At 40.3% G+C, this 72089-nt stretch overlaps 2 protein-coding genes across 2 annotated transcripts; both read left to right on the forward strand.

Annotated features, from left to right (window-relative positions):
• The first annotated feature begins 9854 nt into the window (after nucleotides 1–9854).
• On the forward strand, nucleotides 9855–10715 carry LOC110723341 (protein MAIN-LIKE 1-like). Its single transcript, XM_021902693.1, has one exon. It carries the CDS (start codon nucleotides 9855–9857, stop codon nucleotides 10713–10715), a length of 861 nt encoding a protein of 286 aa, XP_021758385.1.
• A 6200-nt stretch (nucleotides 10716–16915) lies between these two features.
• LOC110723252 (copper transport protein ATX1-like) lies at nucleotides 16916–20249 on the forward strand. Its single transcript, XM_021902593.1, has 3 exons — nucleotides 16916–17166; nucleotides 18384–18459; nucleotides 19817–20249. Exons 1-3 carry the CDS (start codon nucleotides 17158–17160, stop codon nucleotides 20011–20013), a joined length of 282 nt encoding a protein of 93 aa, XP_021758285.1. The 5' UTR covers nucleotides 16916–17157; the 3' UTR covers nucleotides 20014–20249.
• The last annotated feature ends 51840 nt before the right edge of the window (nucleotides 20250–72089 follow it).

The raw sequence follows: 72089 nt of genomic DNA on the forward strand, positions 1-72089 counted from the left end.
TTCTTCCTTTGTAGTTTAAATGCTTGTTGGTCGATTTTATGAGTAGTAATAGTTGAAATTGTTGACATTTTGTTAAGTAATTGTGATTGTTGATAGTTTAGTAGTATAAAAAAAAAAAAAAAAAAAAAAAAAAAAAAAAAAAAATTTGCGTGAATTGAGAGCATTGAAATTTTGGTTGGTGATAGGTTTGTGTGAGTATGGATGCTTTTGGTGTTGGATTGTTGATTTGTTGTTAGTAAATTGTGCACATTGACAATTTTGATGTTTGATTGTTTGAATTGATAAGATCATTGTTGGTAAACTTCAATTTTCGGGCTTGTTCTTGTTGTGTGTTGGTTAGGTGGAAGACTTAGAGCCTTGTGTGCTCAAATACTTGTTCATTAGGTGTTGTGCTTGCTTGAAGTGTTCTAAAACTTTTTTTTGATCATGGCAAGAAGAAACCAACCAAGAAACACCTCATCCGCTAGGCTTAGAAACCCTCCACCACCATCAACCGTCGAACCACCACAAGTGGACACCCTAGGTATTGTCTTTAATAATTCGGATTTCATGGACAGCTACCTAAGAATTAGTAGGAGAAGAATTCGGCCAACGAAATTTTACAACCATGAGGTAGCCGAAGCCTTAGGCGTAGAGAATGATGTGAGGCAACTTTTTTTTCAAACCGGTGTCCCAAATTGGTTAGAAATGCATGCTAACACCTATAAACGGCTTACCTTAGAATTCCTCTCCTCACTATATGTCCACCGAGATAACCGCAACAACCCCCGTTACCTGACCTTCCAATTGATGAACACCCATCACAAGATGACCATAGAACAAGTGAACCAAGCATTTGGGTGGCCAACGGATGGCAAATTCGGACCTAAGGATAAGCCTTCCCGAAAGCATAACTCGGGATCTTTTTGGAGAAAAATCACCGGCCTATTTACTAGAGATCCTAGGACCGACAAGGCCACGGCCATAGTACACCCCGCTTTTAGACTATCCCAGCGCCTAATAGCTAATACTATTTTTGCTAGGGGAGATAGTTCGGGTGTAGTTTCTAACCGTGAGTTGCTTTTTCTTTGGCACTTGAGTGAGGGTGACGAGAGGTTGAACTTAGGGGCTTGGCTTATAGACCACCTAGATGATGTATCCTCGGGGAGTGGAGTGATAACAATTGGGGGGATGATCACTATTATTGCTGCTTTTCTCGATCTTAATTTTGCAGATTTGGAAATCATTCCCGGGCCAACGACACTTGACATCCGCTCCCTCAAGGCTATGCATTGGTTGGAGGAAGATGAAGAGGGTAGGACCTACACGTGGATGGTAAGTAGGCGCCCCTATGCAACTTTGCCAAATCCGGAAGCCACGGTTATTTACAACCCCGAGAATTGGGTCTTTGAGCCGGATTTTGAGTGGATTCCGGGTGGAGAAGATGACCAACCCCAAGGCGGTGAGGAACAATTCCATCAACAACAACAACAACAGCAGCAACATCATCAACAATTTCAGCAACAGCAATTTCATCAACAACACGAGTTCCAACAAGGGGACCAAGAGGGTTACCAAGATCCAGGTGTGGGTGAAAATAACCCATACATCTCTTTTGAGCAGCAGGTAGCCAACATGAATGCGAATTTTGCCCGCATGACCACCGAATTCGAGACCTTAAGGAGATCAAACGAAGATATGAGGACTTCTTTTGACAACATGAGAACAAGTTTCGAAGGTCTCAGATCGGAGTTGGGCGATTTCCGCACTATGTACCGGCATTTCTACCCAGGGGGCTCAAGCTCCCAAGGGGGCCCGAACCAATGAGTTAGTTTCTTCCTCCCCTTCTCTTTGTGCTTGCATTGCTTTAACATTGGGGACAATGTTTATGATAGCTTGGGGGGGAGTGGAGTGTTCTCTCATGTGTCATTGGTTCGTGTTGTGTTTTCGTGTTTCCATGATTGAGTTTGCATGTTGGTTTTTCCCATTCTCTTCTTCCCTAACATCCAAATCCTTTAAATCCAAATTTGCTCCCTTTGAAATCCAATACCCTAAATCCAAATTTCCTATCTTGTGAATACCTCTCTTATCTTTTCATTTAGTTGTATAGTTTTTTTTTTAATGCTTAGTTTAGCTAGCCCAATGCTGTAATTTCTCATTTCTTACTCAAAAAAAAAAAAAAAAAAAAAAAAAAAAAAAAAAAATTCGAAAAACGAAAAAATATTGAAAAATGAAAAGATTGCCCAAGGATGAAACTCAAATGACGACGCTAATATGTTTTGCTTGCTTGACTCTTGAGTGATGAGTAAAAGTTCTTTTAGAAGGGTGCATGCATGAGTTGGGGTCATTTAGAGGTCTATTAATCCTGGTTGCATTAGTGTATATGAAATGAAAGTCGATGAATGCTCAATTGCACATCTAGCATAGGATATTGTTAAATTTGCCCAAAGTAGGATATGTTTGAGTCAAATTGCGGTCCCTTGTGCCCTTAATGTGCCTCACTTCCTCCCCGAAATGAAACTCTATTAGGGAATTGGTTATACTTGTATTATGTGTAATAAGTGGCATAATAAGCCACACGTTTCGAATAAAGAAAGAGCCGCTCACAGTTAAAAGAGGCGAGGGCAATAATGTAAAAAATAAAAAAATGAAAAAATAAAAAAAATAAAAAAAATAAATAGAAAAGAAGGGAGAACAAAAAAAAAAAAAAAAAAAAAACTCCCCCAAAAATTCTCAAAATTTTGATTTTCTTTTCTTTAGAGGTCAACTTGTGGATGCCTCCCACACATTGTCGAATTTGTTGCTTATTGTTTCTTGTGAAATTCCCGAGTTAGAGTGTAATTAAGGGGCCTTGGGTGTGCATTTTGGGAGGTGGACTAGCATTTTGAGATTTTATAACCGAAAGAGGGCTCATTACAACTTTGGAATATCTAGGTGTGCTCTAATGAACTAGTAAAAGGCCAAAGGAAGTATCCTAGTGCAACCTTCTTTAGTTTTCCTCTCTACCCCCAACTCATGTGTACATTTGTATGATCGGTAATTCTTGAAAGTCGTTCACTTGTCTTGCTTGTGTCTCATATCCCGATGAGTTGACTTGGGCGAAAAATTGAACTTGTGCGATTTTTGGCGATGTGCTGTGGACTGCGTGAGTTGTGGGGCAAACTCATTGGAAACCCTCACGAGATAAAAACTCGTCCCCTAAGGCGACTTAGAGGTTTAAATTGCTTCTCACTTGTGCTAAAAGTGATGATGGTTGTCACCATGCGGATTTGTTTATGTATGCTTCCCCCTTGTTGCCTCTCCTTGGATTGATGATTAGCAATTTGTTTTCCTCCTTTGGTTTGACATTTTTGTTTTGCTCGAGGACGAGCAAAAGCTTAGCTTGGGGGGATTTGATAACTTGCTATTTGATACGATTTTAGGGTGTTTTGAACCTAGTTTACTTGATATAAATTGCGTTTTGGTTCATTTTTACTCTATTATTATGCAATTCTTGTGTATCCTATGCTTCACGGGTTGTTGGTGTTTTTGTTGAGATTCTAGGTTCAAAAGAACGACCAAATGGAGCCCATGGATACAAAGCCGAGGTTAGAAGCAAGGAGATGGATGAAAGAAGCCAAGGAAAGGTGCATTATAGAAGAAAAGATGAAAAAAAGGGGTTTAGAAGACCCTGCACGGCTGTGCCAGACCTTGCACGTCCGTGCAGGAGATTCCAGAAAGCTTCAGCAAGCTGCCAAGGCCTGCACGGCCGTGCTTAATCTGGCACGTCCGTGCAGGAGGTGCACGACCGTGCCAGACTTTGCACGTCCGTGCAGAAGTGCTCCAGAAACTCAGAACATTCTGCCAAGGCCTGCATGGACGTGCCAAATTAAGCACGTCCGTGCAATTGTAGCTGCACGTCCGTGCCAGTATCTGCACGTCCGTGCGGAACTGCTCGATTCTTAGCAGTACGTTCTGCCTCCATTCTGCCCCCTCTGCACGTCCGTGCCAAACTTGGCACGGCCGTGCTTAGCCTTGCACGTCCGTGCCAAATCTGGCACGTCCGTGCAGACCTGCAGTCGAACTCCTTCCTTGTTTTCTCCGTCCTTTTTATTTGGGGGTCATATAAATACCCCTTTAGAGCTCATTTGTACGGGAGAGGCAGTTTTTCAGAGCTTTTCTCTTAGTTTGTAGTCTTAGAACATTAAATTCTCAAATCATTAGTTAGTTCTCAATTATTAGCTTGGAATTATTCAAATTCAATCATTGTAGAAGACAAAATCCACCATTGTTGCTCACCTTGAAGCTTCATAGTAACCATTTCTTACTCATCTTTTCTACTTCTCTTTACTTTGTTGTTAATTATTTGCTAGTTCTTGCATGTTTTGGATTGTTAATTAGCTTAATCCTTAGTTTGAATTTGTTCATGAATTGCTTGAATTCTTTAATTGCTTTAACCCCCATGGATTGTGAGTAGTCTAAATTCTAGGGTTTGGGCAAAACCCTCAATGTAGTCACTAATTACTTGTTGCATGTGCTAATTTGGTTGTTGTGGGATGTTAATTAGTTGAGCTTAAGTGGGTTTAATTGCTTAGTTCTTGTATATGGCCATTGCTAGAACTATTTATCCAAGCTTTCTCAACGAAGGATCGAGAGATGAACTTGAGTTAGCTCCCTTATGCTTGATTGACCCGAAATGCCATGAGAATAGGGATTACCGGTCAAGGGAATGTTTATGTCATCGTGATTATGCTTTAACACTTGTTTTATGCTATGTAACCACGAGAGTAGGTCGTATTCATGATTCAAGTAATCCCTCTAGCTTGAGAGAGTAGTTGGGTGCTTTAGATGACTTCCCCTAATTTATCCCATTAATTTACCTTGATTGTTGCATGCTAATTGTGATTTGTGATGAAGTTGAGTGGTATAACCCAAGCCCTAGATTCCTCTTAATATTGTTAACCTCCTCTTAGCTTAGTTGAATTGTGTTAGAAGAAGTTACTAAAAACCAACCCAATTTAGAATTCGTTTAGCTTATTTAAACGGTAGTACTCGGTGGTTGATTCAACGCCTCTCTTGGGTTCGACCCTTTCTTACCCTTACTATTGTTAGTGAGACCAAGATAAGAATTATTATCTTTGGTAGGCTCGACGACGGCCTATCAAGTTTTCGATTTTTAATTCTAAATCCAATTTTGAATTAATTTTAGGTCTAACCAAACTAATTCAAGCTAAGTGCAACAACCAAAATTATTTCCTAGAACCATTTTTTTTTTAATAATTTTAGGTTATTTTGATTTAATCAAAATTTTAGGGCATGCAACATAATTATTAACTCATCTAGTGATTAAATTAATTATGACTTTGACAAACTAATCAAATAAATTAATTAACCATGCACTAAAAAATAATTTATTCAAAGGACTCTACCAAGTTTGAATATTTCAACCATCCAATGAAGAACAATATTCAAACATAAACATGAACAACATGAATCTCAAATCGATTTCCAAAATCATTAGAATTTAAATTTTGTTTATTTAGAGTTTTAGTAAGTCAAGATCCAAATCATAATCCAATAAAGATTCAATCTTTAACTATTTCAAAAGTCATTAATCCCATTTAACATAAACCAAGTCATTAGAGCAATCCAATTGCATATTTAATTAGCAAAATCAAGTTTAAGTGAAAAATTAGGCACTCCAAATTAAGCATCCATAAATTAACCAAATTCATGCATTAAGGGGAGTATAATTGCAGTAGATTAAATCCAAAGCACTCACATAATCAATCATTATACGCCAAAATTAATTAAGGTCCAATGATTTAAAATTTTCTCATTCTAAACAAAAAAATCCCTCGAAAAACATGGTTTTGGGTGGAATTAAACACAAATTTTAACCACTTTGTGGTTAAAGTTAGATTTGATTTCCACCCAAAATTTACTACTTTTTCGTCGAAATCTGGGTTGGTACTTGCATTCTAGCATTAGTCCAATTTTTATCCAATAAAAACCAAAACCCCAATCTAATAAGGTTGCTAATTATCCAGATCTTAAATCCATTTTAAATCCCCTTAATTAATTTTAGTCATAAAAATTAAATACAAGAGGCTCTAATACTGCTGTTGGGTTTTATGGTGTTCCAAACACTGTGCGAAACCAAACCCCGCCCCAGACCACATGAATAAATTAATATGACTAACATGCATATAATAAATAAAGCAATAAACACATACACAGAGGGAAAGACTATCTTACCCTTGATGCGTGCTTCACCTCGTACACAAAAACAATCTTTGATGCCGAAAGCCAAAGAACCATAATCCAAATTCCTCCTACTTTGCACACCCTCATGCCCGAACTAGGTTAGGTTTCGTAGCTAGACGAAACCGTAAACCAAAATATTTTCATACTCCAAAGGTTTTCTCACGGTTTATATCAGAGATGCCTTTTTCGAGTTTAACTCAAGTGATTTTCCTAACGCCCAAGGTTGGTATTTATACGCATGACATCTCTTATCCCTCATAAATCTTTTAATGTAGGACTTGCGATAAAGTGAGAAAAGATAGCATTTAATTTAGTTCAAAATAAATTAACAAACAACACTTGGCACACACAGGGGAAAGGTTTGGTGAGGACCACAAGCCCCCTTGCTCCCCAAGTAAAATCTCTTTCTCAATACATGAGTGCCACGTGACCGGCCTTTGCCATAGGAAATAAGGGTGCCTTGTGGCCTGCCCTTATGCTCTCGGCTGGGCCAACAAGCATAGCAGTCACGCATGCTAGCTCGGCCAGCACGCACATCCCTACATGCCTCAGCCCGCATGCAAATCGACCAATGCGAGGGCTTGTGTTGCGATAGCACGCCCCGCCCTACTTCCCTTGGCCAGTACCATGCGAGGGCTTGGGCTGTGGTTTGGCCTTTTCCCCACTAGTGTTGTGCGGGAAGGCCTTGTGCTAGGCTTGAGAGCCTAACATACATGTCGTGTCGTTTGATTATTTTTCGTCTCGTCGATTCCTAGAATTGTCTCAATGTTTAACGCTCGACTTCCACGCTCAAAGCTCGAAATCCGACGTTTGAGTTCGTAATATCTTTATTGATGTATTTAATTCTCTTGATTAATTAGTCGCCTTAGTTCGGTTACGCGATTAGGTGTGACCCGTAGGGTTCAGTCAAGAGAAAGCTATAAGATTAATTATATTAGTCTTACTAATTGGAAACGACTTCCACATAGACATTATGATCTCCTGAATTCATTGAATAATTAGCTTCCCTGATCAATTCCGAACCCTCTATCGGAGTAATACAATTGTTCGAAGGACACCATTCCTTTCAATCCTGCTACAACTGCTTACTAATCACCATCTAAACTAATTCTGGAAAATACTTTGGACTCTTCCTACAAAGCCAAAGTGGAAACTATTCTTATGGAAGTTATTCCACAATAGGTTAGTAGTTAAGAGTGAACTTCAGCGCCGCAGTGTACCAATACAAGATATGTCCTATGATTTTGTAGTACGCAAACAGAAGATTTTTCCAATCTGTTTAGGGATTGCAATATGGCTAATATAACATGGAGCGGTGGAGGTTTGGGCATCCACTTAGAATTACATGGAGACCTTTCTCTCTCAGATTGGATCCAAGATTATATCCGACTTTTTATTATTTCGGAGGGGATTTTGAGTCCCAAGATTAGCACCTTTGTTGGTACTCTCTAGGGTCTTTGGTTATGTAGGAACTCTAGGGTGTTTAATCCGGGTTTCATGTGGCCAATTTAGGAGAAAATCCACTGCCTCGAATTTGTTCAAGATTCAGGGCGATGGTTTGTGGTTAAAAGAAAAAAGAAGAGCAAGTATAGGCTGGTGTCTCTATAATACAGATCCTCTAGATGAGAGGATTATTGGAGGGGTGTTGTTAAACGTCGTTCGTAAATTACAAGGTGACGCTCGCATTTTTTACTTGAATTTCTTAATTTGCCCCTCGTATATAAATACTCGGGAAACTCACTTCCGAAACTCACAAGTCATTTCAACCCACACACTCTCTCTCTAAAATTTTCTCACTCTAAAAAAAAGTTAGAAATTAAAAAAAAAAATCAGAAATTTTCTTTCAAAAAATACCCCAAACTTTGAAAATCAAACAAAGAACAACGAACACCACCAATCAAAGGTTGAATCCAGGTATGGCGGACCAGCGACGCATTAGGCTGATATATGGTGGTCGTGGGGGCGACGTTAGTGGCGGCGAGCAGGTTGGTTGTTGTTTAATTGTTTCTGATTTTGAAAAAAAAATATTTCATAAAACCTAGACTTCCGCATGAAAAATCCGGAAGTCTTGGGAAACTTCCGGAAATTTTAGGCGGAAGTACCACATCCACCTGAAATTTCCGGCCCAGACTTCAGGATTTTTCAGGCGGAAGTTTGGGTTTTCTGAATTTATTTTTTTTGTTTGTCGATTTTTTTTTTGTTTTCTTGTTTTTCGTGATTAATATTTTATTTTTATTATTTTTGAGTAATATAATATAATTTTATTTATTTTATTGTTATTGTTATGTATGTGTTTTTTTTTAATTTCGGATTTTTTTTCCGCGTGATTATTGATATGTATTTTTTTTTTTGAGTAATATAATTTTAATTATTTTTATTGTTATTATTATGTGTAATTGTTATGTATTATGGTTTTTATTAATTTTGGAATTTTTTCTCCTCTTGATTATTGATATGTTTTTTTTTTACTAATATAATTATATTGTTTTTGTTGTTATTGTTATGTAATTTTTTTCGTGATTAAAATTTTATAAAAAATTGATTGAAATTATTATTGTTGTTGTTATTACCATTGTTATTATTGTTGTTGTTGTTGTTGTTGTTGTTGTTGTTGTTGTTGTTGTGTTGTAATGTTGCCGATTTTGTTGTTTATTATTGTTTTGATTTGGTTTATGTTATTGTTGTCAAATTATTATTAGTTATTATTGATCCTTGGTAATGTTGTTATTATTGTTTATTAGATTTGGTTTATTATAATTTTGAAATGATATTTTTTAATTTGAATAATAGTGATTCAACTTTGATATCATAGTTATGTGTGTAAGTATTAAAGAAATCTGATTTTGTACTTATTTAATGCAGATTGAGGGTTCGGGTGCTCGACATGCAAGATCAAGACGTTTGAATGCATCAGTTAGGAGGGAGTTAGGTGGTGTAGGACCTTCGGAGGCACCGTTTCATCATGAGCAGCAGTACGGGTCTGCTGGTACTTGGTCGGGGGAGCATCAGTCAGATGGGAGCACCCCCATGTACTCCTTGGGTAGATTGCCTTCATCTGACGATCAGGACGACGAGCGAGCTAGTCATGCTGATCGAGATTCAGAGTACGACCCTCAGGATTATCGTACCGTGTATAGGGCTCAGCATGGGGGATTTGTTGGTAGTAGTGAGCCAGGTCAACCTTCTACCAGCTCATCAGAGACATGGGTAGTACAGGAGCCGATGCCAGGTGGGCTTGAGGATGGTACTGTTATTCTTAGTTTTAGGGGTCACGTGGCTGCATATATATGGGGTGGGCAGAAGCGAAATGTTCTGCGGTGTTTGAGCAGGACACAATTGTGTACTGAATTGGGTAACTGGCGAGGTCGTCTTTCGCAGGAGCACTTGGAACTGAATAATGGTAGTGGTCTATCTCACTTACCCGGGATCATGTTCAGGCGATTTGACTAGCCCTTGATTTCTGCTTTTGTTGAGAGATGGCAACCAGACACGAACACGTTTCACATGCCATTTGGGGAGATCACGATTATGCTGCATGATGTGTATCATATTCTAAGGCTTCGTGTCGATGGTTCCATGGTTTCCACTACTCCTAGCACGGACGTTTATAGGAAGCATGCTCGATTACCATGGATATGACTGCGGAAGAGCTGAATGAGAGGTGTGGTACTAAAACCGTATGGCAGGGTAGTGGGGTGCTCACTGAGAGGATAATGGAGTCTACCTTGGAGACGCAGAGGCCCTTCAGTGTCCATTACAGGGCGTACTTGTGGTTAGTACTTGGCGGATGTCTATTTTTGGACAACAGTGGTAACCGTACTCATCCTTCCTTCCTCAACGAGCTTTTTGTTGAGGATGTTCAGATTAGTGAGTACTCCTGGGGTTCTGCTGTTATAGCGTATATGTATCGGCAGTTGGGTACAGCATCACGAAGAGATGCTGATTCTATCGCTGGTTGTCTTACGCTTCTGCAGGCGTGGATCTACGAGTACTTTCCCTGTTTTCGGCCTCAACAGGGGACCTTGACCAGAGAGCTTATTATTCCTCATGCGTCTGTCTGGGATGTCGGATCGGGGTGCCCCAACAAGAGCATGGAGCGCCTCCTCTCATTTCGTGCTAGGTTGGATCATCTGACTGACAATGAGGTAAACTGGCTATCGTACGGAGTTGATCCAGCACAACGCGTGCCTGCTACTCTATTCATTGGCTTCATCCAGTACCGTAACATCATTGAGCCATATATGTGTGATCGAGTGGTTCGACAACTTGGATACATCCAGGGCATTCCACAAGCCATCATCAGGCCTGAGAAGGCAAAGAGACCGACGAACTTGAAGATGTATCGAGTAGACTTTTCGCCAGAGATGACATATGTGATGTGGACTCGGTTTGTCCCTGGTGCGTCTTTCAGTGTGGTGTTAAGTCCCCTCAGCAGGCTTGGTGGTGGTGCTCCTACGGTCGATCCTGGTTACATGCAGTGGTTGTACTAATTTTCTCATCCTCGTGTTTCTCCAGTTGCGTCATCACATGGGAGTCGCGCACTGCCAGAGAGAACTAACACGGATTACGTAAGTACTAATATGTTGTTTTTTTTATTGTAGTGGATGGGTCGGTCCATGGAGGTTATCAATAGGACACTGAACGAGTATCCGAGCTTATCGCGTGATACGAGAGCAATGGCTGAAGCGCTACAAGCTGATTAGAGGGCGATGATGCGGTTGTGAATTCCCTGTTTATTAGTTTTTGTTTTAGTTGTACGCATTTCGTTTATTTACTCTACATTCGGCATGTATTTTAAGAATTGGACTATTGTTTTTGTGTGGTTTTAGTTGAAACTTTGTTTGATTCAGAATTTTTATTTACACTTTACATATCTACAACTGTTCACAATAAATGAATGTACATAAATGCATTCTTATCTAATTAACGCATCCCACATGTTCCTTCTAGCTGCATAACGTTGATCCCAACCGTCAACACTTGGCTCGTGGTTCTCAGTCCACCAACCTGCAATTCAGGGAAGAGGTGAATCTGGTGCAAGGTCAATACAGATAAAATGTGAGCCCCCAACTATAGCGATCACAAACTCTCGTTCAGGTGCAGTGACCCCCCTTCGTGCCCGCAACGACAAAATCGTGAGGCATGGGTAGTAGCAGGTTGGTACGGTGCCAACACCAAGAATAATAACCATTGCGTTGAACCAATTAGCATAGGAAATAAATCTTGAATTGCAGCCATCCAATGACGGGAATCAACCGCCCCACCGTTCCATCTAATTCGCTCCACATTGATCCCAAGTCTTCCAAGCCCGTAAATCCTCTCATACAGGGTTGGATAACCAAGGACCTCGTTTGCTATTGTTTCTCAAGCGTCATACCATCGTCCTTGATCACCGAAGAAGAACTCGGCCACACAACAAAAGCCGCAGTTACCATCGCCGATGACATCCTTCCATCCTGTAATGTAAGGCAACATCGGTCCTGGAAGCATTTGTCGATAATGGCTTTGGCTAATGTCACATGGATCTTCTGCACAAATTTAGGATTCAGTTATTAGTACAGTAAATAATGAAATACGTGAAAATCACAATAGTCAATCTTACCTATTTGGCGTGCACCACGTGCAGTGTTCTAGCGGTTCACATGTTCAAAATAACAAGGATCACGTCTTGTATCATTGTTTCTTTGTCAACCACGAACCTGGTGGTTTACAACAAGATCTCCGAGGTCAGAATGATCCGGATACAGTTCTTCTTCAATGATGCGAGATACGTTTCGAAGAACAGCACGATCACTACCGATTACCTCATCCATCAGAGAACGAAAATGTGCGGCGTCCTCGGCCGAGTCATTACTGAACACCGGTCCACCATCACCATCACTGATAACCAAGGTCTTCCAGAACGGGTGAATTTTCCTAATATACAAGCCTGTCCCTGCAGCTAGAGAGTCATGTATCTGGCAAGCACAGGGCAAACCGTGGGTCACACGCATTGCACATCCACATCGCTAATACACCTGATAGCTCAGCTCCCTCATCCTTTTTGTCTCGTCATCGAGAACCTTCAAACAATGCTGAGACACCTTGCCGTTAATACGTGACAGTGGCAATTGTCGGTACTTCTGACCTATCTTTGACCTAGAAGCCTCCAAACCGTTACGAATTGCGATGATCTGATTACTAATATGGCAATGAACTCGGGCCCATATGGTATCTAAAGAACCTGCAAATTACAAAAAAATACCGTTATGATTTATAACAAATATAACTACAACAAAGTATATACATGAACTACAACATCCAAACAACAAACCTGTCGAGGACTCAAACCACATCTTCACGGCCGAATGTTGGCTCTCAACTTTGCAAGTGCTGGTGTTGCTTAGATGTAGAACTTGGTTTGTCCAAAATGTCACAAACTTCGTTTTATGACTAAGTCATGTTCTCTCAACATGTTGTATCACCGCTGGGAACTTGCCCACCGATCTTTCAGTGTATCTACGGCAGCATCATAATCATCCTCGGTTGCAGCATCCATGATACGTTTCCATTTTCCATTTTTGAAAGTCGCACCGATCTTCTTGTTTTTGAATATAGCAGAGACCCGAGCCTCCACATCTTTGTTAATGTGCCATTGACAAAGTAAGTGCGGGGTCCCTGGAAACACTTCCCTCAAGGCCGCACATAGCCCAAGCTCACGGTCTGTCAAGAAAACCGACGGTTCCTTATCATACCCAATCAAGTCTCTCAATCTTTGCAAAACCCATCGATAGCTTGTCGTGCACTCGTTGCGCATGAACACGTAAAAAACGAGGAAATTCTGATTTGTCGGTGTCACACCAATTATCTCAAAGAACAGCATCCCGTATCGGTTGGTCTTGTAAGTGGAATCCATACCGATCACATATGGGTACGTCCGAAAGATTTCTACCATGACTGGGTGCGCCATAAAGGCGTGCTGTAAAACACCTTCATCATCAGACATAACCCAGTAAAGATATTGACGCTGTCTCGCCAAATGTAGAAATTGCTGAACAACTCCTCTCCCATCAGACATCTCTGACCTCAAGTCATTCCGGCAGTTGTAGATGTGTCTGATGTTTAGATGATCATCAGGAAATTGCTCGACAATAGTCGCCATGATGTTACGCGGTGCAACCTTAAACTTCATCATGTCACGCACAACCTGCTTCGCATCTGGGCTCAACCCACTAATTTTACGATGCCCCTCTGGATACACAATCATTGGATGGTTGTGGGTCCCAGTTTCATCATTTTTCGCCCGGGTAATCCAACTGTCGGTGATGAACTCGTAGTATATCTTGATGTAGAAAGGACAACCATTGGCTTTGGTTTTTGTGTCCTTTCGAATTGCGTTCTCAAGATCTCTCGGCTTACTCCTGCGTCCCCGATCACATCTCAAATACCGATATGGTCGACCATCTCTTGTTTTGTTGAAAGATGATTTCACTAAAATAAATCCTAGATTTATGGCAACATCATCCGCCCATTTACACTAGAAGAAAAAAGGTAATGGGAAGCCACAAATTGGAAGCGGTTATTGAATTCCGCTTCCAAAAACCAATTTACATAAATTTTTTAAAAAAAAATACAAATTGGAAGCGGTTAAGGGTGAACCGCTCCCAAATTTTATAATTAGAAGCGGTTTGAACATGAACCGCTCCCCATTTGCCAAATAAAATCGGGCTACCAATAATAATTTCACGTCTTCTTCTTCTCTCTCCTCATTCCCCTAATTTCTCACGCCTTTCATCTCTCTCCATCCCCTGCTCTCTGCTCTCTCCTCTCTCTCCATCTCCTTCACCTCTCTCCATCTCCTTTGGCCACGACAACCACGACCGACAACCACTGCACCCCATCAACACAGCAACAGCGAGCAACATCACCGGGCACCAGCGAGCAACAACCACCGAGCAACAGCGAGCAACCCACCGAGTAAAAGCGAGCAACAACGCCACGCCAACAACAACAACAACAACAACAATCGACAACGCAATTTCAGTAAGAATTCAGATCTAGTTTAATCTTTTTTTTCAAAATTTATCTTCAAATTTTATGTTTGATTGCCTTGAATCGGTTCGATTTGTGGTTTATTTGCAATTATTAAGTTGAAATTTGGTTATGGTTTGTAAATTAGTTGATGGGTTAATGAATTTGTTTCAATTCTGCTTCAATTGTTTTGCATAATGAGTAAATTTGTTGAGATTTGTTTCAATTCTATGTCAGATGCGTTGGTGGCGTTAGATGGGTGGTGGCTTCAGATGCGTGGTGGTGGAAATACGTAGTATATATTTTCATACTTATGTAATTTTTTTTTTCTGAATTATAAATGTAATTTTTTGGACGAATTATAAATGTAATATTACAGCTTATTAATGGAAATACGTAGTATATATTTTCATACTTATGTTTTATATTTTTTTATCAATTTTCCTTCGTTCTATTAGCCTAGATGCCCTGTTCGTTTGGTTGAAGAAAGGTTTTGGTGAATTTTTTTTTTTAAAGCCATAATGGGAAGCGGTTCAGGCATCAAACCGCTTCCAATTCCCTTCAAATGGGAAGCAGTTTGAACCGCTTCCCATTTAAAGTTGCTATGGGAAGCCCCCCAAACCGAAGCGGTTCAAAACCACTTCCAATTAGGGGGTTTGAACCGCTTCCAATTTAATTTATTCTACTAGTGTTAATTGCATCCTCAAACGTTCGAAAAACCTTGTCTGTCACAAAATTTGCACTATAATTCACAACGTCATCGCCTTCTTCAACCTCCGAATCCTATAAAAATACAAGACAAACACAAAAAAACACGTCCAGATTAGCATAATAATAATAATAATAATAATAATAATAATAATAATAATAATAAATTCATTAACAGGGTCTTCTCCTTTGACACAGACAGGGTTATCTGACTTTGTTCCTGGACAGAATGTGGCCGATGCGGCTTATCAGAAGCGGGTGAAGTATGAAGCTAGGTGTCGGCTCATTGGATATGGTTTCATTCCCTTCTCCTTTTCTTCGCTTGGGGAATTAGAGAAAGAGGCTGTTGCGTTGCTAAAGCGGGTTCAGAGATTCTCGACGACGCAAGACATTGGGGCTCGTGCGGCAGCTCATATCTTTGCTAGGGTAGAATTTGCTATAGCTAGAGGAGTGGGGACCCAGCTTGTATCTTGGCTTCCCACTAATTTATTGTAGGTTGTATGACTTTGTCTGTTTTTGAGATAATAATAATAATAATAATAATAATAATAATAATAATAATAATAATAATAATAATAATAATAATAACAACAACAACAACAATAATAACAATAATAATAACAATATCATAGCATCAACAAATAATAACTAATATTAACTAACATCAACTAACACTAACAATAACTAATATCACAATATTAACTATTATTAAATAACACTAACATTAACTAATATTAAATAACATTAACATAAAGTAATACTAACAAAAATAACTACAAATAACAATAATAATAACAATAACAATAATACAATACTAAAAACAATTACAAACCACATTTATTTCGCAACCCAATTTATGCTCATCGATAAAAAAACAACAACAACAACAACAATAATAATAATAATCATCATCGTAGCAACAACAACAATAACAATAATCATAATTATAAAAAAAAACAACAACAACAACAATAATCATAATAATAACAACAATAATAGTAATATTAACAATAACCATAAAAATCATAATAATAATAATAACCAACAACTTACAATAACCAAAAAAAAAAAAAATTAACATCCGCCCATTATTTCCGGATGTATAGGGAGGATCTGCCTGAAATTTTCGGATCCTCCATAAGAGATCCGGATTTTCCAGGCGGATCTATACATCCGCCTAGAATTTCCGGATTTCGTATGGAGGATTCGGAAATTTCAGGCGGATCCTCCTTATTATTTCCGGAAATTTTGGGCGGATCTCCCCTTCTAAAAAAAAAATATTCAACGACTTACAAATTCTCCCGACGAATCCTCCGGCGTACGATCGTTGTCGTCGTTCATCGTTCAAGACAAGTCGCTATACCTTGCTTATTTTTTTCCATAAACAATTAAAAAATTTTGGTGGTGGGCTCGGGATTTTTTTAAGCCAAGTGGTAGGCTCGGGAATAATATTTAACATCTCGGTATCATATGTGACAAGGTGGTGGAGCCTTATATAGGCCAAATTCACACAAGGGCAAAAAGGTCATTTCATCTTAAAATGAGAGCGTCACCCTGTAAATTGAGAACGACGAATAGTAGTTGAGTTATTGGAGGAAGTAATTATTGGTTATGTACTTTACCTTTACATTCGGAAGCTTTTGCTAGTCTATATAGCCTATAGTGGGCATCAAACTCAAACATTCAGTCGCTATAGTTTTTACCGACTTTATAACCTTGTCACTCTTCTAAAGGGTGATGGTCATGGGGACATCAATTATCTATGGCTGGTGCTACAAATACAGCTTTTAGGGTCAACTTTTAAATACGGTTGTATTTATAAGGCAGATAGCAAGAGAGGTTGCGCTATATTTAATTCGCTTTAACAGTCTTTAACTTTGATATTATCCTTTGCTAAAAGGAAGTGAAAAAAGAAAAAGAAAAAATAAAAAAATAAAAAAAAAAGAAAAACCTTCTAGAGAAAACGAAAAAGGAAAGGAAGAAGACAAAGAAGGAAAAACGGTTAGCGAAGTAGGAAGGGAATCAGATGATGCGCGCTTAAACGTAACGCGACGTTGAAATTTGGTCAACCAATCCACCATTACAACTCCCTTTCATCACCTTTAACTCTTAATAAATACTCTTCTCCCCTCAAACTCATTTTTACAATTTCATCACAATTTTCTTCAATTTTCCCCTTCACTTTTGTCGATTATCAAACTCAATTCAATCACCATGTCTCAGGTATCCTTTAAATTCCTTCGTTTCTGCATCAATTTTTTCACAAGATCTTTTTGAGGAAATTTAAATTTTGAGTTTAGTGAATTTGGATTGTTTTTCATATATTCTTAATGTTCCTGCTTCGTTATCTGCTACCCAATTTTATTTATTTATATTTTGCTATAATATTTGGGAATTTGGTGTTATCCTCAAAACCCTATATCAAAATTGATTTGGGGAATTTGATGTATTTTAATTATATAAATTTTTGGGAATAGTATAATCTGACAAGCTGAACTTTAGTTTTCTTTGAGTAAATTCTTGTTCTGTAAATCCTCTTGGAAATAGTTTTAGGGGCAGTATCTGGAAATCTTGATATGGGTGTTGATATGTATGCTGAAATAATTGCATAATTGACATATTGAAAATTTCGGCCTAATTGGAATCATTGCATAATTGATATTTTGGTTGGAATTTGGACCTCTTGACATGTTTAACCTCATGCATGTTCTTAAAATTTGCTTCAAGAATCTAAAGTTTGAATGATGCAGGAAAGTGTAGGATATCGATCATTAGATGTCAAATGGTTTAGCTTTAAATTGGTTGTTGTAACCATCAACTACTACGGAGTATTTGGACTAAGTTATGATCCCCTAGTTTGTGTATACTTACTTTACTCGTATGTCATTGTTAGTACTTCATAATATGTTTCGGGAAGGTCCGTCTCTTGATTTCGGACCATCAAAAGTTGAGTCGAATTGCAAATGTCGTTAATTATATATTATTATTGTGATTGGAGGGTGTATTCCATCAACGGGTGAATGTTTTCCTGACATTTTATTGAAGGATGTCTGAGTGTAATGTTTTGTAAGGGTGTGCTAGTGTCATGCTCAATGACTTTATAAGATATGCTAAGTGGTTTTTTCATTAGATGATGTTTGTAATATTAGAAAATTGTTGAATTTAAGGTCTTGCATCCTAATTTGCGTCTCAGAGATGCAATTCTTTTAAGATAAATTGTGCCTACAAACTTGTAGTTAACCACTTAACCTATTTCTTTCTGTTTTGCTTTACCGTCAGTAATCTGAGTTGTTGAAATGAATGTTTTTTATGAAACTTGTGTGTCGCATTGTCTTTTAACATTTTCTTTTAACCATTCTTAATAACTGGAAACATACGAGTGTTAATGGCAGACTGTTTGCATGTGTATCTGATTTGAATGGGGTGCTGGTTCTTTGCAGACTGTTGTTCTCAAAGTTGCCATGTCATGCCAAGGCTGTTCCGGAGCGGTGAAGCGAGTTTTGGACAAAATGGAAGGTTTGTCTTCTTATTATTTAAAAATTGTCTTGTATGCTTGGAACCTCCTAATCATACATTCTGATTTTCTGGCTCTTTTTTAATTATTTTTGTAAGAACTTTGACCCCCCAAGATACCTAAACGTTTCCCTTACAGAGTGGGGGTGAGATAAGATAGACCCACACCTTTCTCTTTTTCTTATCAACTTGGAATCAGTTGTGGCTAGAAAAGACCTTAGCTTTTATTCTTTATCTGTCCATGGTGCAGGGGCTTCTATGTGTATTGGATTTGAAAATGTCTTTTCAGTGTATCAAACTTGCTTTTGCATGACTTTCGATAATTATTTTCTGTAATGACTCTTATGGCCCATGTTATACTGTTTTACGTTATATTTATTGATGAATTCAAATGTGTGTGTGAAGCTGTAGTTGAGGCACAGTAGATGGTTGCATCTTGGTGACATGGAGTTTGTTCAGTTTTCACTGCTATATGAATTTCTTGCACCTATATAGTGGATGATTATGATATAAAGGAGCAGATAGTATTACTAGGTAATCAGACTGCCAAGATAGGGAATATCTCTTACTGAAGTAAATTGTGATTTGAAATATGCATTGTAGCATAGACTTCATGAATGTTTTTCAGACACCTTTTTCTTCTGGAAGTTTATCTTTGGGTTGATAGTTCTTCTGTCCCTTAAAGCATTTCCTGTAGTTGTGACACTGATGAAGTGATGATAGATCTTGATTGTTTGAACTGAGTCAAAAATTGTTGAAGCTGCTACCGATTCAAAGATGTGCTAGTCTTTGGTTATTCTTTTGCTGAAAACGTGAACTTATTGGCTTTCTGATTTCTGAAAGCTTGATTTGCCTGATTACCATTAAGGTTGTCTTCAATATTGTTTCAGAAGTACGTCAGTACAGTCCTTGGCTTATTTTGTAGGCATACCTTATGGTGAATGTGAATCATGAGTTTTCTGATCTATACGTATTTGGCAGTAATATTCCTGTTAGTCTGTCTGGTTTGCATTAGCAAGTGTAAATACAAGTACTCTGTATGCTTGTTACCCCCTATCCTAAGGCTTAGCAACACAAGGATAAAATTACTATGCGCCATGACATTGTTTATTCACATAATTATTATGCTACCAGTGCTTTTAATGTGATTTTGAAATTGATATTTCCTTCTTATCAAAATTTTATTGGTATATCAAATGTCTTTTCTTTTTTTGTTTTCTATTTTTGAGTACTTATGCTGTATACTAATCACATAAAATTAAGTACTGTTTTTAAAATCAGAAATGCGTATCCAATTAACAAACCAAGTATGCTTCATTATTTAGTGTTTAGTACTGACATTTGCAGTGGTAAACTTCAGATGTTGAGTCATATGAGATTGATATGAAGGAGCAAAAGGTGACTGTCAAGGGCAATGTACAGCCAGAAGCTGTTCTGCAGACTGTCTCAAAAACTGGAAAGAAAACCTCATTGTGGGAAGAAGCAGCCCCAGCTGAATCAGAAGGAAAATCCGTAGAAACTGAAACAAAGCCTGCCGAAGAAGTTGCTGCTGCTTAATATGGTTGGTCACATGGCAGACTGAAATATAACCATGTTTAATAGATAAAACTTGTTATTTTGTAAGTTTAATGTTCCTGGACTCTGGGTCTTTCGTTGATCTGTAAGCAATAACTGAACTGTGGTTGCCAATGCAGTTCTGCTCCACTCTTGTATCGCACAATTAAGAATATGCATTTCTGCATTGTGAATTGTAACATCTTATTCCAGTAAGTGTTGACCATAATTGTGCTCTATTGACCATTTTTCAATTTTGTTATACTGTTGGTGTCAATGGTAGAATGATGGATGGTCATCTCTAGTTCTCTATCTGTTGGGTTTCGTAGCGTCCAACGCTACGCAGAAGAGAAACCCGCCCAAGACCTGCTCACTAATTAAAGCAACTAAATATTTAATCACATAATTAACAACATAAAGAGAGAAAGAGAAAAGACATTCTTACCCTCGACGCGTGCTTCGCTCACAAATCGAGCTCTTACTTCGAAAGCTCGAGCGTCACAATCGTGGCCGCCTCCAACAGCTCGTACCCACGAACCCGACCCGAACGGTCCAAATCCCGAAGGTTAGTCGGGACCCGACCAATAAAAATTGGAGTTTTACGAACTTAGAGGTTTTCTCACCTAATGGGAGATGCCTCATTTAGTTCCACTCAAGTGTTCTTCCCAAACACCAATACCTTGGTATTTATAGGGAAATGAACCCTTGAACTCCCACTCTTGATCAATGTGGGAGATTGGCAATTTTTCCTATTTTATTTTAATTAAAACAAAATAAAATTACAATGCAATCAATGAGTTACAAGTGACACATGGGGAGGAGAGGGTAGGTGAGGACCATTCCAAGAGGGGGGGACCATAGCCTTGGTGCCCAAGGCAATGCCAACCACCCTTGGTCCCCACTTGATCAAAACCGCCATCCTCCATGTGGCTGGCTGGCAGCCTGCCTTGGCTGCCAAGGCTGCCAGCTGGCGCCTGGCACCATGGCTAGGCAGCCAGCCAGCACAGCTAGCACCCACGCACAGCCAGCATGCGTGCTGCTAGCGAGCCACACATGCTGGGCGCTGCAATGCTAGGCACACGTACAAGAATGCTGCTGCTTGGTGCTGTGCTAGCGATGCACACGCTCATGCATGCTATGATGGTGCATGGTGTTGTGCTAGCAATGCACACGCACACGCACATGCAGCGATGGTGCATGGTGTTGTGCTAGCAATGCACACGCACATGCTGCGATGGTGCGACAAGCAGTGCTAGGCCTTGCCTAGAGCCAGTGCCTAGCACATCCACACGCACATGCAATGCTGCGATGGTGCTTGGGCGCATGGCCCGCTTGCACGCAGTGCCCTAGCACGCCTAACATGCTAGGCTTGTGATGGATCTCGCCTAGCCTAGCTCTCACATGGCTAGGCCAATGCGAGGCTACGGCTAGGCTCGTACTTGTAACTCGATTGATTTCGCGTCTTTTCGAATTTTAAATTCGACTCGACTTGCGACGCTCGATCTCGACACTCTAAGCTCGATATCCGACGTCTTTGTTCGTAAAACTCCGATGACTCATCAAATCCTACGGATTGATTCGTCGTCTCGGATCGGTTGTTCGATTGGGTTCGACCCGAAGGGTTCAGTCAAGATTAAGCTGTAATATTAATTGTACATTAATATTACTGATCGGAAGCGGCCTCCACCTAAGCATTGCAATCACTTGACCTTACTAAAGAATTAGCTTTCCGATAATTCTGAACCCTCTATCAGAATAATACACTTGTTGGAAGGACACCATTCCTTTCAATCTTCCACTTGTCCTTCCGGACAAGTGTGCATACAGTGTATAGCTCATTTCCTATGTCGCTTAATGTCTCTTTGTGAACTATAAGGTGAGATTCATCGTCATCCTTATTACGTTCAGAAGTGTTTCTCGATCTCCGAGTTCGACTGTCAATTAGCAGATGATTTCTAAAATCCATCTGAGCACGACCATGCATTTTCACAGTCACGCTCTTCGAGCGGCCTTGTAAACAACAAAGACACATTCCCTATTGTTAATAGGGGGACATTCCCAGTCTTGTACCGTAAGCTTCCCTTACTAAGAGGACCTAGTCGCCTTTTGCCGTTATAATCCCCAGTTACGGCAGACGTTTGACAACATCAAAACGACTAGTACTCAAATAAGAGAACTTCATGATACTCATGGTCGAGGAAAGAGGTTCCGATAGTTATAATGAGAAATGTACTTATAAAAATTTTGAATCTCTTAAAGTACTCTCATAGGTTTGATCCGGTGTAGTTCCAAACTACCACCTGTGCAAATGATTTACGACAACTATGTCCTTGCAGTACAAGAAACGATGCTGTAAATCATACTACACACTAATCTCAAGTGGTCATTAATTGTCCATCATTTAAATGACCTTGATTAGGGATAATTTTCGATTTTAATATTCAATGTTCACTTAACAGGTGTTTCTTTATCCAAGACATGGTCTTGATACCCTGTTTTGAATATTCTTAGAAATCGAATGGACTCATTATTTAATTTTAAACCACAATTAAATAGTTTGTGGAATTTCATTATTAAAATTTTATTCCACTATGAAACTTCTAAACGTTTCATCTTATGATAAATGGTTTTCTTCAAATGTTTCAAGAGTAATACTCTTCATTGAACATTTATAGAAATCACACCCATATTTAATATGCTTGATTTCTTTCATGCAATTGTGAATGTTGTTGTTCACTTTTTGCATAGGTTTAGTTACAATTTACTTCGTAAATCTCAACATCTTCATTAATGAACACTTTCATAATAAGATGATAGAATCTGAGAGTGTTATGGATTATCTGCGATTTAGGATTTATTGTCCATGTGATGGCTCCCACTCATTTTCATGATTTGAGATCTTCAACATGACAACCTATAATCAATCTTCGACATTGAACTTTCCATTGAACACTTTCTTATTATTGCCTTCCAGGCAACAATATTCTCAACATATATTTTAGTAAACATTCTGATGTTGCTTTGCTCAGATTTTATTCCGGACGACTCACAATGAGTTGGGAGACCCTGCTCACTTGTGATTATGGAAATTTACCTTAAATTTCCGCACATTATTTATGGATCTGCGTCCATGTTACCATTCTCAAGCCACGACGCATTCTAGCTTGTGCTTATAAACGACTTCCTTATTAAGGATCTAATCCTTGCTAAGGATGTGCTTGCAACATCAATTCTCAAATTACAATTGTTTCTATGCGTCAAGAACTTATCCCCTTTTACTTATCAAAGTACTTTGGTTTTTCTTGACCATAATCTAATGATTCATCAATTAGATTTAGATTGATTGGTATTTTATACTTCTCATGCTCTAAGCATGTAAGTTGAGTGACGACTCCATATCATAGCATACATGATGGTTTTAATCGCAGAATTATTCCCAATATGTTCCATTCATGTGACCTTTTAGCTCATCCAGTTTCACTGAGTCTTGCTAGACTGTTTGCTATGTGATACGGTTGAAAGTCTCTACTAGAGTCTTTCTTGTTTGACTTAGTTCAAACATTTTACTTAGTTTTATACATATGGGTCGAAAGCCTTTTCAAGTCCTTCATGTTTAACACGGTAAATTCCTCTACTCGTTTAAACATTTCATTAAGTCTATCCAATAGATCTTAATTCCCATTATGTACTAAGTATCGCCTTTTGCTTGGTCCATTGTCGAAAATCCTTTCAAATCTAAGCATTTAGCATTTGATAGTTAATTAACAATAAACTTCTTGTTGGACCATACAAGATAGACTCTTGGTCCCACTAAATTTCTTGTTTATAAAAATTTCTATGATTCTCCTTTAGCCAAACCTTTTATTGACTTTATGAGAATATATGTTCCTATTTCTTCATGCAATGCTTCATTTAATCCCACAATGAATTTCTTGAGCTTGCTTTCAAATCTAGCATTACTTAGAATTACAAAATCCTTAGACTATTTCCATAGTCTCTTCCAAAATCCAATTTTAGGAAGGCGGTTTCGTATTTTTGCCATATTTCATATGCGCAATTTTGCTAGAACAATCACGAAAAGACTTTAGCGTTCCGATTGGTGAAATAGGTTTTTATTAAAATCAATGTCGTGAATTAATTGTATCCTTTTCAACCAATCTAACTTTGTATGCTTGTGCATTTCCACATTTGTCAGTTTTCTTCTTGAAAACTTATTTGCGATTGATGGGTCTGTCACCCTTCATGCAAATGAATCAAGATCCAAACATGATTTAAAAACATGGAGTCTATTTCGGATTTTATGGTCTTTAACCATTATTTGGAATTTGGATTTGTCATAGCTAATTTACAAGACACTATTCCCTCACCATCCAATGGTGAATAGTATGCTTGTAAGTCTTAGGTTTATTTCTAACTTAGTAGAAATTTATAGGATTCAATCCAAGCCTTTGGTGAATTCTATATATACCTATACGGGGTAATAGGTTAAGCATTTACATTGTCTGTTTGATTCTGACCAATCTTATCAACTGCTTCTAAAGCATTTTGATTGTCAGTTTTATCAGGTTGACACTGTTGCTCATCCTCTCGAACTTTGTCGAGTTCGATTTTCCTCCCACTTGTCATTTTGGAAAGGTGTTACTTTCCAGAAAGACACCATTTAGAGCAACAAGTAGTATGTTCTTAATTAGGTTGTGGAGGTAATGCCTGTAGTCCCACTTGAATACTTACAAAGAGACATGTATATTATCTTTGGGTAAAAGTTCGTAGTGATACAAACAATTAGCTCCTTCTCGAGCTATCTTAGCCCTTATTGAGCCACTTAACTTCCACTAAATCAATGAACTCCCACTGAGCTAAGAGCCCTAGACATATACTTGAAAAGACGCTAGAAACTATTTCTATCCATAACTGAATATGGTGTCCTTTCTTAGCTTTGACATTTTTGTTTAGTGTAACATTTAGTCATTTGTGAAAATCTTTAAGAACTTTATAGGAAGGGATGTGATCCATCATCATTCGAGTCATTTCCAAATGGCATCAATGTCTTCGTCAAGTAACACTATGTTCTTTGTGGAGCTCATTGTGAAATTTCAATTTCATAAGTTTGATGTGATCACACTTGGCTCAAGCAAACATCGCTCGATCTAATCTAGTTAGACGTTGTGATATCTTGCCAAGTCGATTCTATACTTCACTGAACATTTGAGCTACTCAAGGTCCAGTTTGCTCACATTTGATGAATATAGCCATATTCTTGCAAATTCTTGTGAGACATTGAAGTAATGAATTCCTTTTAGCTTTCGGAGCCAATTGTCTATACCAAGCACAATAGCTCCTTTGTTTGTCGATTTCAACAAGTAAGACTTGCTTGTCTTAGAACGATTTCGAATCGATCATCTATCAAGATTCTATCTAATAGAGCCTTGAGTACGTTCTTGTTGTTAGTGACATTGCTAAAGGGTTTGGAACACAAATATATTCATAACTTGAACTTTGTGAGTTTCATGGTTGGGAAATGTTTGTTTATAATCAAGCATTCTTGACTCATGGCTTATGCGACCATGTCATTCAAGTAAACCTAGCAACTATTGCTTTTACTTTTGAATGTGAGTCTTTCCGTGTGTAAACGAATCTTTTGCTGATTATGGAACACAATAACCATTATTTGTTCCAGCCTTGGCTTAAAAGGACTTTTAACAAAACAAGTGACCTAACAACTGATGTAGCATTACTTGCTTCATCCTAAGCTCGTAAGTCAATAACTTAGCTTGTCTTCAATAGTTTGAGGTCACTTTCAAAGTGGAACACTCAAGTAGTATCCAATACATGTGAAGATAACGAGTTGCTAAGTTGACCATAATAACATGAACTCAAGCGTAGAAAAGGAATCTCATACTTTTCTTTGTTCCATGTTTCCTATATTTCTTATAGTACATTATCTCATAACTTTAAGAATCATTTCTTTAAGTTACTTGACTTTTATACTTTGTTAGGCATAATTAAGCATCTAATGCACCGCAAAACAAAGTTCTATCTTTTCAACTAATTCGTACTTGAATTACTTCATCAATGAGTCCTACTCATAAGCGTATGAAGTGAAAAGATATGTTGGTTTGTCAACTATTGACAATTTTGAGTTTTTCAACTCAATATTTTATGTTTGTCAAAACTACCTAGTATTTTGAAAACATGATATCCAACCGTCCTTACGGACTTTAGTCATTTATGAGAAGTTGCATCTTAGAAGTGCCCTTTTCTTTCTTCGAGAACCATTCTCGAAGGATTTCTTTTACCAATCAATGGAAACAATATAATTTGATTACGAATTCTACAAATATAAGTGCAAAGTATAACCATTTATCAAGTTAATATCATAATAAGTTTGAAATTTAAAGCCATACATGCAAACTTTCAATCTTATTACGCGTCTTATCCACGCATTATATATTGTCCCTTTTAGGCGAGAATAAAACGATTCCAAGATCCCAAAAATCATAAAGTGATTAAGCATGCTTTGGCTTGTCTTAACACTTAATATTTTAGGGTAAGCAATCCAATTGCTAATAGCTCCAAGCTACTCTTGCTTCAATAAAACATCGCATCTAATGCTTCCTTGAATGGCCCATGCATTATACAACGAAAAACAATATATCTTCCATTCATCCATTCACTATATGTGAATGGCCCATGCATTTTACAACGAAAAACAAGTTACAATGCATAACACGTGAAAACTAGTAACTAACTTAGGTGGTTAATCCGATTAACGTGCCTAATTAAAACTAGTCAAAGTTGTTATTTTATGTGATTAAAACGCAATTATATCATGCAATTAACGAAGCTCCTACTAAATTCCGCATCCAACTTGATTAATCAAATTAATTAAGCCGTTTAACCCAAATCTTGTCAAAATTAAAATTTTGCAAGAGCTGGAAAATCAAGGCCTAGCCTCGTTAAAATTAATCAAATATTTAAAACGACAAAAATTTGCAAAACGCATAACCCACGCATTGAAAATTCAGCCTACTCTAATCCTAGTGCCTAGCATCCTAGCGATGGGCCTAGGCTTGCTAGGCACCCAAGATACCGCTGGGACTGCTTAGGCGCTGGCAGCATGCCTAGCATGGCATTGTTGCGCTTGCCAGCACAAGCACGCATCGTAGCATGTTGCGCATGTTAGCATGCGCGCTCGCTGGTGTGGCTGGGCCTGCTTGGGGCTCCCTGCCTTGCTGCCCAACAGCCATGCGAGCATCCCATCAGCCACGTACCACAAGCCACAAGCATACCTTTGCGCACTCCTACCCTTGCCACACAGCCACAACGCTTCGAGTTAGGAGCACCACCATGCGCGTCAAGGCAGCCACATGTGGGTTGCGTGAGCAGCCCGGCTAGCCTTGGTGGCGTTGGGGTGATTTTACCTCGATTTGCGTGCCATTATATCGGGATTTAATCCCGATATTCGTGTGACATAAAATTAATTCTAATTTAATTTTAGAATCAATTTAGGGAAAAATGAAATTAAAACAAGTCCAACTTAATTAAATTCAATTTTTAAATAGTGCACAAGCCTAAATTATTCAAGAACCATTCTTTAAATCAATTTAGGTCTATCTTGATGCTTCAAAATTGAAGGGCTACACTCATAATTAATTTAATCAAATGTAAATTAATAATGAGTTTTGACAAAATTAAGGGGTTTGCAAAATTAAACCCTTTTATCCAATGAAAATTTTTCCAACAATAAGTTGTGTAAAATTGAAAAATTAAATCTTCCATTATGAAGATAAATCGAAATTCAATCACAACTTTTGAACTTTAAGGACTTTAATCAACACAAAAATGATTAAATCCAAAAATTAATTCAACATGGAATTTAGCAATCAAAGTTCCAACTAAATAAACAATTAAAGATTGTATCTTTGAAATTTTAGGGGCTTCAAAATTGCAAGTTCACCATAAACATTCACACTTAAAGCAATTTATTTGCAATAATGTGAAAAATACAAGTTTATGTGAAAAGTGAACACACCAAAATTAAGCACCAATTATGACTTCATAAACATGCTTAATGAGGTTTATAATTGCAGTAGATTAGGGATGCAACCATACATTTAATCTACTTTCATCATGCAATAATTAATCAAGGTTAAACGATTTAAAACTTTTCGTCAAAAACGAAAACTCCCTCGAAAAACATATTTCTGGGTGGATTTTGGCTTCTGGACAATCCTAAAAGGGTCAGAAATGATTTAGAACGTTGATTCCACGTAAAAATCACTATTTTTGAGTCGAAATCTGGGTTCATCAGCCAAAATTATAAAAATACGATATAAAAATAATTAAAACGAGCTTCTAATCTAATTAGAAAGCACAACCAGAAATTTAAATCCATTTTAAATCACCTTAATTAATTATTAGTCACAATAATTAAAGTGAGCGCGGCTCCGATACCGCTATTAGGTTTCGTAGTGTCCAACGCTACGCGGAAGAGAAACCCGCCCAAGACCTGCTCACTAATTAAAGCAACTAAATATTTAATCACATAATTAACAACATAAAGAGAGAAAGAGAAAAGACATTCTTACCCTCGACGCGTGCTTCGCTCGCAAATCGAGCTCTTACTTCGAAAGCTCGAGCGGCACAATCGTGACCGCCTCCAAAAGCTCGTACCCACGAACCCGACCCGAACGTCCAAGTCCCAAAGGTTAGTCGGGATCCGACCAATAAAAACTGGAGTTTTACGTACTTAGAGGTTTTCTCGACTAATGGGAGATGCCTCATTTAGTTTCACTCAAGTGTTCTTCCCAAACACCAATACCTTAGTATTTATAGGGAAATGAACCCTTGAACTCCCACTCTTGATCAATGTGGGAGATTGGCAATTTTTCCTATTTTATTTTAATTAAAACAAAATAAAATTGCAATGCAATCAATGAGTTACAAGTGGCATATGGGGAGGAGAGGGTAGGTGAGGACCATTCCAAGATGGGGGGGGGGGACCATAGCTTGGTCCCCAAGGCAATGCCAACCACCCTTGGTCCCCACTTGATCAAAACCGCCATCCTCCATGTGGCTGGCTGGCAGCCTGCCTTGGCTGCCAAGGCTGCCAGCTGGCGCCTAGCACCATGGCTGGGCAGCCAGCCAGCACAGCTAGCACCCACGCATATACCGCAGGCATCCCACGCACAACCATCATGCGTGCTGCTAGCGAGCCACGCATGCTGGGCGCTGTAATGCTAGGCACACGCACAAGTACGCTGCTGCTTGGTGCTGTGCTAGCAATGCACACGCACACGCACATGCAGCGATGGTGCATGGTGCTATGCTAGCAATGCACACGCACATACACATGCTGCGATGGTGCGACGAGCAGTGCTAGGCCTTGCCTAGCGCCAGCGCCTAGCACATCCACACACACATGCAATGCTGGGATGGTGCGATGGTGCGATGGTGCTTAGGCGCATGGCCTGCTTGGACGCAATGCCCTAGCACGCCTAGCATGCTAGGCTTGTGATGGATCTCGCCTAGCCTAGCTCTCACATGGCTAGGCCAATGCGAGGCTACGGCTAGGCTCGTACTTGTAACTCGATTGATTTCGCGTCTTTTCGAATTCTAAATTCGACTCGACTTGCGACGCTCGATCTCGACGCTCTAAGCTCGATATCCGACGTCTTTGTTCGTAAAACTCCGACGACTCATCAAATCCTACGGATTGATTCGTTGTTTCGAATCGGTTGTTCGATTGGGTTCGACCCGAAGGGTTCAGTCAAGATTAAGCTGTAATATTAATTGTACATTGATATTACTGATCGGAAGCGGCCTCCACCTAGGCATTGCGATCACTTGACTTTACTGAAGAATTAGCTTTCCGATAATTTTGAACCCTCTATTAGAATAATACACTTGTTGGAAGGACACCATTCCTTTCACTATCATGTTAGGGGCATCTGTATTTTTAAATATGAGCTTAAACAAAAAGAAGATAAACTACTATTAGCCATGGTCGAGAGGATACGAGTCTTGCTTACTCTTTCCATTTGAACCTTGTGGATGCATGCTACAAAAAATAAAGGCCTTACTAGTTTGGAGAATATTGTATACCGTCTATCTAAGGTTGATATCCGTGATAATTTCATCCCTTATCATCCAAACCAAAGAAATGGAATTCGTGTAAATAGTAATAGGCAATAAACATTTTGCTCCCCATTGAATACCTTTAAGACAATCAAGCGTTAATCTTCGAATATAAGGCTGATTGAGCCAACTCGTGGGCTGCTTGGCTCCCCCCCTAGCATTCCTTGAATTCAAATCTCCATAGTTTTCGAGCACCACCCGATTCCTTAACTATGTGTATGTTTATTCCATGAACTATCTACCAACAATGGCGCTGTAAAAGTACTACTAGGGATGACAATTATAAATGGATATCCGAAAATCAGATCCACTCCATATAAATAAATGTCACGAAGTATTGGGTGAGGCTAGATTTACGTAACCATGAGTGAGACGATACTCACTCAACCAACCACTTCAATTCAATTTCCTCTCTCTAGCCTGCAACAATGGTGGCATCTCAACAAACTCTATCCTCGTAGGACAAGAAACAGTTGCAGCATTATTTGTGTTGATGTTGTTTTCATTCTTCCCAACCTCCAGACTTTTGTTGCTGCAACCGTCATACTCCACTGAATATGTGAATGATCTTGCCGCCAAGGTGATGACGACCTCCATATATAATGTTGTAGGAGGATATTGGAGTACTCCATCTAAATTGGTGTTATTTTTCTCGTGTATAAAACTACTACCTTTTTAGGGGTTTTTTTTTTTGGAAAATTCTCAACGGCGATCCCCAACTTCTGTTACGCACCAACGGTACCCCCTTTTTTATATTATACAAAATGACCTTAATTAAAAAATTTATCTCACATATGACATTAATGAGTGTTATTTATCTAAAGAAAAACTAACTATGGTTAACTTGGGAAAAAAAAACTAAAGAAAAAACCTACCAACCTAGCCACCACCTCCACCCTCATCCCCACCAAATCTAACCAGCACCACCTCCACCCTCACCAGAGCCACCAAACCTCGTCATCTGAAACGCCGACACCTCCCACCCTCAACGGAGCCACCATCCCTCCCTCTTCTCCTCCGCCTAGATTTCTAGGCGGAGATCGAAGAAGATACAAAGATCTAGAGAGGGTGGAGAAGAAATAGAGAGAGAGATCGGTGGTTTGGTGGTCCAACCCTCGAACCCAGAAACCCCCACCCACCATCTCTGTTGAAATGAACCCGGGCCTCGAACCCAGAAACCTCCCTCAAAACCTTGCTCGAAATTATCGAAAACCCTACCCCACCGCCAATTATTGGGTTTTGGAGTGGTTTTCGTAGCGATTTTGCGGGTGTCGGAACGAGTTACGATGGTGGCTGTGGGCAGCAAGGAGGTGTTTGGGGGGAAGGGCGGCAAGGAGGTGGTTGGGGGAAAGGCAAAGTTCACAACTCAAGTGTCCCTTCTCATTGCTAAATGATTGGTATTTATAGGGAAGGGAGCCCTTGAATTCCAAACTCCCATTAATGTGGGAGAGTTGGTAAAATTCATTTTATTCAATTTAATTTAATTTAAAAATCAAATTGAAATGCAAGTGGATCAACAAATAACAAGTGTCAAGTGGTGAGCAAGGGGTCAGGTGAGGACAACAAGGGGGGGACCACACTCTTCTTGCTCTCCAAGAAAACCCACACACACTCCATGCACATGCCCTGCACACATCATCCAGCTGGAAGCCTGGCTCCTAGGCTGGGCCTGCTGGCAGGTAGCATGTGTGTGTAGCCTAGCAAGCGTGCGTCACATGCATGTGGGCTGCTGCTAGGCGTGCTGAAGCTGCTATTGCAAGCCCTTGAGGGCTAGCTGATGTAGTGTTGCCATCGCTGGCCTTTGCTAGCTAGCTGCTTCTTCAATGCTTATGCTAGCAAGCAAGCACGCACAGCCCACAGCCCACAGCACACGCACGCATAGCGTGCTGCTACTGCATATGTGTGACTTGTGCTAGGCGCAGCCTAGCTGCCGCTACGCTTACTGCTGAGTGTGAGGCACCAGCATGCTAGCACGGATGGCGCGCTAGCTGCTTGCTTGCGTGCGACTAGGTGCACTAGCCCCCAAGCATGCTTGGCTAGCAAGCCTATCACGCACGTGCATGCTTGGCTTACGGCATAGCCATGAATTGCAGTTGGTGCCCTATGTTACCCTAGCCATCGCATGGCTAGAACAATGCGAAGCTACCGCTTAGCTTAAACTTTTCGTTTGCTTGATTTCTCGTCTCGTCTCATCGAATTTTAAATTCGACTCGACTTACAACGCTCGATTTCAACGCTCTAAGCTCAATATGCGACGTATTTGTTCGTATTACTCTAATCACTCATTTAATCCTTCGGATTAATTTGTCGTTTCGGTTCGGTTACTAGATTGGGTGTGACCCGAAATGTTCAGTCAGGATTAAGCTGTGATATTAAGTATGCATTAATATTACTGATCGGAAGCGGCCTCCAGCTAGGCATTTCGAGAGGTTGTAAACAACAAAGACATGTTCCCTATTGTTAATAGTGGGACATTCCTAGTCTTGTATTGTTAGCTTCCTATACTAAGAGGACCTAGCTGCCCAAGTGTTACCGTTATAATCCCCATTTATGGCAGACGTTTGACAACATCAAAACGGACTAGTACTCAAACAAGAGAACTTACAATACTCATGGTCGAGGAAAGAGGTTCCGATAGCTATTATGAGAAATATACTTATGATGATTTTAAATCTCTTAAAGTATTCTCATAGGTCGATCTGGTATAGTTTCAAACAAATACCTGTGCAAATGATTTATGACAATCATGTCTTTGTAGCACAAGAAACGGTGCTATAAATCATACTACACACTAACCTTTAGTGGTCATTAATCGTCCATCATTATAATGACCTTGATTAGGGATAATTTTGGATTAAATTATTCAATGTTCACTTATCAGGTGTTTCTTTATTCGAGACATTGTCTTCATACCCTGTTTTTAATATTCTCAAAAATCGAGTGGACTCATTATTTAATTCTAAACCACAATTACATAGAAATGGAGTGATAATAATTTGCTGAAAATTAAATTACTCCAAAAATGAATGGTTTAACATCCTCAAAATTTAATTAAAACACATGAACAGGGAAATCAAAGCCAATCTCCAACGTGCTTGATTCCCATTGCCTCAACGTGCTTGTTGTATTTCACTTGAGGCAAAGGTTTAGTGAGTGGATCGACTAGATTGTCGTCCGTTTCAGTCTTACAAATTCTGATTTCACCCTCGGACTTCCATTCCCTTAGCATGTGAATTCGCCTCTTGACATGTTTGACCTTCTGATGTTCTCTTAGCTCCCTGGCCTGAGCAATGGCTCCATTGTTATCACAATATAGGTCTATCGGACCCTTGATTGAGGGTAGAACATCAAGTTCACCATTTAACTTACAAATCAAAATTGCCTCCTTAGCAGTTTCTGAAGCCGTCAAGTATTCGGCTTCAGTTGTAGAATATGCAATTGTGCTTTGCTTAGCACACTTCCAAATAACCGCTCCTTCATTTAGACAGAATATGTACCCTGACTGCTACTTGAAGTCGTCTCTATTAGTTTGAAAGCTTGCGTCTGTGTAACCTTCAACAACCAAATCATTACTCCCACCATAGACCAGAAATTTATCCTCGTTCCTTTTCAGGTACTTTAGGATATTCTTGGCCACAGTCCAATGCGCCTCTCCTGGGTCTAATTGGTATCAACTCGTAGCACTCAAGGCATACGATACATCCGGTCTAGTACATATCATGGCATACATATTCGATCCAATAAGCAAAGCATATGAAATCAGATTTACCCTCTCTTGCTCATCAGGTGTCTGTGGATACTACATCTTGCTGAGAGTTATACCATGTGACATGGGTAGGTGCCCTCTCTTGGTCTCCTCCATGTTGAATCGTGCTAGTACCTTATCATTATAAGTACTTTGGCTCAATCAAATCATCCTTTTAGATCTATCCCTATAGATCTTGATGCCTAATATGTACTGTGCCTCTCCCAAGTCCTTCATTAAAAAGCACTTTCCAAGCCAAGCCTTACGGACTCTAACAGAATTAGAATGTTGTTTCCAATGAGCAATATGACGACGACATATAAGACGAGGAATGTGATGTCACTCCCACTGACCTTCTTGTAAACACAAGACTCATTTGGATTCTAAATAAAACAAAACTTACTAATGGCTTCATCGAATCGCAGATTCCTACTTCTGTTTGCTTGCTTTAGCCTATTAATGGACTTCTTAAACTTGCATACCTTCCCTGCATTGCTTGGATCAACAAAACCTTTCAGTGGTGTCATGTACACAATTTCTTTCAAAATCCAATTAAGGAAGGAGGTTTTGACATCCATTTTCCATATTTAATAATCATAATATGAGGGAAATGCTAGGATAATCCTTACGAACTGTAGTATGGCGACTAGCAAAAAGGTTTCATCATAATCAACTTCGTAAATTTTCCTGTAACCTTTTGCCACTAATCTGGCTTTGTATACATATAAATTTCCATCTTTGTCGGTTTTCAACTTGAAAATTCATTTGCAACCGATAGGTGTGTAACCTTGGGGCAAATAAACAAAATCCCAAACTTGCAGATTTCATGGAGTCCATCTCGAATTTCATGGCCTCTTGCCATTTTGCAGAGTTGGGGCTCGTCATAGCTTGTTTGTATGTCGCTGGCTCATCTCCATCCATAATTAGGATGTCTTGATCTTAAGTTAAGACAACACTGAGGTATCTGTCTGGTTGAGATCTTGGTCGTTGTGACCTACGAAGGGTAATAGGTTGAGCATTTGTATTGTTGGTTTGACTTTGCACATTGTCGGTTTGACTCTGACCAATGTCAATAGTTGCTTCTAAAGCACTTTGATTGTTAGTTTGGTCAGGTTGACTTTGTTTCTCATCCTCTAAAACTTCATCGAGTTCGATTTTCCTCCCAATTGTCATTTTGGAAAACTGCTCCTTCTCCAAAAAGACACCATCACGAGAAACAAACACTTTGTTCTCAAATTTGTTGTAGAAGTAATACCCCTTAGTTTCTTTTGGGTATCCCACAAAGAAACACTTATATGATTTTGGGTGAAGTTTGTTAGAAATTAATTTCTTGACATATGCTTCGCAACCCCAAATCTTAAGAAAAGACAATCGTGGTGGTTTCTTCGTCCATAATTCATAGGAAGTCTTTTCGATAGCTTTTGACAAAGCTCGGTTCAGTATTTGTGCTGCGGTTAGAAATGCGTGTCCCTAGAAAGAGATAGGAAGATCGCTAAGACCCATCATTGATCGGACCATATATAAAAAGGTTCGATTCCTCCACTCAGACACTCTGTTTCATTATGGAGTTCCAGGAGGTGTCAACTCTTAGAGAATACCATTTTCTTTCAGATGATCTTCGAATTCGTGGCTCAAATTCTCGCCACCTCGATCCGATCAAAGCGCTTTGATTTTCTTGCCTAGCTGATTTTTCACTTCACTCTAAATCTCTTTGAATTTCTTAAAAGATTTAGATTTATGCGACATAAGGTAGACATATCCATATCTACTATAGTCGTTCGTGAAAGTGATAAAATGGCGATAACCATTCCTTGCGGGTGTATTCATTGGTCCACATACATCCGTTTGTATAAGACCCAATAAGTCACTAGCCCTTTCTCCCAACTTTGAGAATTGTTGCTTTATCATCTTGCCTAATAAAAATCCTTTGAAATTTTCAAACGACTCTAAGTCGAATGAGTCAAGAATGCCTTATTGTAAAATTTTCTTGATGTGTGTGATGTTAATGTGGCCAAGACGACAATGACACAAGTAGGTTTGATTCAACTCAATGGTCTTAGCTCTTTTGGTGGTATAATTAACATTTGTCTAGTCACATATAAAATGTGTAATCTAATAGAACATATAAGCAAGACATTCAAAAACAACCATTGTTATAGTCTTGTGATCAAATAATCGGCGTCCAACGCCACAGATCAAAATATGTTCAATTGTAAGCATGATAAACAAGAATCAGTTCATTAAAAGGTAAAGACAATTAATATGCCTACAAGCACGACGGAAAGACCATCTTTATCGTCCGCTCATAGTTGCACAACCACTTGTCAAGCCTTCTCACTTGGTCCTTGAAAATGGGAGCATAAAGTTAGTTATACATGGTATCTAATACCTATGAATAGCTTTATTCACAAGTTTTTAATGAAGATACCTGAGGTAGATGAAACATTCATCTCCTTCTCTTCCCTTTGGAAGATCATGCATTCCCTCTTGTAGTGGCCTTGCCCACCACAATAGAAGCATTGCATCTTCGCTTTGTTCTTGAACTTTTTCTTCTTTGCTCTCAAGGACCTTTTGGTTGCTCCAAAGGAGTTGGCTTGGCAAAGTAGCTGCACCACATCTCTTAAAGAGTATGACTCCTTTCCCGCAACTACATGCATCCTAAGTGCATCATAGCCCAAGTGGAGTGAGGAAAGCAAGATATGACCCGCCATCTCATCCCCCAACGGGATTTTTAGAATCTCTAAGTGCTTGAAGAGCCTAGTCATTCTAAGCACATGAGGTTGGAGGGGCATACCGTGTCTCAATTTGGTATTGTAGACCCTTGGCCAAAGCCAGTACCTCTCCTTAGCAAGGCAACCCTCTTCCGGTGGCTTTATCTTCATGTTTGAGAGTGACCTAGTCACATCAAACACAAGTCCATCATAGTTGCCATTGTGACTCTTGGTGACTCTCACATTGACAATATCCTCAATTGCTTTGAGGAACATGTCCAGAAAATAGGAGGAGAACTTTTCCTTCCATTCTTCCGGGATGGAATTAGCCATTAGTCGTGAGACTTTCTTGCAATCGAAAGACCATGCATCATGAGCTTCATTACTCATGATTCCCTTAGAGAAGAAGCTTGGAATGGGAGTATCAAGAATGTACTCCATAGAACAATTCTGAAGAGTTTTTCGGAGTTCATCTTCCCATTCCTTGAAATTGACCAAGTTAAAGTTGTCAGGGAGTTCCGGGCACATTAAGTTGTTGTTGTTGTTATTAGATGCAGACATGATTCTACAATTGAAATAATTTGAAATGAAAAACCATTCATAAAGCCAATAAGTTTTAAATTAAAAGCATACATGCAAATTTTCAATCTTATTGAGCGTTTTATCCACGCATTAAAATTTGTCCCCTTTTAGGCGAGAATAAAACGATTCGAAGATCCCAAAAATCTTAAAGTGATATGATTAAGCATGCTTAGGCTTATCTTAACACTTAATATTTTAAGGTAAGAAATCCAATTGCTAATAGCTCTAAGCTACTCTTGGTTTGATAAAACGTCACATCTAATTTTTCTTGACGTTTTATCTCCATTGCCACGACATCTAAGGACTCCTTACTGATATCGTTGAGCTTAGCCAAAATAAACTTGTATACCTAGTATACCTTACGTTCCTAATGAGATAGTGATGCCTTGCTTTGGCATAGCCCATCACTATTCACATTAGTTCTGTAAGTGATATCTTGGAATGGCAAAATTGGTTCAATTTTATAGGGACCGAGGGTTTCTATGTTGGTTGATTTAAGTGAACTTAATTAATCATCGCAACATTCAAAATACTAAACATGCATCTAACATATCATTCATATATATAAGAATAATTATATATAGAAAATAAGTAAAACACGCATTTGGGAACTTGCATGACCCCCTGAGTCTTCAGGTCTTCAAGGGTCTTTGTTGCATCCTCTTGGCTTGTCTTCTTAGTAACGTCGTCTTCGAGACATCTCCACCAAATATGCAACTACTAGTAAGACTAGGACTAATTAAAATATTAAGGTACAAAAATATGGAACGGTACGCAGACAGTATTTAGATTAACAAAGATACATAACGGATCACAATCCGTATTTACTATCCTAATCGGGCCCCATTAATTGCCATTTTCACAAAACTTGTGATACAATATACATTCCACTCATCTATTCACTATATGTGAATGGGCAATGCATTTTACAACGTAAAACAAGTAAGAATGCATAACACGCACAAACTAGTAACTAACATAGGTGGTTAATCCAATTAACGTGCCAAATTAAATCTAGTCAAAGTTGTTAATCGATTATGTGATTAAAATGCAATAAAATTAGCTCAAGTAATTAACAAAGCTCCCTATAAATTCCTCATCCAACTTAATTAAAATTAATCTAATTAATTTAATTAAGTCGGTTTACCCAAATTTTGCTAAATTATTTTGCAAGTGCCGGTAAATCGAGGTCTATAGCTTCGTTTAAATAATAAACGGCAAAAATCGCAAATAAACAATGCCAAGTGTCCAGCAACAACAAAAATTTTCTAGGTACCAAGCACGACACGCAAGGCTGGCTGCATGTGGCCTACGCACCAAGGCAGGCTTGGTGCGCCCCACTGCTAGCCGCGGCAGTTTCCTAGTAGCTTAGGCTTTGCGGCATGGTGCGTGTGCCCGCCCATTCTGCTAGCCCTCCGCACTAATGCTTAAACACACAAGCACCATAAGCCGCGCATCGATGCATTGGTAGCCCTGCACACCTTGGCAGCGAGCAGCCCATTTGACCAAGTGTTGTGCTAGGGGATCATGCTTCGATTTGCGTGCTTATGCCTGGATATTTAATCCCGATTTTGTGTCGAATAAATAATTAATTCTAAATTAATTTTGGAATCAATATTGATCAAAATGAAAATAAAACAAGTCCAACTTAATTAAATTCAATTTTAGTGCGGAAACCAAAATTAATTTCAAGAACCATTCTTTAAATTATTTTTGGCTTAGCTTTATGCTACAATATTTAGGGCTATTCTCACAATTAGTTTAATAAAACATAAATTAATAATGAGATTTTACAAAATATAAGGAGTTGGAAAAATAACCACAATCATTCAGTGAAAAATTTTTCAACACTAACTTGTGTAAACTTGAAAAATTACATCTTCCAATATGAAGATTAATTAAATTACAATCAAAAGTTTTGAACTTTAATTTTAATACTTTAATCAAATCAAAATGATTAAATCAAACTTACTTCAACATGGAATCTAGAAAGAAAGTTCCAACCAAATAAACAATTAAAGATTGAATCTTTAACATGTTTAGGGACTTTAAAATAACAAATTCACCATAAACATTCAAACTCAAACCAATTATTTTGCAAAAATGTGAAGTTGCAAGTTTATGTGAAAAATGAGCCAACCAAATTAAGCACCTATTATATATAACTTTATAATCATGCATAAAACGACTTATAATTGCAGTAGATTAATGTTGTAACCATACACATAATCTAACACTAACATGCCATAACTAATCAAGGTTTAAAGATTTAAACTTTTTCGTCAAAAACGAAAAACCCCTCAAAAAAACATGTTTCAGGGTGGATTTTAGCTTCAAGACAACCTTCGAAGAGAATAAAAAAACGATTTAGAACATCGATTCCACTTAAAATTCACTACTTCGGGGTTGAAATCTGGGTTCTTTAGCCAAAACTAGTATAAATACGAGATTCAAACTAATTAAAACGAGCTTCTAATTTAATTAGAAAGCAAAACCAAAAATATAAATTCATTTAAATCATCTTAATTAAATATTAGTTACAATAATAAAATAAGCGCGCGGCTTTGATTACCGCTGTTGGGTTTCGTAGTTTCCAACACTACGTAGAATGAAACCCTCCCTAAATCTGCACACAAATTAAAGTAACTAAACATGCATATTAATTAATTATCAATCACATAATTAATTAACAAGGAGACTGAAAGATGAAAAAGGCGATTGTACCCTTGATGTGTGCTTCGCTCTTTCTAAGAGCTCGTACTTGAAAGCATAAAGCTTCACAAATGCACAAGCCTCCGACGGCTCTCACCCTTGAGACCCGACACGAACGACCCCTACCCCGAAGCTTAGTCAGGGGTAGACCAAAAGAATTTAGAGTGTTAGAACTAAGGTATTCTCTTCTTGGAGATCCCTTAAAGTTCACAACTCAAGTGTCCCTTCTTAATGCCAAATGATTGGTATTTAGAGGGAAAGGAGCCCTTAAATTCCAATCTCCCATTAATGTGGGAGAGTTAGTAAAATGCATTTTATTCAATTTAATTTAATTCAAAAATCAAATTGAAATGGAAGTGAATCAATAAACGACAAGTGTCAAGTTATGAGCAAGAGGTTAGGTGAGGACCACAAGGGGGGACCACCATCCCAGTGCTCCCCAAGCAAACCCACACACACTCCATGCACACGCCCCGCACGCATCATCCAGCTGGCGTGGCTTGTCTTGGGCACCAAGGGTGCCTTGCTGGCGGCCTGGCCTTTAGGTTGGCCCTGCTGGTTAGTAGCGTGTGTGTGTGTAGCCCAGAAAGCATGCCTCGCATGCATAAGGGCTGTTGCTGGGCGTGCTGGCGCTGCTACCGCAAGCCCTTGCGGGCTAGGTGATGTTGTGCTGCCATCGCTAGCCTTCGCTTGCTAGCTACTGCTTCAATGCTTATGCAAGGCGCTGCCCAGCACGCAAGAACGCACAACCCGTAACACAGGCACTTATAGCGTGCTGCTGCTGCTGATGCGATGCACGTGCTAGACGCAACCTAGCTACTGCTACGCTTGTGCTGAGTGCGAGGCACCAGCATGCTAGCACGCTAGCTCGCATGGCGCGCCAGCTGCTAGCTTGCGTGTGACATGGTACACCTGCCCCCAAGCATGCTCGGCCAGCAAACTTAGCACGCACATGCATGCTTGGCTTGTGGCACAACCATGCATTGCTGTTGGTGCCATATGGTAGCCTAGCCTTCGCATGGCTAGGCCAATGCGAAGCTACGGCTTAGCTTAAACTTGTCGTTTGCTTGATTTCTCGTGTCGTCTCAGACGAGAAAAACTACGAAAATACAAGAAAAAGGGAAAAATTAATTAGAATGAGATCAACTAGAGAATAAAAGACTAAAACTAAGGAAAAAGGCATAAAGAAAGCTATAAAAGCAACTAAAATCATCCCACAATAATGTCATTTGAGTTCAATAAATGGCACTCATAACTTTTCTTTCCGGATAAATGTGCTGATTGTGTATAGCCTTTTTCCTATGTCACTTAATGTCTCTTAATAACTATAAGGTAAGATTCATCGTCATCCTTATTACGTCAAGAAGTGGTTCTTGATTTCCGAGTTCGACAGTCAATAAGCAGATGATTTCTAAAATCCATCCGAGCACGATCATGCATTTTCACAGCCTTGCTCTTCGAGATGCCTTGTAAACAACAAAGACATGTTCCCTAATATTAATAGGGGGACATTCCTATTCTTCCATTGTCAGCTTCCCTTACTAATAGGCCCTAGCCGCCCAAGTGTTGCCTTTATAATCCCTTTGTATGGCAGACGTTTGACAACATTAAAGCGTATTATTACTCAAACAAGAGAACATACAATACTCATGGTTGAGGAAAGAGGTTCCGATAGCCATAATGAGTAATATACTTATGACGATTGTTAAATCTCTTAAAGTATTCTCATAGATCGATCTAGTATAGTTCCAAACCAATATTTGTGTAAATGATTTATGACATTCTTGTCCTTGTAGCACAAGAAACTGTGCTATAAATCACACTACACACTAAACTCATGCATTCATTAGTCGTCCAACTTTCAATTGACCTCGATTAGGGATAAATTTAGATATGACATTCAATGTTCATTTAATAGGTGTTTCTTTATCCAAGACTTGTCTTGATACCCTATTTTGAATGTCGTCAAATTGAATGGACTCATTAGTTAATTCTAAACCAAAATTAATAGTAATTAGTAAAATTTTATTCCACTTTGAAACTTTCAAATGTTTCATCTTATGATATATGGTTTTCCCAAATGTTTTAAGAGTAATACTCTTAACAAAACATTTATAGAAATCACACCCATATATAATATGCTTGATTTCTTTCATGAAAATGTGAATGTTGTGGTTCACATATTACATAGGTTTAGTTATGATTACTTTGCAAATCGTAGCATCTTCCGATGCGGAATCTAAGGTAGGGTTAGGTGTTTCGGGTTATGGGTTAAGTGTTTAGGCTAGGTGTATAAGGCTAGTGTACAGATTTGGGTTGGTGTTTGTGTTTTGAGTTAGATTAACGAATAAGTAGTTTGGGATAGGTGCGGCTAGAGTTGAATACTCACTCTACTAGCCACGAAATTAAGCTCACCCCGAACACTCCGAGTAAGCTTACAACCCTAAGTCCCCGAGTTCAAGTCAACTTGAGTCCACAAGTTAAGCAAATAAGATACTCAAAGAATATCTCAAATTGTTGTAATTTTATTAAAAGTTTAATGATTACAACTAGAATAAAATTTCCTTTTTTAGATATAGGAAGTTACTTACAAAAAGAAACTAAGTAGACTTTAATTAATTAAACTAGCTAAGTAGTACATTAAAAACCGTCAAAATGATCAGTCTTCCTGCTGTAATGGTCCCTTGAAAGCTGCTACCAATTGAAGAATTCAACCAGGCACAAATGCTAAACGTTTGCTGCAATTAATAGGTAGCGATTTTTAAGGAGAACCGCTGTAAATGCATTGAATAGGTAGCGGTTCTGGCGAAAACCGGTGCTTGTTCCCCTGCTTTCCCATTTCATCGCTTGCAGTTACACCCTTTTATTACATCATTTAACTTTGCTATTTATCTACTAATAAACTGAAATTTAAACATACAAATAAGTAGCAATAACATGAAATTAAGGTAAGGGAGTTACACTCCCGAAGTGGCGTCCAAAGAGGTGTGTAACGCCCCTTTAAATGCTCATAAAATACCGAATGTAACCTCCTGTTGATTCTCTTGTCTTGGATGCCTTCTAAACATCAAGTTTCCAATAAGATTCTTTCCCCAAATTAAGGAAAGAATCCAAGGCATCCTAACAAGGACACTCCACGCCTAGTCATCAATCCAAGTCAAGCATGACTTGTATAATGACGAAGCAATATCAAAGCCCATGCGTGGCACTTTTTCTAACTTGGACCCATGAATGAACAAGCCATGAACTAAAAGAACTTGACTTTGCTGGACTTTAGACCATGTCAATGGACCCTTCGAACCATTAGACTCATTAGGTTGCATCGAGTCTTGATCAAGATCCAATTCTGGATCATTCCCTCCTTCCTCGAAAAAGCTTACCCTCAAGCTTTCATCATCCAAGTATGTAGCAAGGTCACCCACATTAAAGGTTGAGCTTACATCACCATAGTCACTAGGAAGCTCAATTTTGTAGGCACTTTCACCCACTTTTTGAAGAACACGAAAAGGACCATCCGACCTAGGCATAAGCTTGTTTTTGTGTAGGTTAGGAAAGCGTTCTTTTCGAAGATGGAGCCAAACTAATTCATAGCTTTAATCTTCTCACAAATCTTCTTGCAAGTTTATTGAAAAGATTCCCATCTTTTCTTAGCATCACCATGCACTAACTCAGTTTTGGGCAAGGGAATAAGCTCCACAGGTAGCAAAGGATTAACACCATAGACCACCTCAAAGGGACTTTGGCTCATAGTATAGGAAGGAGACCGATTGTAAGCGAACTCAGCATGAGCCAACTTCAAGTCCCAATCCCTTTGAGTCTTGTTCACAAGTCCACGCAAAAGAACACCCATGGTTTAGTTTGTCACCTCGGCTTGACCATATGTTTAAGGATGGTGTGAAGTACTAAACAAGAGTTTAGTCCCCATTAACTTCCACAACATTCTCCAGAAATGGATAAGAAATTTAGTGTCTCGGTCAGAAACAATAGACCTTGGCACCCCATGCATACGAACCACTTCTTTGAAATACAAATCAACAACTTTAGAGGCATCATATGTTTTGTGACATGGAATGAAGTGAGCCATATTTGAGAAACGGTCCACCACTACCATGATGCTATCATTTCCCCTTTGGGTTCTAGGTAAACCCACAACAAACTCCATGCTCAAGGCTTCCCATGGAACATTAGGAACCGACAAAGGAACATAGAGACCTTTGTGAAAGGTACTCTTGGACTTTTGGCATGTTGCACATCTTCCCACCACTTGGCTCACGTCACTAGTCATGTGAGGCCAATAGAAGTGTTCTTGGAGAATATCTACCGTCTTTTAAATTCCAAAGTGACCAGCCAAACCGCCACTATAAACTTCACGCACTCCACACTTAGGCACACATAGCTTGTTGCCTTTGAATAGAAAACCATCCTGTTTCAAAAAATCTCTAGAAGGATTGTTAAACAGGTTCGCAAAATCATCATCATCAACATATAAACTTTTTAAATGTTCAAAACCCAAGATTTGAGTTTGAGCCATAAACAATAAAAAGTTTCTCCTTGAGAGAGCATAAGGAACAACATTTTTTCTTCCTTCCTTGTACCTAGAACTGAAAGTGAATGACTGTAAAAACTCGACCAACTTAGCATGGCGTGAGCTAAAGCTTTTGTTGGCCATTTATAAACTTTAAAGCCTCATGGTCAGAATTTAAGACAAACGGTTTTGGTCTCATGTAATGGGACCAATGATCAAGAGCTCGTACTATAGCATAGAATTCCCGATCATAAGTAGAATAATTCAGCTTTACACCATTCAATTTCTCACTAAAGTAAGAAACGGGTCATTTGTCTTTCACCAAAATGGCACCTATTCCCACACTACTTGCGTCACATTGAACCTCAATAAGCTTATCAAATCAAGCAAAGATAAAACTGGAGCAAAACACAGTTAGCTTTGATGCCTTCAAAGGCCCTTTGGGTAGCTTTGTTCCACTTCAACACCTTGTCTTTCAACAATTCGGTCAAGGGAGCAGTGATAGTAGGGAAGTTCTTGATGAAGACCCTATAGAACGAAGCCAACCCATGAAAGCTTCGGACTTCATGGAGATTTCGTGGCACCTCCCATGTGGAAATGACCTTCACCTTCCCGGGATTAACCTGTATTCCTTTACTAGAAACAATGTATCCTAGGAAAGTAATACTATTAAAAAGAAATCACACTTCTCTAGTTTGCCATTTATGCCTACAGAATGCTTCAAATAATAATCTAATAAGGCCTACATGCTCATTTTCATCTTTGCTATACACTAGAATGTCATCTAAATATACAACAATGAATTTGTTTAAAAATGGCCGTAGTACCTCATTCATCAAGCGCATGAACAAACTAAGAGCGTTGCACAAACCAAAGGGCATGACTAACCACTCGTATAGACCTTGCTTGGTCTTGAAAGTGGTCTTCCACTCATCACCTTCACGAATCCTCATTTAGTGATAGCCATTGCGCAAATCGATCTTACTGAACCCCTTGGAACCACACAGTTCATCTAACATGTCTTGCAGTCTAGGCATGGGAAATCTGTATTTGATAGTAATATTTTTGATGGCACGACTATCATTACACATTCTCCAAGTTCCCTCTTTCTTTAGCACCAACAATGCCGGAACTGCACATAGACTCAAGCTTTCCCGCACAAAGCCCTTAGCCATAAGTTCTTCTACTTGCCTTTGCAATTACTTTGCTTGCTCGGGATTGCAACGGTAAGCTACTTTGTTAGGCAATGCCGAACCATGCACCAAGTCTATAGCATGTTCAATTCCTCGAATTGGTGGTAACTCATTGGGCAAATCATCAGGAAAAACATCTTGGAACTCTTCCAATAAAGGCCGTATGATAGGAGGATAATTTCCTTCACCAATTTTTTTGATATTGGCTTAACAACCAATACAATGACTATCCCTTCTTGTTCATGTATTTTCTCAATTTCCATTTTAGAAATGAGAAAATTAGGCTTTTCTTTTTTCTCCTTCTCTACCTTAGGTGGTAAAGGTAGTATCTTCACTTTCTTGTCGTCACTAGATTTGACCGTATACACATTGGTCACACCATTGTGCATAGCTTTACGATCAAATTTCCATGGACGACCTTGCAAAATTTGACATGCCGTCATAGGAAGCACATCACACCATCATTCATCACAAAAATTTCCCACAGTAAAAGCAACTAAGGCTTGCTTTCTTACACGTACACCCGAATCATTATCAAGCCAATTTAGCTTGTATGGTTTGGAGTGTTCTTTAGTAGGCAAGTTTAGCTTGTTCACCAATTCGGAAGCCACCACATCCGTACATGATCCACTGTCAATGATCATGCTATAAATGCGATCTTTCACCTTACAATGGGTATTGAAAAGATTTTCCCGTTGTTGTAAATCCTGCACTGGCTCAGTGTACAAGACCTTTCTCACCACGCCATAGAAGGAATTCTCACCCTCCTCTGGTTCACATTCATCACATTTGCTATCCTCCTCCTCTTCTTCATTCGTCACATAACCACCCTCTTGAATGGTTAGTGTGTTTCGTTTAGGACAATTTGTAGCTATGTGACCCTTTTATCCACACTTGAAACAGGTGCCCTCACCCTTTTCATCCACCTTATTCTCCGTTCTCTTGGGAAACATAGGAGTTTTCCCTTTGTCAAATCGACTGGTAGGCATATGGGATTTGTAAGGAACACGAGATGTATACTTTACTTGGTTGTCCCTCTGTTGCGCCTCTACCTTGCGAGCTTCCTTCACTACATCTTCATAAGTGGTATAAGGTAAGAGTTCCACCTTGTTGGCTATCATTTTTGCAAGGCCTCTAGTGAAACGAGCCATTTTCAATGGTTCCGTTTCATCCAAGTCACACAGGAGACTGAGTCTTTCAAACTCCTTTACGTACTCATCTACATTCAAAGTGTCTTGATTTAAACGAGTCAGTTTGACATACTTATCTTGCACGTATTCCCTAGGAATCAATCTTTGCATCATTTTCCTTTTCAATGTAGCCCAAAAAGAAATTTTCTCCTTGCCAGCACGTCTTCTCTTGGATTTGAGGTTTTCATACCACAATCCAGCTAATTTTGTAAGCTTTAGTGTTTCCAATTTACAACACTTTTCATCATTATACTCCTCGTATTCGAAGATTAAATCAATCCTTCGAACCCAGTCATTAAACACCTCAGGGTCACTAGAACCATCAAACTCAGGGATGTCTAGTTTCAGGAAGCGGTCCTCCTTTTCAAGATTGAACCGATTATAGTTACTCTTGGGGGTTGGTTCTTATTCCTCCAATTCAGACATTCTACGGTTGTGTTGATTGGTGGTTTCGCCAATCACACTCATTTTAGTACGCACATCACGTATCTCCTCACGCACAGCTTGCAATTCAGCCATGAGTTTTTGATGCATCTCATGCATGAAATCATGTTGGTTCTGGTTCAAAGTCATGGTCACACCCTGGCCTAGACCGTGGCTCTGATATCAACTGATGCGGAATCTAAGGTAGGGTTAGATATTTCAGGTTATGGGTTAAGTGTTTAAGCTAGGTGTGTAAGGCTAGTGTACGGGTTTGGGTTGGTGTTTGTGTTTTGTGTTAGATTACTAGTTACAAATAATTAGTTTGGGGTAGGTGTGGCTAGAGTTGAACACTCACTCTACAAGCCACGAAATTAAGCTCACCCCAAACACTTTGAGTAAGCTTACAAACCCGAGTCCACGAGTTCAAGTCAACTTGAGTCCACAAGTTAAGCAAAGAAGAATACTCAAAGAATATCTCAAATTGTTGTTATTTTATTAAACGTTGAATGATTACAACTAGAATAAAACTTCCTTTTATAGACTAAGGAAGTTACTTACAAAAGAAACTAAGTAGACTTTAATTAATTAAACTAGCTATGTAGTACATTAAAAACCGTCAAAATGATCAGTCTTCTAGCTGTAACGGTCCCTTGAAAGCTGCTGCCAATTGAAGACTTCAACCAGGCACAAATGCTTAACGTTTTCTGCAATTAATAGGCAGCGGTTTTTACGGAGAACCGCTACAAATGCATTGAATAGGCAGTGGTTTTGGCGGAAACCGGTGCTTGTTCCCCTGTTTTCCCATTTCAGCGCTTGTGGTTACACCCTTTTATTACAGCATTTAACTTTGCTATTTATCTACTAATAAACTGAAATTTAAACATACTAATAAGTAGCAATAACATGCAATTAAGCTAAGGGAGTTACACTCCTAAAGTGGCGTCCAAAGAGGTGTGTAACGCCCCTTTAAATGCTCATAAAAAACCAAATGTAACCTCCTCTTGATTCTCTTGTCTTGGATGCCTTCTAAGCAGTAAGTATCCAAGAAGATTCTTTCCTCAAAGTAAGGAAAGAATCAAAGGCATTCAAACAAGCACACTCCATGCCTAGTCATCAATCCAAGTCAAGCATGACTTGTATAATGACGAAGCAATATCAAAGCCCATGCGTGGCACTTTGTCTAACTTAGACCCATGAATGAACAAGCCACGAACTAAAAGAACTTGACTCTTCTGTACTTTGGATCGTGTTATTAGACCCTACAAACCGTTAGACACATTAGGTTGCATCGAGTCTTGATCAAGATCCAATTCCGGATCATCTTCATTATCAAAAACTTTTATAATAAGATGATAAGATTCTAGAGTGTTATCAATTATATATGATTTAGGATTTATCGTCCAAGTGATGGCTCCTACTAATTTTCATGATTTGAGATCTTCAACTTGACAACCTACAATCATTAAAGTTCAACAACGAACTATCCATTTAACAACTTCCTTATTATTGCCTTCTAAGGCAGCAATGTTCTTAACATATTCTTTAGTAGATTTCCTAATGACGCTTTGTTTGTATTTTACTCCAATAAGCTCATAATCATTTGGATACCCTAATCATTTGTGATTATGGAAATTTACCTTAAATTTTCGCATAATATACATAGACATAAGCTCATGTTGCCATTCTTAAGCCACGACGCGTCTTAACCTCGTGCTTATAAATGGCTTCCTCATCAAGGATCTAATCCTTGCTGAGGTTGTGCTTGAAACATCAATACTCAAATTATATTTGTTTCCATTCATCAAGAACTCATCCTTTTACTTAACAAAGTACTTTGGACGTTCTTGATCATAATTTAAAGATCCATTCCTTAAATTCAAGTCGATTGGTATTTTATACTTGTCATGCTATAAGCATGCAAGTCATATGACGATTCCATATCATAGAATACATGATGGATCTAATTGTAAAATTATTCCAATTTGATACCACACATGTGACTTTTAGCTCATCCGATTTAACTGATTCTTGCTAAATTGTTTGCTACATGATACGGTTGAAAGTCTCTACTAGAGTCTTTCTTATTTGACTTAGTAGTTGCCTAGCTTTTACTTTGTTCAAGCATTTATTTAGTCTTATACATATGGATTGAAGGCCTTTTCAAGTCCTTCATATTTAATACTGTAAATTCCTTTACCCGCTCAAATATTTTATTAAGTCTATACAATAGATCTTAATTCCCACTATGTACTAAGTATCGCCTTTAGCTTAGTCCATCATTGAAAAATCCTTACAAATCTAAGCATTTAGCATTTGATAGTTATTTTACAGTAGAGTTCGTAAATTTCATTGGACCTTAAAAAATTGACTTTTGCTCCCACTAAACTTCTTTATTAAAAGAATTTCCATGTTATTCAACAAGCCAAACCTTATATTAACTTTATGAGAAAACTCATTCCAATTCCTACATGCTTCCCTCAATCCACTAATGGATTTCTTAAGCTTGCTTTCTGATCTAGCATTATATAGATCAATCAAAACCCTTAGATTATTTCCATAGTCTCTTCCAAAATCTTATTTTTAGGAAGGCGGTTTTGGTATCTATTTTGCCATATTTCATATGCGTAATTTTGCTAGAATAATCACGAAAAGACTTAAGCATTCCAATTAGTGAATAGGTTTTATTAAAATCAATCACCTTTTCAACTAATCTAGCTATGTATACAATTCCATATTTTTTAGTTTTCTCCTTGAAAACTTATTTGCGTTTGATGGGTCTTTACCCTTCATGCAAATTAATCATGATTTTCAAACATGGAGCCTGTTTCGTATTTTTATGGCCTCTAACCATTAGCTAATTTACAAGACACTATTCCTTTACCATCTAATAGTAAATAGTGTTCTTGTAAGTCTTAGGTTTATTTCTAACTTAATAGAAAATTTACAGGATTCAATCCAAGCTTTTTGGTGAATTCTATACTTATACGGGTTAATTGCATCAAACACTAAGTCTCAAGGCACTTTTAAAGCCCTTGACTATATTGATCTTACTCCCACACTTCTAAAGTTTTTGTGAGTAATGAATTCTCTTATAAGAAACTTGTAAAGTCCTTTGAGTATTCTTGATCAATCATTCTCATGAAGCCCTTCAAAAAGTCTTCCGAGATTCTCATTTCTAGTTTGTTCCTAATCTCGATGTTCATCGATTTCAATTTCCTCCCACTTGTCATTTTGGAAATGTGTTATTTTCCAGAAAGACATCACTTAGTGCAACAAATATTATGTTCTCAATTAGGTTGTGGAAGTAATGCCCGTAGTTTCACTTGAATGCTTACAAAGAGAGATGTATATTGTATCTGGGTAAAAGTTCATTGTGAAACAAACAATTAGCTCCCACTCGTGCTACCTTAGCTCTTATTAAGCCACTTAGCTCCCATGACTGAATATGATGTCCTTTCATAGCTTCGACAATTTGTTTAGTTTAACATTAGTCATTTGTGCAGATCTTTAAGAACTTTATAGGAAGGGATGTGATCCATCATCATTCGAGTCATTTCCAAATGGCATCGAGGTCTTCGTCAAGACATAATATATTCTTTGTGGAGCTAATTATGAAATTCCAATTTCATAACCTTAATATGATCACTCTTGGCTCAAGCAAATATCGCTCGATCTAATCTAGACGTTTTGATATCTTGCCAAGTCGATTTTATACTTCACTGAACTTTTAAGCTATTCAAGATCCAGTTTGTTCACATTTGATGAATTTAACCATATTCTTTCAAATTCTTGTGAAAACGTTGAAGTAATGGAATTCTCTTTAGCTTTCGGAGTCAATTGTCTATACCAAGCACAATAGCTCTTTTCTTTATCAAATTCAACAAGTAAGACTTGCTTGCCTTAGAACGATTCCAAATTGATTAACTTTCAAGAGTCTATCTAATAGAGCCTTGAGTATGTTCTTGTTGATGTGACATTGCTAAAGATAGACGGAACACAAATCATGTCCATGACTTGAACCTTGTAAATTTACGTTAGGGAAATGTTTGTTTATAATCAAGCATCCTTGACTCATGGCCTGAACAACCATGCCATTCAAATAAAACCAACAACTATTGCTCTTTTACTTTGAATGTGAGTCTTTTCGTGTGTAAACGGATCGTTTTCTGATTAAGGAACACATAACCATTTATTTTTTCCAGCCTTAGCTTTAAAAGGTCTTTAAATAAAGCATATGGCCTTACAACTGATGTAGCACTACTTGCTTCATTCCAAGCCTGTAAGTCAATAATCTAGCTTAACTTCAATGGTTTGAGGTCACTTTAAAAGTTGAACACTCAAGCAGTATTCGATACTTGTGAAGATAATGAGTTGCTAAGTTTAACTACGATAACATGAAATCTTAAGTAGAATTGGAATCTCGTATTTCTTTCCAATGCTCCTTGTTTCCTTTATTTCTTATCATACATCATCTCATAAATTTAAGAACCATTTCTTTAAGTGTTTTGAAATTAATACTTTGTTATGCATTATTAAGCATCTAATTTGCCGTAATTAAAAGTTCCATCTTTTCCTTTAATCCATACTTGAATTACTACATCAACGAGTCCTACTCATTAGTGTATGAAGCGAAAAAGATATGTTGGTTGTCAATTATTGACAATTTGAGTTTTTCAAATTAATACTTCATGTTTATCAAAACTACCTACTATTTTGAATACATGATGTCCAACCGTCCTTTCGGACTAAGCCATAAAAGTCATTTATGAGAAGTTGTATTTTAGAAATGCCTTTTCTTTCCTTGAGAACCATTCTCAAAAGATTTCGTTTTACCAATTGTTGGAACATTATAATTTGATTTAGAATTCTACAAATATAAGTGCAAAGTATTACCATTTAAAAAACCATTCATAAAACCAATAAGTTTGAAATTTAAAGCATACATGCAAATTTTCAATCTTATTAAGCGTTTTATTCACGCATCAAAAAATTCTCCCTTCTACGTGAGAATAATACAATTCCAAGATCCCAAAAATCAAAAAGTGATTAAGCATGCTTTGGCTTGTCTTAAAACTTAATATTTTAAGGTAAGCAATCCAATTCTAATAGCTCTAAGCTACTCTTAGTTTGATAAAAAAAAGTCGCATCTAATGCTTTCTTGACCTTTATCTCCATTGCCATGACATCTAAGGAATCCTTACTGATATCGTTGAGTTTAACCAAAACTAACATGCATATGATGCCTTGCTTTGGCAAGCACACCAACATACCTTACTTCCCTAGGAAAATAGTAATGCCTTACTTTGGCATAGCCCATTATTATTCTCATTAGTTCTGTAATTGTAATTTTGGAATAGCAAATTTAACTCAATATTCTTTGGGACTTAGGGTTTCTATGTTGGTTGATTTAAGTGAACTAAATTAATCATTCAACATTCGAAATCCTAAACATGAATCTACCATCGCAATAATATATAACCATAAGCATAAATATATAAAGCATAAATAAAGATGCATTTGGCAACTAGCATGACCCCTTGAAACTTGAATCTTCAAATCTTCAAGGGCCTTCATTGCATCTTCTTGGCTTCGTCTTCTTAAAAATGTCGTCTAATCATGAAACTACTAATAATACTAAGACTAATCTAAATATTAAGGTACAAATATAGTCGACGACACGCAGTCCGTATTTAGATTTACAAAAATACAAAGGGAACGGAGTCCGTATTAACTATCCTAGTCGGGCCCCTCTAGTTACCATTTTGTAAAACCTGCATTAGAATATCAGTTCCATTCATGCATTTATTAACATGAATGGCCCATGCATTTTACAAATAATTCAAGTAACAATGCAAAACGAGCACAAAAACTAGTTACTAACTTAGGTGGTTAATCCAATTAACGCGCCTAATTAAAACTAGTCAAAGTTGTTATCTGATTACGTGAATTAACGCAATAATAATAGCTCAAACGATTAATGAAGCTCCCACTAAATTCCATATCCAAATTAATTAAAATTAATCCAATTAAAATTAATTAAGCCGGTTAACCCAAAATTTTGTCAAAATAATTTTTGCAAGTACGTGAAAAATCGAGGCCTAGCCACGTTTTAAACAACAACGCAAAAGCGTAAGCCTAAATCAAAGCTTAGCCTCCCAAACCAAGGGCTGGGTGCTGCTTGGCTGCCTAACCGAGCAGCCTTGATGGTGCTCGGGCTGTGTGCTGCCTAGCAGCCCTAGTGCACTACTAGCATGTGCTGGCTGCACATAGAAAATAAAGCAGCGCAACACTGGCTGGCATTAGCAGCCGCACAACATGCTTAGCATTCTTGCGTGTTGCTGGCTGGCTGGTGCTTGCGCGGTAGCAAGCTGGTAGGTGCTGCTGGGTGGCCTTGCCTTGTAGGCTTGGTGCTGCCTAGCAGCTCGTGCCCTTGCGACATGCACATGGCAGCCCACACACATCTACACTAGCACACACTCGCATACACTCACACAATTACCTCGGCAGCCACATGTGGGATGTGCAAGCAGCCGAGCTAGCCGTGTTGGTGCTTCAAAGCTTGGCACTTCAATTTTTATGCTTATGCTTCGGAATTAAATTCCGATATTGTGTGTGTCTTTAAATCGATTCTAATTTTATTTTAGAACTAATATTTGAGTAATATTGAAATCAAAACAAGTCTAACTTAATTAAATTAAAGTTTAGTGCACAAACCAAAATTAACTTAAGAACCATTCTTCTAATTATTTTTCGCTCAACTTGATGCTACCAAAATTGAGGGCTATTCTCACAATTAATTTAACCAGCATAAATTAATAATGAGATTTGATAAAATAGTTGAATAAATAATCATTCATCTAATGAATTTTTTTTTATCCAACACTCACTTGTGGACATTTGAATATTTCAATCTTCCAATATGAAGAAAAATAATTTTTCAAGCACAAGTATGAACATTTTAAGATTTTAATCAACTAAAAAAAATGATTAAAACCAAAAATTTGTTCATTATGGATTTTAGAAAAATATTATCCAACCAAATAAACAATTAAAGATTGAATCTTTAGCATTTCAGGCGCTTCAAAAATACATTTTTACCATAAACATTCACACTCTAAGCAATTAATTTGCAAAAATGTGAAATTGCAAGTTTATGTGAAAATAAGAGCTAACCAAATTAATAACAGTTATGACTTCATTAACATGCTTTGTTTAGGGTAAAAATTAACCTAGACACATGGTCCAATGGCCTTGCGACACGTGGCAGCCAGCCATAGGTCAACAGGGCACCAATCCCCTGTTGACACGTGTCCTTTGAACATTAGATGGGGTACTGGTGTCCCGACTATAAATAGTGGGCCAGACCTCAATTATTGGGCATTTAGAAACAGCTAAAAATACAAACACCAATCCCGAGCAATATTAATTGCAGAATCCTCCTGTATTAGCGAGGAGTAATTACCATTTCCGCACTATTCTTCCTCCTGTACGTTATTGACTTGATCGTCGGAGGCGGAGCTCCCATCAACCGGAGTCTTCGTGGTTTTGCAGGTACAGGCGTTGGTGGCACATACTAGGCGTTGGCGCCGTCTATGGGGAGAGTACTTTCTAGATGGCTTCTGAAACTGTACCAACTAATGAAGGCAAACGGCCTACGGTCGAGCCAGAGGTCCATACGGACCAAGAAAGTGGTGACGATTACGAAATCGACACCTATGTGGCCTAGACGGGTCCTTCAGAACAAAACACATCCGCTGCAAAGAGATAAAGGAGCGAGGTGAAAGTCAGGCTGCTCCAGGCAGCCCAAGCGGCAGACCAATTGGGACAACCCAGGCGACAGAAGGTACTGCTCCTGTCACGAGAGACGAACTCATGAAATTCATGACAAGTTTCAAGGGCGAGATCAAGAGCCTTCTAAACAAGTCCAATGGACCTCACAAGGGTCATACGGCAAAGAAACCTTCCTCCGGAAAGAAGCAACTCAAGGACCGTGTGCCTACCCCTTACCCAAAACCAAAGGTGGCGGATGGGTCCACGATTGATGTCTCAAAGCTTCGTTTCCCTGTGACAGGGCAACGGATGCCCATCCGGCAAGTACAGCCGGATGGATCCAAGAAGACTTACTCTGATGCCTGGTTGCTTATCTAGGAAAAGAGAAGTCAGCAGCTGTCCACGTCGGCTTCAACGTCGACCTACCCAGACAGCTTTAGAAATGCTTCCATAAAGCATTCAAAATCAAGTGTAGGAACTCAGTCGAGCAGTCCGTCCGCACGCTCTGGTCCAAAAATTATCCAGCCAGTACAGTACGGGTCACCGTACATGTCGTATGGATCTCCATACATGCAGCCGGTCCTCTTTGGGGGTCAGGCGGCACAACCGGTCCAGCCTATGGACTGGCAGCTCCGGCTGCTTAACTTTGGGGAAAAGCCAACGACATTTTCCAGGGAAATCACCGAGGTGGCACAGTCGGCCAAGGTGAAAAACGTGTTGGTCGGTGCCTATAATGGTACCACCTACCCAGAGGATCACCTAATGGTGTATACCAACCTCATTTACTTATAGGGGTTGGATGATGCCGCCTGGTGCCACTGCTTCCCGGCTACATTGAAAGGCATTGCCCAACAATGGTTTGGGAACCTGCCAGCCGGATGCATCAACAACTTCGGAACTTTGGCGTACCTGTTTACGTCAAACTTCTCAATGAACATCCCTACCAAGAAAACAAGCCTCGATCTTGGGGCCATACAACAGGAAGAGAAGGAAGGACTTAGGTCCTACGTCAGGTGGTTCAATCTGATGAGAATTCAGATACAAGGGCTGTATGACGATGTTTCCTACACAGACTTCTTCAAGGGTCTGAATGACGGGACGACCTTCAAGTTCGACCTGGTCAGGAAAAGGGTTGCCACCCTCCAAGAGGCATTAATGGAAGCTGAAGCCTATATACAGGCGACAGAGCTTTGTGCCGTGAGGCACCCGTCGGACCCCAAAAAGTCCGAACGGAGAGAGAGCCGGCCATCCCAGCCGGCAAAGAAAGAAGAAAAGAAAAGAAAAGAATTCTGGGCGGCAGCTCGATCTGGTCAGCCGGCCTAGAAGAGCAGACGAAAATCAAAACCGTACGTTCCAAAGTAAGTGTTCACCAAGGACTGCTCCTCCATGTTTATGGAGATCAAAGACCGGTTGTCTCTTGAAAAACCGGCAGCAATGAAAAGCCCCGTCAGTAGCCGGGACAAGAGCAAATACTGCCAAGTCCATGAAGATTTTGGCCATGACACCAATGGTTGCTATAGCATCAGGCAGCTGTTGGACCGTCTGGCTGAGGAGGGGGCTTTGAAGTCCTACTTACCCAAGTCCAAGGGTGCCCCCAAGACAAACAAAGGACACCCATCCAAATTAACGGCTGCTAACTCTGAAACAGATGAAGAAATAGTCTTCACCATAGCAAGCGGTTTTGCAGGTGGAGGTCCTACCATCCGGGGTACCAAGGACTATATCAGGAAGCTGGTCAACTCAGTAGATGAGGGCCAGGCGTCGAAAGACACCTTTCCTGAGGTCCCTATTTCTAAAAAGGACTGAGGCCAGGTCAGACGGCCTCACGATGACCCCATCGTCATCGAATGCAAGGTTGCCAACCAACGAGTTGGCCGGATCTTAATTGATACCAGGACCTCGTCTGACCTGATAAGCTATCAATGCTTGACAAAGCTCAAGTACAAGCTCAGCAACATGCAGGAGGCTCCTCAGCCCTTAGTCGGTTTTGGGGGAGGAGTAGAACATCCAGTGGGAAGAATTGACCTACCCATCCAGCTGGGTGAGAAGGGGCAAGGGCATCACATGCTTGTCAAGTTCCTTGTTGTCGAGGAGCTGACCACCTATAATATGATTTTTTGTCTCCCCACCCTCAACGAGTCAAAGGTTGTTATCATTCCGTCTCTCATGCTGATCAAATTACAGAAGGATGATGGGACAGTCGGTGCCCTGAATGGGGACCAAAAGACGGCTAGAGAGTTTTATCTCTCAGACGTCAAACCCACTATGGCTTCAGTCGGTCATGGTGAAGAGCCCACAGAACTGGATAACTGCGAGCACGCATTGCCGGCTTCAAAGGCAGCCGGTAAAAAGAGAAAGGCGGACCAATTGTCACCCGTCAATAGCAATCACTGACCGGTGAACGGTCGAATGACCTCCGACCCCAGCCAGCTGGTGAGAGCGTTGATGTCATCCTAGACGACAGCCGGCCCGACCAAACCGTGAAGGTTGGGCGGTTGCTTTTGAAAAATCGGGAGCAGACTTGCTCTAACTGCTGAGAGAGTTCAAAGACATTTTTGCCTTTGAAGTGGAAGAGATGCCAGGCGTAAGCCCGGATCTGGCTGTCCACAGGTTCGCCGTTGATCCCAAAAAGAAGCCGGTTAGGCAAAAGAAGAGGAATCACGAAGAGGAAAGATCTCAGGCGGCAACCGCCGAGGTCAAAAAGTTGCTAGATGTTGGGTTCATCTGGCAATGCTACTATCTGGATTGGGTGGCAAACGTTGTCCTTGTTAAGAAGCCAAATGGCACCTGGCGGATGTGTGTAGACCACACAGTTCTGAACAGGGCATGTCTGAAGGATAGCTATCCACTTCCAAAAATTGACAGCTTACTCGACTCTACAGCCAGTCATGCTCTGATGAGTTTCATGGATGCCTACTCAGGTTTCCATCAAATATCCCTGTGGAAAAAAGATCAAGAGAAGACGGCATTCGTCACTGATCAGGGGTTATTTTGTTACACGGTGATGTCCTTTGGGTTGAAGAATGCGCCTGCTACTTTCCAACGAATGATAAACACAGTTTTCATTAATCAAATCGGAAGGAATGTAGAGGCGTATATTGATGACATGATAGTCAAATCCAGGCTACAGACGGATCACCTGGCTAACCTCAGAGAAACCTTCACCACCCTTAGGCGGCACAAGGTCATGCTTAAACCCAAGAAGTGTGTCTTTGGTGTTGAGTCTGGGAAGTTTCTCGTATTTCTGATTGATCAAAGAGGCATAGAGGCTAAGCCGGAAAAAGTACAGGCGGTCAATGACATGCAGTCACCCTGCACTGTCAGAGAAGTCCGGAAACTTACCGGTTGCCTGGCGGCATTGGGGAGGTTCCTCAGCCGGTCAGGCGACAAATGCCTCTACTTCTTCCAAGCAATCAAGAAGAGGTCAAGATTTGAGTGGGGTGAAGAGGCTGAGGTGGCATTTCATAGGCTAAAACAACACTTGCACTCTTTTCCAAGGCTAGTGAGCCCCCTGCCCTAGGAGGTTCTTTACATGTACCTAGCCGTCTCATATCACTCCTTTAGTGCTGTTCTCCTTACTGAGAGAAACGACAATCAGCATCCGGTGTACATCATCAGCCACGTTCTCATAAATGCTGAACTCTGGTATCCAATGATTGAAAAATTTGTGCTGGCTCTTTACAAAGTAGTCAAGCGGCTAAAGCCCTACTTCTTGGCACATTCGGTGATCAGCCACTCAAGCCGCCAATGACTATAATAGAGTCATCCGGTAGAATGATCAAATGGGTTGTTGAAATACAGAGCCTGGAAATAACTTTCGAACCCAGGCAGGCAGTGAAAGGTCAAGCGTTTGCCGACTTCATTGTCGAAATGACAAGGCCGGTTCAGCCGGCAAATCTGAATCAGGTTTGGAAGTTATTTGTAGTCGGAAGCTCCACTATGAACGGCTGTGGTGCAGGCGTAATCTGTCATTCTCCAGAAGGGGATAAATATGAATATGCACTACAATTTAAGTTACAGGCCTCAAACAATGAGGCGGAGTATGAGGCCCTGCTGGCTGGTATACGCATGTGCAAGGCGGCGGGGGCAAGAAAAGTTGATGCCTGCTCTGATTCTCAATTGATCGTTAGCCAATTCTATGGGGACTATGAAGCAACCCATCTGGCTATGATCAAATACCTGCAGACGTTCAGAGAGGAGGCTGCGATACTTAATGAATTCAATCTGCGTCAAGTGCCACGGTCCGAGAACAATTAGGCGGATGTACTCTCCAAGTTGGCTTCATCTGCCTCTTGTGATGCGTCTAGGTCAGTCTTTTGGGAGGTCATGGAAAAAAGAAGTATTGAACATGATCCTATTAGAGTTATTGACCGAAGCTCGACCTGGATGGACCCCTTCGGGCTTATCTGACAGACGGCACTCTGCCGGATGTCCCTACGGAAGCGGCTGCTCTTAAGAAACGAGCTCTTAGCTTTGTAATGCACCAAGGGGAACTCCTTCGAAAGGGGTACCTACAACCGTTTTTTAAGTGTGTTACCCCAGAGAAGGGGAGATAAGTCCTAGAGGATCTGCATGCGGGTTTTTGTGCATCACATATAGGTGGCAGATCCCTACCAAAGAGAGCCAGGCGGCAGGGCTATTTTTGGCCCACTCTTGAGGCAGATGCCATGAATTTGGTGAAGAGGTGCGACAGATTTCAGCGGTTTGGCCGTTTGATACACCGTCCAGCAACAGTCCTAACAGCCATTCACAGTCCTATTCCCTTTGCAAAGTGGGGCATGGACATTCTGGGACCATATACGCCTGCTTCAGGCGGGCGTCGTTATATCCTGGTTGCTGTTGATTACTTCACCAAATGGGTCGAAGAAGAGGCGGCCAAAGGCATAAAGACTAAAGATGTGATTTCCTTCGTCTGGAGAAATATAGTCACCCGGTTTGGGGTTCCCATGTCCATGGTCTTTGAAAATGGCCCTCAGTTTAAAATGCCTGTCCTCAAGAGTTGGTTGGGAGATCAAGGGATCTCACATTATTTTGCATCTGTTGGCCGACCTCGAGAAAACGGTCAAGTTGAAGCCTTCAACAAACTCATCTCAGACGGCATAAAAAAGAAAGTTGAGAGAGCTAGCGGTCTTTGGGCGGATGAGTTACCTCATGTCCTTTGGGCCATCAGAACAATTGAAAAGGGGGCAACCGGTGAAACCTCGTTTCTCATGACATACGGCACTGAAGGCGTCCCGCCCATTGAACTTTATGAGCAAACACTCCGAGTCATGCTCTATGATGAGGATGCTAATTGGGAGGCGATGTGACTTGCATTGGATTCACTCCCGGTACGCAGGGGCAATTCCGCCTTACGTCATGAGATATACTGTCTGAGAATGACGAGGGCCTATAACAAAAGAGTACACAAACGGCCCCTCAAAGTGGGGGACTTTGTGCTACAGAAAATGGAGGCAACCGGTAGGGCGAATGAGCAAGGGAAGCTAACCCCCAATTGAGAGGGCCCTTACCGGATTTTTGAAGAAGTCAGAGGCGGCACCTACCACCTGGAAACCCCAGACGGTAGGCGGCTAGCCAGAACTTGGAATGTAGACAACTTAAAAAAGTACTACTCCTGAGAAATTGTAAACTTTTGTAAATAGAGTATATTAATGAGAATGCTTTATTTCCAAATTTTCTCTCTTGCATACATTCGTCATGTCCTGTACAATACACAGGAAGCAACTACAAAATTAAAGGCCAACCGGTCAACTACAAATTAAAAATCGTATGTTCCAAAAGAGCAGACACCCGGCGATGCCCATTTGAGGTGAATTCGTCGAAAAGAACATTTCCCTTCCGGGTGGTACATTATTCTAGAGATCATAAATCAAATGGCTCTAACCGGCTGTTTTAATGATCCTTTGTAACCAAGTTACGACCGGTCTTCACTGCAAATAGAACAACCGGCAATTTCCGCAAAGTGGTACACCCGGGCTTTACTTCAAAGTAATACAGCCGGTACCCCAGTAGGAAAGTACAGCCGCATGTACTACCAAACAGTACAGACGACATGCGAAATCTTGGTCATGCCATAACCAGCTTTTATACAAAGGCACCTCAAACGGTTATGCCATTAAACGTATCAAGGTCCAAACCTTGGCATTTAACAGATGACTGGCAAACAGCCGACCAAACAACCGGCTGCATACAAACATGGCGAAGCAGGGTGCTTTACGAGCACACCCCAGCCGGTTAGTAATGCGATCAATTTTCGTCAAACAATTAAGCTCCGCTTATCCGTTAACCTTTTTTAAAGTTTGACAGCCAGCCATCCAAGGGCAAACACAATAACCCCACCCGGTATACATAGAAGTCAGGCGTCATTATACTTGGCAAAAATTTGCGAAAAAATAAAAAACTTGCGAAATACTGAGAATCATATCAAGGCAAAGCCGACACAGTCGGTGAAATATATTACTAATACTCAAAAATTAAAATTGTTATTCTGTTAGCCGGATCCCCATCCGGTGAAAATACAAAGTAATACACTGCACGCAGGCTGGGAGGTAATTGCTACACTAACTGAACTATAATGCGGTCAGCCAGAGCTTGGGTAGCAGGCGTTTGAGTTTGCTCTGGCTGAGTCTGGGTGGCAGTGGCCATGGAGATGGGAACATCAACATTTTCCTCAGTCTCCTCCTCTTCCTCGGCCGCCTCAGCCCGCATTCTCTCGACCTCCTTCTTAGCCCATTCCTCATAGGGCTCAGGTCCCGGCTGACCCTCCTCTTGCGCCAGAATGGCATGATCTGCGTATTTATAGGCGAGCTCCCAGGCGGTGTAGTCCGCATCTGGATGGATAAGGGAGAACGCCATCTTCATGCGATTCTCGCAGTCTTGCTCATTCTCCTCAATGAGCTTGCTCTGTTCCGCCTGAAGGGTTGCCTCGTAGTTATGCTGGGAAGTGGCAGCCTCCTTCTTCAGGCGGTCATTCTCCTTCCTCAGGAGTTTGCTGTCTTTTTTCGCCTTTTCCAGGCGCTGGAGGGCTTCTTTGTTCTCCTTCAGCTCCTTCTTGGCATTGTCAAGCGACGCCTGAAGATTGTCTGTTTTCACCTTAGACTCATTGAGGGCCTTTTGAAGGGCCTTGACCTGGTCCACCTGTTGCATGATTATAGATTTTGTTTCTAAGTCATGCATAATCATTGAATACTGAGCTACATTATGGGCGTCATTGGCGTCCCGTTTGGCTCTTCTTACCTCCTCTTACTTGCATGCATAGGCTCTCTTTAGCCCTTCTATGCGCAGCAATGACTGCAAAGACACTGCCGGTGTAAGAAAATACCGGATGAGTATTCAATTAGTGTAAAGAAGAGACGGAGGTATAAGAATACCTCAGCCAGGCTGACCATCACACGGTCAGCATTGAAGGTAATGATCCCTAGGATCACTTCCTTCTCGTCCTTAGGGACGGCTTTCAGCATGGCCCGGGCGTGTTGTGTCACGTCCGGCCGGCGAGGAAATTTATCTACACCAGAAACAAACGGTGAGAAAGGAGCACACGCCCCTCCAATAGAGTGCCGGCAGGATGACGAGTCCTCCGGCTGGAGTTGGGAGTAAGACTTAACCCGCATGGGCAGACCAATTAAAGGGGTCACTCGTACCTTGGGTATCCTGAGTGCCGCGTGGGCCTTTTCCGGCGGATGAACCGCCTGTAGTATGCAGGGAAGGAGGGACATCCGTCCTTCCTTGGGAAAGGTCGAGCCCCATCTCGGTGTTTTTTAAAAATTTACCGCCGACAGTCAGTCGGTCGGCGTGAGAGGTCTTCTTGACCTTAGGGGCAGGCTCCTCCCCAAACAGCTTTGGCCGGTGTTATTTGGAAAGAGAGCGAGGAGCCTTGTTCCCATCCTGAGACAAGGCCAAAAGAGGTCAGTCGGATAGATTTGAAACAAAGAGAAAGCCAACAATACAGATTAAGGTCAAGCGTACTTACTTTTTTAGCTGCCTGGGCAGCCTTCTTCTCGGCGTTCCCCTTGCGGATATCCGAGGCCTTCTTGGCAGGCATCTTGTATGTGGGCAACATACCTTTGGCTTCAGCTACAAAATAACAAAAGACGCGTGGTTAGAAAAGGTTCAAAAACAAATCTGAGCAAAGCAAAATTATACAACTGGCATAAGTTGGCCGGCTAAGGTTCTCAACCTACTTTTATCCTTGAACATGGTGCTTAACCCGCAGGCGGACAAGAGCGCCTCGTCCCTTAGAAACTCTTGTTTAGGTACCCAATTCTTGGGTACACTGATAACTTCACCGGTTGAGATGGTGGTATTGGTGAGCTCGAAGAATTCGGACTCTATGATTGCTTCGTAATCCCCATCTGGTATCGGGGGCATTTTGTATTTTTGCCCAAGCAGCTCAGGCTTCCGGTTGTACCTGCCGGGGTTCAGGTTCTGCATTTCGGAGGCGGCAATGTACCCTAAAATACTTACCCAAGAATTGGGGGTAAGTTTCCAGACGCCTACTCCATAACCCCTGAGTATGAAGGGGGAAGCGGAGCCCCGCTAAAAAAGCCGCCTCGTAGCAGCCAAAGAAGCCGTCTGCATTGCGCTGGTTGTCTTCCCCCTCAATGGTCCCCATCTCAGGTGGGACGATTAATTTGTACCCTTCTCCTAAAGGCCGCTTGAGTATGAAATTGGACAAGTTTCTCTGCATACTATCCCTATCCTTTGCAGAGACGAAAATCATGAGAGGGTTGCCTTTGGTGTTCCATGAAGGCCTCTCCTCCTCCTCGCTATCCACAGACGTTGTGAGATAGCTGTTGTTGCTGCTTTTGCCTTCATCAGAGCCGGAACTGGAAGCGAGGTCCTCATTTCTTGCTGAGGTTTCCTGGTCCTCAGCTCCAGAAGCAGAGGCGGCTTCCTCACCGCCTCTGCTATAGGACCCTAGAATTCCATCGCTACGGGTACTTGGGGTGCCTTTGGGAGATCCCCTAGTTATCTCATTCGGGATCCTCTCCTCAGGCGGCAACTCTTCTAAACTTCCGCCTCTATAATTGGGATCCATAGCCGTCTTCTTGATTCTAGCCATTGTGTCTTACACAGACATGGAGACGGTCGGATTGGGAGATGAATAAGAAAGATTCCAAAACCCAGAGGCGGCATCCCCAGTCCTAGACTCAGCCGTGCTAAGGGACCGGTTGGTCTCAAAGCTATGTTCCGAGTGTGGGTATAAAGGGTCCATCTACTTATGGAACCAATAAAGAAAAAAGCAAGAAAGAAGCACAAACATAAGTACATGGAAGAGCTAGAGAGAACAGAGGCGGTACCTAAGTTAATTGAGAAGAGGAAAAAACCGCTTGACCAAGCTTGAAAAACTTCAAATTGCTTGCAAAGACTCAGGCATCCTTGTAGCCAGATGTGTTCTCTAAGTAGCAACTGCAAATTTGCGATGCTGTTCACAACACACACAGATGGAAGAAGATTCTCTGAAAGAGACGGAAAATACCGGATGTGCACTCGGAAGAATTAAAGAGAAGTTCGCTCTCAATACCGCCTTCACTCAAAATCTTTGAAAATTGTTCAAGGTTGTAAATGTGAATATGAGGGGGGAGTTTTTCTATTTATAGGCAATCCTCAGAAGGTGAACCCTCGAGCCTTTTCACCTTCTGCTCTTTGCACTTCCGAAATTTGAATTTGAATTCAAATTAAAAAAAAATAAAAAAAAAAACCGTCTCAGGCGCCACGTGGCACCGCCACGTCATCACCTGAGAGGGGCAAATGTTTAGGGTAAATATTACCCTAGACACGTGGTCCAATGGCCTTGCGACACATGGCAGCCAGCCATAGGTCAACAGGGAACCAATCCCCTGTTGACACGTGTCCTTTGAACCCTAGATGGGGTACTGGTCTCCCCACTATAAATAATGGGTCAGACCTCATTTATTGGGTATTCAGAAACAGCCAAAAATACAAACACCAATCCTGAGCAATATTAATTGCAGAATCTTCCTGTATTAGCGAGGAGTAATTACCATCTCCGCACTATTCTTCCTCCTGTACGTTACTGACTTGATCGTCAAAGGCGGAGCTCCCATCAACCAGAGTATTCGTGGTTTTGCAGGTACCGGCGTCGGTGGCACATACTAGGAATTGTAACTCTCCCGCATGACACATAAAAAAACCCCGAAGATTAATGGTATAATAAAATAAGGGCTAAAATTGCAGAAGATTAATGGTATAATCAAACACATAATCCAACAATTACATTCCATAATTAATCAAGGTCTAAAGATTTAAATTTTTTTTGCAAAAACGAAAAACCCCTCAAAAAACCACTTTCTAGATAGGTGATTTTGGCTTCTAGAAGGCCATTTTTAATCACGAAGTAGGTAAATTTGGATTTAGAATGTTGATTCCACCAAAAATTCACTATATTTTAGTCAAAAATGGAGTTCGTAATCCAAAACTAGCATAAATATGATTTTAATCCAATTAAAAACGAGCTCCTAATTTAATTAGGATGCTAAACAAGAAATTTAAGTCCATTTTAAATCACCTCATTTAATTTTTAGTTGTAAAAATTAAATGTTATAGGCTCTTATATCGCTGTTAGGTTTTGTGGTGTCCGACACCGCGCAGAAACAAAACCTGATAACCGGATCGCATGCATAATAATTACAACATAAACAGAAGCATAAAAATAAAACGCAAACATAAGAGAAGAAAAAAAAAGACTACTCACCCTAGAAGCGTGCTTCGCTCAACCAATGAGCTCGGACTTGAATGGTTCAAGTTCCTTAAGTGCGAGAACCTCCAACGACTCACACCTTCGCTACCGAACCATAACCGGTCCCTACCCAAAAGCTTAGTCGGGGCTAGACCAAAATAACTTATAGTTTACGAACAAAGGTTTTCTTGCTTTTGGAGATCCCTCAAAGTCTACCAACTCAAGTGAAATTCCCAATGACGGCTACTTATATGGAAATGTCCCCAAGAATTCCCATCATCTTTCAATGTGGGATAGTTGGCAAAAAGGCAAAATAAGATTTAATTTAATTCCAAATTAAATTAAAAAGCCAAAACAATCATCAAACGACAAGTAGCGCAAGGAGAGCAAGGAAGTAGGTGAGGACCACAAAGGGAAGGACCACCTTCCCTTGCTTCCGAAGCAAATAGCCGGCATCAACCATGTGCTGCTAGCTGGCGCCCAGCCTTGGGCACCAAGGCACGCCTTGCTAGCGGCCTGATGCTCGTTTGGGCCTACCAGTCAGCCCGCACACACGCAAAGTCCATCCAGCAAGCCTCGCACGCAATGTGGGCTGCTACACTGTGTGCTGCTGCTGTTGCTACTACCAGCGAGGCCAAGCATGCCTTGCTGGCTGCTGGCCTTGCTGGTGCACCTCCCCGCATGCATGCTCGCCATGATGGCGAGCCTTGCCCGTATGGCAGCTCGGCCAGCTCGCCCAGCCAGTGCATGCGATGCTTGTTGGGCTTGCGGCAAGGAGCCCGGCTAGCCATGCTAGCCCACCTAGCCCTCGTTTGGCTAGGCCATATCAGGGCTAGGGTTTTCACGTGTGTTGACTTGTTGTTTGACTCATTTTTCCGTCTAGTCGACTCTTAAATTCAACTCGAATTTTGACGCTCGGCTTCGACGCTCTGAACTCGGTAACCGACGTCTTAGTTCTTAAAATCTCTATTGACTCATTTAATCCTTTGGATTAATTCATCACTTTGTTTCAGTTACACGATTTGATGTCTCCCTAAGGGTTCAGTCAAGATTAATCAGTAATATTAATTAGTCATTATTATTACTGATCGGAAGCGGCCTCCAACTAGGCATTACGATCACTTGAACTCTCTGAACCCTTTATTGGAATAACACACTTGTTTGAAGGACACCATTCCTTTTAACTAGCACCGATCTTGTTGCGTAGCAGCAACAGCGCCTAGCAACAAGCAGCACGCATATGCGTGGCTTGCTATTGCGGGATGATATGGCAAGGCCCAGTTAGGCTGGCCCAGCCGAGGGACTAGGTGCCAGCATGGCATGTTGGGTTTCGTAGAGCACTACTGTACGTGGAAGAGAAACCTGCCCAAGACCCGCACACTAATTAAAGTGACTAAGCATGAAATCACAAATAAAACAACAATTAAGAGAGAGAAGGAAAAGACATTCATACCCTTGCCGCGTGCTTCGCTCGAATCCCGAGCTCTTACTTCAAAACTTGAACCCCGCAAATGCGAAGGTCTCCAAGGGCTCATACTCACGAACCCGACTCGAACGGTCCAAGTCCCGAAGGTTAGTCGAGACCCGACTAATAAAAAATAGAGTTTTACAAACTTAAGGTTTTCTCACTTTTCTAAGGAGATGCCTTTTTAGTTCCACTCAAATGTTCTTCCCAAATCCCAAAATCTTGGTATTTATAGGGAAATGAACTTTGATTTCACATTCACAATCAATGTGGGAGATATGCAATTTTCCCATTTTATTTTAGTTAAAAAAATTAAAATTGCAATTCAATCAATAAGTTACAAGTGGCACAAGGAGGATGAGAGATTAGGTGAGGACCATTTCCAGGGGGGGGGGGACCATAGCCTTTCTCCCATAGGCAAAGCTCCAACCTTTGGTCCCAACAAGCAAAACCGGCTCCCCCATCCAAGTGGCTGGCTGGCAGCCTGCCCATGTTGCCAAGGCTGCCAGCTGGCGCCTAGAAACAAGGCTAGGCAGCCTGGCCAGCCAACCAGCACACACGCACACAGCCCGCATGCATGCGCAGCCTGCCAGCACAAGGCCAGCCAGCACGCAATTCTTCGATGGTGCTTGGTGCCTAGTGCTGGGCGCTGCTATGCGAGGCACACGCACACTCACGCACACATCCACTATGCATGCGCTTCCAACCTACAAAAGGCCAGCCGGCACGCAATGCATTAGTGCTGCTTGGTGCATGGTGTTGGGCGCTGCTTTGCAAGGCACAGTACACATGGTGCGTAGCTATGCCTGGCACAACTAGCACGCATGGTGCGTGGCTGCAATAGCTAGGCACTAGCACGCCATTAAGCATGTTATGGTCATGATGCTTGCGAGCAGTGCTAGGCCATGCATTGCGCCAACTCCTAGCACGCTAGCAAGGCCTAGCCTTGCGATGGTTAGGCGCATGACATGCTAGCACACACGCAAGGTTGCGATGCTTGTATGGGCGTAGCACGCCTAGCATGCTAGGCTTCAGCTACCATTGCGATGCACATGCTAGCCAGGGATAATCTAGCCCTCATATGGCTAGGCCAATGCGAGGCAAGGCCTAACTCGAACATGTAACTTGATTGATTTCACGTCTAGCCGAATTCTAAATTCGACTCGACTTGGGACGCTCGAAGCTCGATATCCGACGTCTTTGTTCATAAAACTCTGACCACTCATCAAATCCTTTGGATTGATACGTCCTCTTGGATCGGTCGTTCGACTGGGTTGACTTGAAGGATACAGTCAAGATTAAGTTGTAATGTTAATTGTACATTAATATTACTGATCGGAAGTGGCCTCCACCTAGGCATTCCGTTCACTAGACCTTAGTGAAGAATTAGCTTTCTAATAATTCTGAACCCTCTGTCGGAATAATACACTTGTTGGAAGGACATCATTCCTTTAAATCTACCACTTGTCCTTTCTTGAGCTTGCTCTCAAGGATCTGCCTGTGGGTTTCGAACCTTTTAGTTCGAGCCTGGTCTTGAAATATATTCCAAAGTTCACAAAAGATATCAAAAGCCGTCTCCTTTTCAAAGAAAGTCTTTTGAAGGTCCGGAGACATAGTGGCAAAAATGATGCACTTTACATCCCAATTGGCACTTTGCCATCGGTTAAGGGCAACCTGGGTGACCTCCTCATTGGGAGTGTCGGGAATTTCCTCATCAAGGATGTATTCCTTTTGTTCTTGCATGAGAATACTACGCAAATTCCTTTGCCAATCCGGAAGATTTAGCCCACTCAACTTCTCCTTGTCAAGAATTGAGCGTAATGAAAACTGGTTGTTTGAGTTACTTGCAGACATGTTTCAGCAATTGAAAGAATTTGAAATGAAAAACCAATCACAAACCAATAAATTTGAAATTTAAAACATTCATGCAAATTTTCAATCTTATTGAGCATTTTATCCACGCATTAACATTAGTCCCTATTAGGCGAGAATAAAATTATTCCAAGATCCTAAAAATCAAAAAGTGATTAAGCATGTTTTGGCTTATCTTAACACTTAATATTTTAGGGTAAGCAATCTAATTGCTAATAACTCTAAGCTACTCTCAGTTCGATAAAATGTCGCATCTAATGCTTTCTTGACAGTTTATCTCCATTGCCACGACATCTATGGACTCCTTACCGATATCGTTGAGCATAACTAAGACAACTTATATACCTAGTATACCTTACGTTCCTAGGGAAGTAGTGATGCCTCGCTTTGGCGTAGCCCATTACATACGCGCATTAGTTCGGTAAGTGTTGTTCTTGGAATGACATATTTTAGCGCAATATTTTAGGATTAATCTAAATATTAAACTACAAAAATACGCAACGGTAAGCAGACCGTATTTAGATTTACAAAAATACATAACGGATCACAGTTCGCATTTACTATCCTAATCGGGCCCCACTAGTTGCCATTTTTCACGAAACCTGTGAAAAAATATTTCTTCCATTCATCCATTTACTATGTGTGAATGACCCATGCATTTTACAAAGAAAAACAAGTAACAATGCATAACGCGCGCGAACTAGTAACTAACTTAGGTGGTTAATCAAATTAACGCGCCTAATTAAAACTAGTAAAAGTTGTTAAACATTTTATGTGATTAAGACACAATAAGTTCATGCAATTAACGAAGCTCCCACTAAATTCCGTATCCAGCTTAATTAAGCCGGTTAACCCAAATTTTGTCAAAAATTAAAATTTTGCAAATGCTGGAAAAACCGAGACTTAGCCTCGTTAATATAATTAAATGAAATCAAACGGCAAAATTTTGCAAAAGCCGATAGCCCAATTCAAGCAAGAAGTCAACCCACCCAAAATCGTGGGATGCCCACCATGGCTGCCTAGCAGCACTTGGGAGATGTGGTTGCTTGTGTTGGGTGCTTGCATGCATGCCCAACAACGCATGCCACGCTTGCTGGCACCAACAGCTTGCTGCGCATGCTACGCATGCTGGCTGCCTGCTGGCGCTGGCAGACGAGTGGCTGGCTTGCTGGGGCTTGCTGCCTCGCTGCCCAGCAGCACGCACAAGAATGGCCAGCAGCCATCCGCAACGCACCACGCACATAGCAGCGCACATGAGCCCAGCCTCACGGCAGCAACAACAATTTGAGGTGGAGCACCCTTGTGCGCACCTAAGGCAGCCACATGATGGCTGCGTGAGCAGCCCGGCTAGCCTTGCTGGCGCTTGGGTGTTTTGCCTCGATTTGCGTGCTTTTTCTCGGGATTTTAGAATCAATTTAGAGCAAAAATGAAATTAAAACAAGTCCAACTTAATTAAATTCAATTTTTTAAATGGTGCACAAGTCTAAATTATTCAAGATTCATTCTTAAAAAAATGTAGTTCTTTCTTTATGCTACAAAAGTTGAAGGGCTACACTCATAATTAATTAAATCAAATGTAAATTAATAATGAGATTTGAAAAAATTGAAGGGGTTGGAAAATTAAACCCTTTCATCCAATGAAATTTTTTCCAAAAATAACTTGTGCAAAATTGAAAAATTACATCTTCGAATATGAAGATTAATCAAAATTCAATCACAAGTTTTGAACTTTAAGGACTTTAATCAACACAAAAATGGTTCAATGCAAAATTAGTTCAACATGGAATTTAGCAATCAAAGTTCCAACGAAATAAACAATTAAAGATTGGATCTTTGAAATTTTAGGGGCTTCAAAATTGCAAGTTCACCATAAACATTCACACTTGAAGCAATTTATTTGCAACAATGTGAAAAATTCAAGTTTATGTGAAAGATGAACACACTAAATTAAGCACCAATTATGACTTCACAAACATGCTTAATCAGGTTTATAATTGTAGTAGATTAGGGATGCAACCATACATTTAATTACCTTCAACATGCAATAATTAATCAAGGTTAAAAGAATTAAAAAATTTCGTCAAAAACGAAAAAACCCTCGTAAAACATATTTTTGGGTGGATTTTGGCGTCTAGACAATCCTGAAAGGGTCAGAAACAATTTACAACATCGATTTCAACCACACATCACTATTTTTGAGGTAAAATCTTGGTTCGTCAGCCAAATTAGTAACAAATACGAGATTAAAATTAATTGAAGCGAGCTTCTAATCCACTTAGAAAGCATAACAAGAAATTTAAATCCATTTTAAATCACCTTAATTAATTATTAATCACAATAATTAAAGTGAGCGCGGCTTCGATACCGCTATCGGGTTTCGTAAAGTCCGACTCTACGCGGAAGAGAAACCCGCTCAAGACCCTTGCCACGTGATTCGCTCGAATCCCGAGCTCTTACTTCAAAACTTGAACCCCGCAAATGCGAAGGTCTCCGACGGCTCGTACGCACGAACCCCGACCTGAACGGCCCAAGTTCCGAAGGTTAGTCGGGACCTGACCAATAAAAACTAAAGTTATACGAACTTAAGGTTTTCTCACTTTTCAAAGGAGAAACCTTTTTAGTTCCACTCTAGTGTTCTTCCCAAACCCCAAAACCTTGGTATTTATAGGGAAATGAACTCTAGTGTTCTTCCCAAACCCCAAAACAAGCCCGCATGCATGCACAGCCAGCCAGCACGCAATACTTCGATGGTGCTTGGTGCCTGGTGCTGGGCGCTGCTAGGCGACTCACACGCACACTCACGCACACATCCACTATGCATGCGCTTCCAGCCTGCAAAAGGCCAGCCAGCACGCAATGCATTAGTGCTGCTTGGTGCATGGTGTTGGGCACTGCTTTGCAAGGCACAGTACGCATGGTGCGTAGCTATGCCTGGCACTGCTAGCGCGCATGGTGCGTGGCTACAATAGCTAGGCACTAGCACGCCATCAAGAATGCTATGGTTGTGATGCTTGCGAGCAGTGATAGGCCATTCATTGCGCCAACGCCTAGCATG

The sequence above is a fragment of the Chenopodium quinoa genome, unplaced genomic scaffold, assembly GCF_001683475.1.
Source record: "Chenopodium quinoa cultivar QQ74 unplaced genomic scaffold, ASM168347v1, whole genome shotgun sequence".
Taxonomy (NCBI): Eukaryota; Viridiplantae; Streptophyta; class Magnoliopsida; order Caryophyllales; family Amaranthaceae; genus Chenopodium; species Chenopodium quinoa.

Bases quoted from the DNA above. Each gene is read 5' to 3' on its own strand.
- LOC110723252 (XM_021902593.1), top strand. The intron at 18,460-19,816 runs GTTTGTCTTCTT...GGTAAACTTCAG, and splicing joins AGTTTTGGACAAAATGGAAG to ATGTTGAGTCATATGAGATT.
- LOC110723341 (XM_021902693.1), top strand. From the start codon at position 9,855: ATGGATATGACTGCGGAAGAGCTGAATGAGAGGTGTGGTACTAAAACC.